This window comes from Humulus lupulus, chromosome 7, assembly GCF_963169125.1.
Source record: "Humulus lupulus chromosome 7, drHumLupu1.1, whole genome shotgun sequence".
NCBI lineage: Eukaryota > Viridiplantae > Streptophyta > Magnoliopsida > Rosales > Cannabaceae > Humulus > Humulus lupulus.
Window position 1 is genome coordinate 110,168,048 of NC_084799.1, and position 72,089 is coordinate 110,240,136.

Sequence of the window (72,089 nt, forward strand, 5' to 3'; positions counted from 1 at the left end):
CTATAGTAATTGTATCCCTATTTATGGCTGGTGTAATTAAAACTCATGTACGTAGAGAAAAACCCTAATCCAAAACCCTAGCTATAAAGACCCCTTCATTTTACAAGAGGAGGGACGAACAAATGATATAGCAAAAAACTCTACTAAAATCTCTCTAGCTTCATCTTCTTCAAGAGAACCCGAGAGAAACATTGTGAGCGTGTGAAGTTCTTATGCACCAGCCATCTTACTGTAATCTTTTCCAAGTATAATAACATCGACTCGTGGACTAGGGCTTGTTAACGCCTGAACCACGTAAAAACACTGTTTGTTTAGTTACATTTCAGTATTTCTACAGTTCTTATCTTTTTATTATTCTGTTAGTTATTCGTTTCCGAAAAACTCGGTAAACATTTTGGTGCTTTCATTGAGAGCTGTAGGAAGTTGTTAGTCAGCTCTTTTTCTGTGTACGTTTTTGTATTCACTTCGTGCTAAAGAGATGGTGACTACGAGAAAATCCGCTGTTGACAAAAATGCTACGGTCAACCCCGATACCGTGATGGAAGATGTGGTGCAAAGTGAACCCTTAGACTACCAAGGTGAAGACCCGACATCCCGCCAGGATCAGGTCAGTACCGAAGATACAACATACTTAGAAGACGAAGAAGAGTATGTCCAAGACGGTTATTACAAGGACGGCTGCTACTATGAGAAGGACCCAGAACTGGTCCAAGTAGCCGAAGAACTGGTGGCCACTAAGGCCAAGCTTGCTGAGCAGGAGCGCGTCTCCGAAAGAATGCAACGCATGATGGAACGCCTCCAAAGTAGGTTCGGAGATCTAGGCGACTCGGACGAGGATACCTCTGTTCGAGGTGGTGCTGATGCCCCCATGCCGGATCCAGCCGCTGCTGGACCATCCAAAGCCGCCCCTAACAAGGGCAAAGAAAAAGTGGGAGAGCCTGTGCGCGCTGACGCCCCTGCACCTCCTAAAGGCGTGAATCACCAGGCCGACTGCCCCCCCCGCGCGCAGAAGGTCTCTGGCGCTCCTAAGCCCAGACGCCCTTCAGCCCCAAGGGGGCACTCTGTGCCTAAAGGGCCCGGTGCTAAGGCACCCAGGCCTAGGGGAAGGAACAACCGCCCCAGTGATTCCGTCAATCAGGACGGTCGGGCTGCGAACTCGCACTCCGAAGATAGCTGGTCCACGGTGGACCTAAGAAGAAGGTTGGAGGCCAAGTATGAGAAGGCCAAAGGGGAAAAAGCCCGGCCTCGCGGAGATGACCTCCGAAATCATATTAATGACAAGCTCCGGGGACGTGACCTCCCGGAAAGTGATACGAAGAGGCTCGAGGAACAGATTGCTGCCTTGACCAAGCTGGTCCGGAAGCAAAGTGGGGCCCTGTCAGATTCTGAGGAGGAAGACCCGGAACCATGTATTAGGAGGATCGCGGAAACGTCCCTCCCGGATAACTTCAAAATGCCTCACATAGAATTATATGATGGGAGGACAGACCCGCGTACCCACCTAGCTAAATACAATAAAATGATGCAAGTGGCGCGCGTCAGTGAGGACGCCAAATGCATGTGCTTCTCACTCACCCTTACCAAGTCTGCGGAGGACTGGTGGAAAAGATTAGCTCCCGGATCAATCCACAGTTGGAAGGAGCTACAGTCCGCGTTTAGGAGGCAGTTTATTGCTGCCCGCGACCACGACATGGAGGTTGGTTCCTTAACCAACATCAAACAGCAACCCACTGAGAACCTCAAAGCTTTCATTCAGAGAATGATGGAAGCTGCTGCAAAAACCAAGGTCAGCGATGACATGAAGCTGATCGCCCTTCAATCAGGCCTTACTGTCGGCTCCCTGCTATGGGGAGAAATGCAAAGGAGACGGGCAGAAACCCTGTCCGAATTCATGTCAAAAGCTCAGGGAATCATCAACCTTGAGGATGCCTACCAGCAAGCCTTTGGAGTTCCCCCGGCTCCAACCCCTTCCGTGACTGCGCCGAGCTTTGCTTCGCAAGCTCCCGCACCAGTCCTCACGCTTCCAGGAGCCCGATTCACTCCGAGTGTGTATGGGCCTTCCGCGTCTGTTCAGACGCCGGGTCAAACACATTTCTCTGGGTATGGAGCGGTACAAACCGGATGTAGTATCGCTCCTAGCATGCCGCAGCTGCAAGCGGAAGCCCCGGAACGAAGTTTGAGCCAATCGCGGAGCAAACGAAGCGGAAAAAACTCCAACCGGGGAGACCATTCAAAGAAACCCCGAAAGGATTATGAGCCCAAGTTCACGGAATATACCAGTTTGATAGACTCGCGAGAGAATGTCTATCGGGCGACCTGTAATATGGTCAACTACAGGAAGCCCCCGAAAGTGTCTCACGGAGGAAGGCGTCCGCGAGACTCCAATAAGAGGTGTGAGTTCCACGGAGACGTGGGGCACACCACGAATGAGTGCCTTCAGCTGAAGGATGAGATCGAGTCCCTGGCAAGAGCGGGACACCTCGGTCAGTGGGTGAGAATACCCATAATCTATCCCGGACAGGGGGTGGTTCACGGAGCTGCATATTCCCCGGGACAGAGGGGGGCCGCTAGCGCACCTGGAGCCGGTCACCCCCAAGCTCCCGGGTCTCAGTTCCCAGCACTTCCTGCTCCACCCGCTCCGGCGCCCATTGCCTTGTTGGCTCCAGGACCAGGCAACCCATATCCACCCGGCCTTGCTCCGCCACCCGTTGACGGACACGTCGCCACCATTTCCGGAGGACCACACCTTGCCGGAAGTACCCGCAACTCCCAGAAGAGGTACTTGAAGGAGTTAGAGCACGCCGAGGAGATGTGCGCTTTGGTCCAATCACCTGCTCAACGTCCCCGAATGATGGATCTTCCCATCACCTTCACGGAGGACGATGCTCGACATGTGCACTTCCCCCACAACGATCCCCTCGTAGTGGAAGCCCAGATTGCCAATAAGAAGGTCTCACGGATCTTGATCGATAACGGAAGCTCCGTGAACATCCTCTTCAAAGCGGCCTTCCACGCGATCGGATTGACCGAGACGGACCTGGCCCCATGCCCCATCCAGCTTCAAGGTTTCAATGGGGACGCACTCATGCCATTAGGCAAAATTCAACTTCCGGTCACCCTCAGAGGAGAAAGCGACGCTTGTGCCTTCAAGCATAGCACATTCGTGGTGGTCGACTGCCCCACGGCGTATAATGCCATCTTAGGCCGACCGGTCCTGATCGATTGTGGGGCCATAACCTCGATACGTCACTTATGCTTGAAGTTTCCCTGCGACGATGGGCGTATTGGCACCCTCCGAGGAGACCAGAGAAGTGCACGGAGCTGTTATAACGTCTCCGTCCGAGCCGTCTACACGGTCCGAGAGACGTTTGCTGCCATTCCTTTGGCGGAAGTATTGCCAGGAACTAGGGATGCTCAGGAGGCATACTTTGACGAACTAGACCCAAGAGTGGGAATCGAGAAAGCAATAGAGCCGATGGAGGAAGTCGAAGAGGTGATCCTCAATCCGGAGGAACCCACCAAGGTCATTCAGGTGGGGAAAAACCTGCCGTCGGCCGTTCGAGATAAGATCGTGGCCACTGTGAAGGATAATCAGGATATCCTAGCATGGTGCCACGCTGATATGACAGGGATTAATCCCAATGTTGCGTGCCACGCACTCAACATAGACCCAGCTGCAACTCCAATTCGCCAAAAGAGGAGGCCGCTGGACCCAGTGAGAGCCGAAGCCGTCAAAGCTGAAGTGGACAAATTGATGTCCATAGGCTTTCTCCAGGAGTCGCACTATCCCGTGTGGTTGGCCAACCCAGTTCTGGTCCCGAAACCCGATGGGTCCTGGAGAATGTGCATTGACTTCACGGACCTAAACAGGGCCTGCCCGAAAGATTGTTTCCCTCTCCCGCGAATCGATCAGATGGTGGACGCTACTTCCGGGTACGAACTCTTATCCTTCATGGATGCGTATTCCGGATACAATCAGATCAAGATGCATGTCGCGGACCAGGAACACACCAGCTTCCTCACGGATAAGGGTGTCTACTGTTACGTGGTCATGCCTTTCGGTTTGTAGAATGCTGGGGCGACTTACCAGCGTCTGGTAAACAGAATGTTCAAGGACCAACTGGGGAGGAACATGGAGGTGTACGTGGACGACATGTTGGTAAAGTCCAAGACCTCCGGGGACCACAGTAACGACCTTGAGGAAGCTTTCGCCATGATCCGAAAGTACGGGATGAAGCTAAATCCAAAGAAATGTACTTTCGGGGTCTCGTCTGGAAAGTTCCTCGGTTTTATTGTCAGCTCCCGCGGCGTGGAAGCCAACCCTGAAAAAATAAAGGCGTTCATAGATATGCCTTCCCCCCGGAAGCATAAGGATGTCCAGAGCGTTACCGGAAGGATAGCTGCTCTCAGTCGCTTCGTATCCAAGGCCACCGACAAGTGTATCCCCTTCTTCAATGTTCTGCGAGGGAACAAGAAGTTCGAGTGGACCCCCGAATGCGAAGCGGCCTTCCAACACCTCAAAGAACATTTAACCCGAGCCCCCATTTTGTCCAAACCGGTCGAAGGAGAGGCGTTGTTCTTGTACCTAGCTGTGACTGAGCACGCAGTAAGTGCCGCTCTCGTCCGGGAAGATGGCCGTATCCAGCTCCCTGTGTATTACGTAAGCAAGAGGTTATTGGACGCTGAGTCCAGATATTCGATGATCGAGAAACTCTCCCTCTGCTTGCTGATCGCTTCACGGAAGCTGAGGCCATATTTCCAGGCGCACACCATCAAAGTACTCACCAACCACCCTCTCCGACAAGTCCTGCAGAAGCCCGAGTCTTCTGGCAGATTGCTTAAGTGGGCCATGGAACTAAGCCAGTTCGACGTCCACTACCAACCGCGTGTTTCCATAAAAGGTCAAGCTCTCGCGGACTTTATTGTGGAGTGCTCGGGAATGAATGACCTCCCAGAAGATCCTGTCCCGGAACTTCCCACCTGGAAGGTCTACGTAGACGGAGCCTCAAATGAAAAAGGAGCTGGAGCGGGGGTTATCCTAATATCTCCCCAAGGGCATCAGCTCCAGAGCGCCCTCCGTTTCGCATTCCCAGCATCCAACAACGAGGCAGAACACGAAGCCATGTTAGCTGGGTTACGACTGGCCAGAGAAGTCGGAGCCCAAAAAATCGAAGTGTACAGCGACTCCCTGCTTGTGGTAAACCAAATATCCGGGGAATACCAGACGAAAGGCGAAAGGATGGCTGCCTACGTGTCTCTCTCCCGCGGCCTACTGCAGCATTTCAAAGGCTACAAAATCCGCCAGGTCCCCCGGGACCAGAACTCACTTGCGGACACGCTGGCCAAGCTTGCAACGGACCCGGAGATTGAACAGTATGGCTTAGTCCCCATCGGGCACTTAGAAGCCCCCAGTACTGAGACGCGAAGGATAAACGCCATCATCGACCATTCCCACTCCTGGATAGGACCCATCCTCAGATTTCTCACCACCGGAGAACTCCCCACCGATAAAGCGGACGCAAGGAAGCTCCAGTATCAAGCTCCCCGATACGTGGTTATGGATGGAAAGCTTTACCGCAGGGGGTTGTCCATACCCTTCCTTAGGTGTGTTGCCGGAACCGAAGTCAGCACCATCATCCATGAGATTCACGGAGGCTTCTGTGGCGATCATACCTCCGGGCTGAGCCTCTCCAAAAAAATCCTTCGACAAGGATACTTCTGGCCCACCATGAAGAAGGATTGTGTGGATTATGTCAGGAAGTGTGAGCAGTGCCAGAGGTACGCCAAGGTTCCGCGAGCGCCGCCTACGGAAATTACCCTAATGACCAGCCCCTGGCCGTTCGCCGTTTGGGGCATTGACCTAGTAGGTTCCCTCCCCACTGGAAAGGGTGGAGTGAAGTACGCCATAGTCGCGGTAGACTACTTCACCAAATGGGCTGAAGCTGAACCTATGAACACGGTCACATCTAAAAAAGCACTGGATTTTGTCATCAGGAATATAGTGTGTCGTTTTGGGCTTCCACGGAAAATTGTGTCCGACAACGGAAAGCAGTTTGACAGTGAACACTTCACGAACTTCTGTGCTTCGCATGGAATTATCAAAAGCTTTTCCGCAGTCGCCAGACCACAGGCTAATGGACAAGTGGAAGCTGTAAACAAAATATTAAAGACCACGTTGAAGAAAAAACTCCAAGCCTGCAAGGCTCACTGGCCGGAAGAACTTCCGCGAGTACTTTGGGCTTATCGCACAACAGAGAGAACTTCGACGGGGCACACGCCTTATTCCATGACCTTCGGTTGCGAGGCCGTCATCCCAGTAGAAGCTATGATCCCCTCTCACAGGCAAGACACCTACGATCCTACCCGGAACCATGCCCTCCTCCAGGAGTCCTTGGACATGATCGAGGAGCTCCGGGAGCAGTCGCAGGTCCAACTAAAAATGTACCAAGGCAAGATAGCCCGACACTTTAACATGAGAGTCCAGAGCCGTACATTCGAAGTTGGAGATCTTGTCCTACGGAGAGTATTTCCTGCTACGCAGGACCCGGGAGTAGGAGTCCTCGGACCCAACTGGGAAGGCCCCTACGAAGTCCAACAAAAAGTGGGCCATGGGACGTATCACTTAAAGAGACTCGACGGATCTAACGTCCCGCGCGCCTGGAACGCGGAGCACCTCCGCCGTTACTACCAGTAGGCCCCGGACCATCCAGTCGGAAGTCCTTGGTGAAAATAACAAAAGCGAAAAATGTGGAAATAATCCTCCCTGTTGTAAAACTCACGCCTAGCAGGCTAATTCAATGAAACACGGAGAGATTCACTCCGCTTTTACTGCACTTTTTATCCCTGTGTTCAAAGCTGCGTTTTAACAAGTGACCACGCGGTCCGGAGACGTCCGGACCCCACGCTCACTTGGGGGGTATACATGGCTAAGGCATAACCATACGCCCCTTGAACAAAACGTACACAGAACACCACTTATGTGCTAGCATTGTGTTTGAAAATTTTAAATTGTTTGAAATGTTTAAATTGTTGAGCTTAGGTTTATTTGTTGCCATGAACATGCTTGCATTACGTGTCATATGTGCTTATGTGAAAATTGCCATGGAAATGCCTGCCATTATGTATCATAAGTATTATCTCCTGTGTAGCCCAGCGATGGACGGGACTGGGGGTCGAGGCACGTTCATAGAGCTACGCCAAAACACCCCCAACTCCCTGACAAGTCCTTTGCAGAATTCTCCGCGATCGCTGTAGAGCTTTGCTTCGCAAGCTCCAGCTCCGGGTCCCGCAAGGCGAAAGATGGCAAGATCCGCGAGCGCTGTAGAGCTTTGCTTCGCAAGCTCCAGCTCCGGATCCCGCAAGGCGAAAGATGGCAAGATCCGCGAGCGCTGTAGAGCGTTGCTTCGCAAGCTCCAGCTCCGGGTCCAGCGAGGCGAAAGATGGCAAGATCCGCGACGGTTGTAAGCCTTGCTTCGCAGGCTCCAACTCCGGATCTCACAAAATAATGCATGGCAAGCTCCATGGCCATTGCAAGTTTCAGCTCCAGAAGCAGACATACTTGATCCCCCCACTCACAGCCGGCTTTGCTTCGCAAAGCCCCTGCTCCAGGATCACACCTGGTGGGCGTGGCGATTTCCCCAACAGCAATAAGCCTTGCCTCGCAGGGCTCCATGCCAGGTCCCTGAAGTCAGCCACAATGAGGTTCGCAACAACAGTTAGTTTTGCTTCGCAAAGATCTAACCTTAAGTCTAGCGACGCTCACCAAAAGAACTCCCGTTCCAAACAATGGAACGACTCACCTTAGCAATCCCAGCGAACAGTATAACTACAAGTCCCTGGATTGACTATTTGCCTCAGGAAAGATAAAGTGCGGTGAAAGGAGCCTGGCCGTTGGAACCAGGAAACCTTCGTAACCTAGAAACTACATGGGAACAAGACATCATCCGTTAAAGCTTCAAGTGGGAGGTGCATAGGTTTTGGCCGTTGGAACCAAAACCCCATACGCCCCTACAACAGTTTCTACCGTATAAATGTCTACCCTAAGCGCAAGGATAAATAAAGAACTCGGCAGAAAAGAAAGGAGAATGCTATGATTATGGTAAAAATGTCCGCAATGAAAAACTCAAAATGAAAAATAAGTAAAGATAAAACCCCTTCAAACATTGGGGGTAACTACAGCGTCCACGACCGCAGCTTCGGGGGCATCTGTTTCAGCTGAGGCTGGCGGAGTCGGCTCATTGGAAGGAGGAATTTGGTCATGAGAAGGTTCAGAAGTCCCCGCCTCTCCGGGATATCCCGCCTCAGGAGCTTCAGCACGATCGTCAATGTTATAAGTTTGGACATACGCCTCTGGGCCCTGATCCCACACGAGTAGCTTCTCCCTCATGGCTTCGGCATCATCTCCCAGATAGCCTAACACCTCCGGGTTCACTTTCCAGAGTTGATGCATGAGGACCACATGCGATATATTAATAGTCCTGTTCAGTATCACCTTAGCATCCTCCTTCTCCTTCAACCGCTCCGCCTCGGAGGTTGCCAGCTGTGCTTCCGCGGCAGTTAGTTGGGCCCTCAATTTTTCCATTTCGGCCTTGGAGGCATCCCGCTCCCCCTTAAGAGAATCTATCGCCTTGCGCTGCTCCCTATTTTGGTTCAGCACGGATTGCTTCTCGGTCACATGCCCCCTGGCAGTGAATTGCAAAGCCCCGATCTCTTTATCCTTCTCGGCGAGCCCCAACTGAAGCATAGACACGAGATCCCTGCTCCTCTTATGGAGTTGCTCCTCGTCGTGCAGCTTACTCTGAAGAGTGGAATATTCCTCTTGCCGCTTAAGGAGGAGATCGTTCTTTGATTGCAAGCGGGCTTCCAGGGTATCTTTCTCCACCTTGGCTTGGGACAGCTCTTCCCGGAGCTTGGAGTTTTCGGTCTTAATCCCATCCGACCGCTGTCTAAACTCATTCTCTGCCTTGGCCCGGTACTCTTGATATTTGGCAAGATATTTCTTCTCCGCCTCTTCTTCAGCCGTGCGCCGGGCCTGATCAATCTTCTCCGAAGCCCCCAAGGCCTGTTGGGTCAGCTTCTGTTTCTCCGCCTCCAAGGCCTGGCGAGCCAGCTGGCTCTCCTCCAGCTGAACCAGAGCTGCACCAACCTCCCGGAACGAGCGTTCCGCGATCATAGAGGCCTGCAAGGAAAGACAACCGAATGAGCTAAAGCCGGACCAAAAGAGAGGTGATCCCAAAAAAAAAAATAACAACCGACGGCTTACCCCGGACAGTTGCTGCTTCACAGCGTGTGTCAGCAACAGCGGATCCTTGCTGCTACTGATGGCCCATTTCTCAGAATTGAGCTCGCATAAGCTCAAGGCCATGTCCTCCATCATCTCAGCTCCGAACGGCGCCAATGCACGTCCAAGCCTAGGCACCAGCCTCTTCTCCAAGGCTGGACCATCCAGAACCGCTCCGGCCGGGTGAGGAGATCTCACCCCCTCGGCCAGCTCAGCCCTCTTCACGGCAGACAAGTTATCTGCCCTTCCCTGAGTAACGGCCTTCTCCGCCTCTAGCCGCCTCTTCAAAAAACTATCGGCCCGTCTTACACCCTCCAGGAGGGCAGCGGGAAAACTGGTCGGCTTCCGCGGAAAGTGGAACTTCAGGCCAGGCAGGGGAAGATTGGTTGTCTGAGAAGACGGAGACCCCGGAAGGGTGGACCCCCTTTGGACTGGAGGAGGAGGCAGCCGGGATATTAAGGCCCCGGTCTGTTGCTTTTGCTGCTGCGGTAGCAGAAGTAATTGCCCTTGTTGCTGCTGCTGGTTTGGATGTTGCTGTTGCTGCTGCTGCGGCGTTGGTGATTGTCTCTCTTGTTCCTGTTGCTGCTGTTGTTGTAGTTGTGATTGCTGTCGTTGCTGTTGTTGTTGCCTTCGACCGGGAGAAGAGTGTCTAAGGCGTTTGTTCTTAGCACCCTCAGCATCTCCTCCGGGACGCTTGCTCACCCCAGTTGTCCTCACGGGGAACACAAGCCCTTCCCCGTCGCTACTGCTACTCGAGACCATCATAGTCTCGGAAGGCCCTTCAGCAGGGGACTTCTCTACCCTCGGGGACGCTTGCGCCTCGCCACTTGTCTTCTTGGGGGAGGCAGCCTTACCTCCCCTACCAGCCTTGGGCTTCCGTCCTTTCCCCGTGGGCGGGTCCTGGCTGGTGGCAGCCTTCTTAATAAGCAAAGTAACCCTCCCCAACATCTTGGCTTCGGGATACTCTGCAAGAAACGTACAAAGCAAGGTTAGCGAACCAACAAGAAATGAGAAAGAAGATAAGCGGAAGACAAGACAATCAGCAACACAAAAGTACAAGCAAGCCCGCCAGCAGGGAACAAGAAACAAGAAAAAGAAAAGTTTGAAAGGGACGACCATGCACGAGAAACGTGGATGGCCTTCCCCGAGCAAAACAAAACATCGCTTCCTGCTCCAGGAAGCTCCCGTACTCCTTGAAGTCCGGGAAGAACATGCTGAGAGAAGAAGGGTCAACCATGATGACACCTTCTGGCAGACTACCATCACTCAGACACCAGAGGAGCTCATCTACCCTATCACAGTACCTGTCGAAAGGTATCCTACGCGGATCTAGCCTAAGGAAACGAGGATCAAACCCCATCTGAGAGGTTTGGGAAACTTCAGACAGGCTGGGGGTGTGGATCAATCGAAAACTAGTCTTACCTCTCCCGGAGGAACTAGCCCCCGGAGCCCCTTCGTTAGGGTAAGCCGCGGCGTGGCGAGCCTCGATCTCCTCTCCCTCCGGCTGGGGGTCGGGGAACCTCTCCTCCCAACTAGGAGATAGAGTATTTTCGTCCCGAGCGGCTTGGGTGATCACCTTAGACAGCTCCAGGGCAATCTGCTCCCGGATGTCAGCCGACACCTGAGTCTGCCCCCTACCACTTACTGGCTCAATATTCTGGAAGGAGGCGAGTAACCCATACTCCCTCAACGATTCGGAGGTCACAAGTCCCTCCACTCTCAACTCTTCCTCGGAAAGCCCTTCGTAGAACTTGGACCTCCTTATCATCTCCGCGCAGCGAGGTGTCCGCGGAACGACTTCTGCAAAAATCAAATACAAGCGTTAGAGATCCTCCCAAAAGGCAAATCAAACACAAAGAAACAAAGTTGAAAAGGAAAAGAGGAAACACTTACCAGGGATTTTGAAATCCAAAGATAGAGCTGGCACCCTCTTCAGCGGGAAGCCAGTCGTCAGGAACCAGTATTCCCGGAGGTCTGGAACCCTCGCGGTATGACAAGTGGGGCACATCACATCCGGGTGCCTTTCTAGCCTATAAAACCCCACCTTGTCTGAATGACCCCTCATAGGCTGAGACTTCAACCCATAAAAGTACAGCACCTCCTCCGGGGTAGGAGCTTCCAGCCTCCGGGACTTGCAAAAGATGAACCACCCCGCTAAGAGCTTGTAACTGGGAGGAATTAACTGGAAGGGGGCAATCCCCGCCTTCACACAGAAATTGGCGAAGTAACTCCTTAGGGGCAAGTGCGCTCCGCACACTATGTGTGCCCAACTCCAGGCACCAAAGCCTTCGTGGCTCTGGCTAGCTGACTCGCCCAGCACCGACAGACGGTGCCACATCAGACCTGGGATGTTCTTCAGGCCTGCCTCAGAGGAATACAGCTCTAGCATGCCATAATTCCTGAAAAGGTTCGGTTTTTGGTCCATCTCCCAGATGGAACTATTGGAGGTTGGTGGGCTAGCCGCGACCGCTTTCGCTTTTCCTTTCCCCTTTCCACCCGCGACAGGAGAGCCTTTCTCTTGGGCAGAATCAGCCTCCCCCGCAGCAAGGAGTTGTTCCTTCGAGATGTTCGTCACTGGACAAAAGAAAAGAAAGAAGAAAACACTCTAAGCAGTCAGCACCCTTGTCATACCCTAGTGGTATCAAAGGCGTCAGGGAGACCCTCCTCGAAAACTGCTTGGAGAGGCTCCCACCGAGCTTACCGAGGGGTTGGCACCATGCCACCCGAAGGACAGCAAGGAACCAGACTCAGACCCCGAGCCTAAGCCCACCAAAAGAAGTGTTTTTCCAGAGAAAGACACCCTAAAGGCGTTCATGCTTATGCCCTAAAACAGCAAAACACGGGACGACTTTCCAAACGCAAATCGCCAAAACATGCAGAAAAGGCTACTTATCGACTCACAATCAATCACATGCCTACCAAAGCCCTATTCACAAATGCACATAAGCAATAATGGCAGAAACCTCTACTCTAACAACTACCAACAACCTAAGGTTTGGGAGGAAAGAGCAAAGTAGAAATACTTACTGATGTTCGGGTAGTTGGAGGTTGAGGGAGTAACTGGATCACTGCACAGCACGATCGCGAGAAGTAAAAGCTGCAAAGACGAACGGCGATTCAAACCAGGAACTTCGGGAGTAAACCCACTGCCAAATCAAAAAGAAAAGTTTCCAGATACTTACCAAAAGAAATGGCAAGTTCGGGGGAACGTAAGCTGGGAAGCCTGAGAGTTCGAAGGTTTGGAAATCTGAAAATCCTAAAGATGGAGAATCTAAAAGCGTAAAGAGGAAGAAAGGTCCTTTCCCTCGTTTTTATAGCAGGGAAGAGGCCGTTTCGAATTCCTCAAGTGGACGGTCCCGATCTTCCCATTCCGTGTGCATCAGATCCAACGGCTGGAGAGGAAGCGACGATCCTATTTATGACTCCTCGGATGGGAATAAAGTATTTATTTCCCATCATTACACCACCTCGGGCCCGGAGTACCATTAAAAACCGTCAAATCATTAGTTAGATGACTGACGCACGCATACTCAACCAGTCGCCTCACGCACACGTCTTGGTCGCAGAACCATTCCCAGAATGACACGTGGTCCTTGCCGCACTTGAGTACTTGATCTCAAACAGAAGAAATTCTCTTTCTTTTCCATACTAACACTCAGGCGGGAAAAAGGAACCCTTCCGGGAACACAGAAGGTGCCCCCTCGCCTAATCTAAGAAACCGATTGTACAAGCTCCCGGATCCCTCAAAGCTCCGTGACCTTGGGGGGTAAATGTTATTCAGATTTCCGGATAGCGTTTAGATTGATGGCCTCGGGGAAACAGAATTATCGATGTCCTTCACGATAGGTGACCAGAGCTCGCGGATATACAGAAAGGCTTCACCTCTCCCGCTTGGTGTCCGGATTACTCTTCCAAGCAAACACCATACGGAAACTCGTCAACTCTCCCGGAGCTCCCGAAGGAGTATCCATCGGGGAAGCTCCTTCCAGGAGAAGCTCTTCGAGTGGTCTCCGCGGAAGCAGTTCCGTGCCTCGCACGGAACAAAGCCAAACGGTCGAGTCCTGGAGGAGGCATATTTGGAATGATATCCGCCTGACACAGGATCCCGCCTGACACGCCCGTCAGGTCAAAGCCGCACACATCCCAGCACGCCTAAGGGTACCTTTTCGCCTACTGTTCCGCTGACAACTTGGAAAAGACGGCTGACTTTGTGTGTTCCCCATACTTTCACGTAAATATACCCACATAGAGTCTTGTAGCCATGCTACTATAGTAATTGTATCCCTATTTATGGCTGGTGTAATTAAAACTCATGTACGTAGAGAAAAACCCTAATCCAAAACCCTAGCTATAAAGACCCCTTCATTTTACAAGAGGAGGGACGAACAAATGATATAGCAAAAAACTCTACTAAAATCTCTCTAGCTTCATCTTCTTCAAGAGAACCCGAGAGAAACATTGTGAGCGTGTGAAGTTCTTATGCACCAGCCATCTTACTGTAATCTTTTCCAAGTATAATAACATCGACTCGTGGACTAGGGCTTGTTAACGCCTGAACCACGTAAAAACACTGTTTGTTTAGTTACATTTCAGTATTTCTACAGTTCTTATCTTTTTATTATTCTGTTAGTTATTCGTTTCCGAAAAACTCGGTAAACAGCTAGTTTAAAAACAAACAATTTGTTGCTGATTGACAGTAGATTATATTATATGTTTAATATAATATATTCTAATAAGAGAGTTTAAGTAATTAAATTTTATTTAAGTTATAAAAAGTATGATTTTATTATTTTTAAATAATTATCATTGTAAAATATCTCAAAAATATCATATTTTATTTTTTTTAATTATTTATTATTTTTAAATAATTATCATTGTAAAATATCTCAAAAATATGTTATTTTATTTATTTTATTTTATTTAAGTGTTTACAAACTACCGTTAAATATAAGAATATTCCGTTAAAGTTAACATTAAAATAATAAAAAACCGTTAAAATAAAAAATTTCTGTTATCTACACACTTATTATATAGAAGAGATAATTATGTAATTTTTGTTAAATAAATAATTAAAAGAATTTTAACTCCAAAATAAAAATCTAAAATTGGACACGTATATATTAGTAACTTGTTCAAACTTGTTTTAGCGGGACACAAAAATGTAATCACCATGGTAACATAACCATTGAAAACTAGGGGTGCACACGGGTCAGAATTTTAGGTTTTGTGTGCATCGTGTTCGGGTTTGTGGGTGTCGGGTGGAGGAAAGTGGTATCGAATTCAGTTCGAATTTTTTAGGATTTTGTTCGGTTTCGGGTTTGGGAGGGTTTGGTCGGGTCGGGTTTCGGGTTGCCTGGGCCAATTGGGCTTTGGGTCGAAAATGGGCCTTGGTACAAATTTTTCAAAAATACTATTTTTTTACACTTTTAAATTTTAAAAGTTTGTTGTTACAAATTGATTTTTAATTGAATTTTTTTTTTAAATTGGGCCTTGGTAAATTTTTTGAAAAAACTATAATCATGAAACATAAGTTTATAGAAAATTAGAAATTAGAAAAGAAAGGTGAGTTTAATGCATTTCAAGATACAAACTACAAAAGTAATATACTAAAACACTTAAACATAAAGTCTGAAGTCCAATCACTTACCTATTACCTATTATCTAATATCCAAAGTCCAAATTACAAACAAAAAAATGTCAAAAGTCCCAAAATACAACTATAAACAAGCATAAAGTCCATAAAGTACAAAACTAGTTAACTACAACCATAATAAAATCCATAACTCTACCACCATAAACATAAAGTCCGTGAAAATTCAAAATACAAAGAAAAAGATTAGTAGTATGTAAATGACCACTCATTCTTTCCTTTCCTTCTTTCCTTTCAAAATTCCAATTTTCTAATAAAAAAATATTAAAGAAAAGAAATCAAGGATGATAAATAACAACACATTACGTAAAATAAGGCACAAATAAATTCGTACAAGCAATTCTTTTAATTCATAGATTTTTGTGCAATTGATGAGGTTGAAGACTGAAAATTGACAGAGAATGAAGCTAGTCCAGTACTTGTAGGGTCAACGGTCATCTCTACATATATAATTAATACAAAAGATGAATATTAGATTATAAAACATTCACACACTTAAAATAAATATTTATAAGTTATAGGTTTCAAGTTAGACCATGAAAATCCAAATAAAATGTAATAAATTACCTGACTCAAGATACTTTGATGTTTGAAGCGCTTCTTCTTCATCCATATAGTCTCAAATAATGATGGGTTGATGTGATCTATTCAACTAGTTATTGAGACGAATTAATGCTTCGACCATCCTTGGGCTTAGTGAGCTTCTAAAATGATCTATAATTTGACCTCCTATAGAAAATGTTGCCTCAAAGGTAACCAGTATAGCTAACACAACACGAGCCATGAGTGATAAGATCTTGTACTTGCACTCACTACTAGCCCACCATCCCAAAACATTAAAATTCTCACTTGGTTGCTCAGGTTCCTCTTCCGAATATTTATTGACCTCATTTTTTGTCATTCCATCATCCTTCTCCATTTTTTGTGCCACAAACTCATCATGCAAATTATGTGACTTCTTGGCAGTAGGTCGACCACTAACATGCATGACGAACGTGGATGAAGCACTAAATTGAGACTGTAGCTGAGTCATAGATGCCGATGGATGAAAATTTGATGTTGTCTTATTATATTGATCAAACATTGCCCGTATTGTCTTCTCTACTTTTTTCACCATCTCTTTGCACGTCATCTCATCATAAGTAGCACTAAAGCAATGACTGAGACACTCAAGCTTGTGTCTTGGGCCAAGGACCAAGGCAATTAGAAGTGCCCCATTACAATTATCAAGCTTTTCCCAATACTTGTCATACTTTAGTTTCATGCTCATTTCCATTGTCCTCAATAACTCGTTCTCATCATCGTCAACTGCTAAGTCATAAAGCTTCTATTGCATATTGCAGATGTAACGACTCAAAATCGCTAATAAGGCTTAAGGGCCTTGATTAGTGTGCCAGGAGGGCATTAATGGATTAATTGTGATTTAAATGTGTAATTATATGTTTAGTAATGTTTTTATGATAATATGAAATAGACATGTGCTATATGTAAGAACCACATTATTATGTGGGCAGGTCCGCAGAGCACGACTCGAGACGATCCTAGGGTCAGATGGCGGGAAAAGTCACAAGGGGACTTAAAATATGACTTTGGACAGGTTAGGGGTATTTTAGGTACCGGGTAGCTATTTAGACTATTGGGTTATGAAAATAAATATATGGAGACATATTTGAGTTTAGGATATCTAGGCGGGAATATTGAGAGATTTTACCATTTTGCCCTCGAGGACGGTTCCGGCACCCCAAGCTTTGGGAATTAATATAGTGGGTAAGACAAACATAAGGAAACCCTTAGAAGGAAAAGATAAACCGACATAAACACTTTTCTCTCAGCTCTTTCTTCTCTCTCTCAAGGAAAACAAAGGGAAGAAGCTAAGTGGGAATCCAAAGGAAAACAGAGGGAAATTTGGGACCTTTGAGCTGGGAAATTAAGCTGAACTTTGAGGCTTAGCTCAAGAAACAATCCAGGACTAAATCAAGACTAAGGTAAGGGTTAATCCATGTTTTTTTCTTCTTCTGAAGTTTAACTCTGTGTATCAATTGGTTATTGAAGTGTTGTCCAACTATTGTTTAAGGTGGAATTGAGCTGGGAAACCATTGGGAATCAACTGAGTTTTGGTTAGAGGAAGGGTTCTATCAAGAAGGTGAGCTTTAATTCATGAATTGATGATTTGGGTTTGAGTTTTTGGCTGGTTAAATTGGGTGTTTAAGTTCTTAGAGTTTCAAGAATTGAAAGGGAAATTTCTATGGTTTCTTTAGACTGAATTTCTGTTGAAATGTGTAGCATAAGTTGTGTAATAAGTTGTGGAAATGTTGGGTGATGAAGTAGGGAGCTTAGGGGTGGCTTTGGCTGAGGCTTTGAGCTTTGAAATGGTGGGTTTTTTGGGCACGAAGGGAAGGGCCGCGGCTCTGTTCTAGAGCACTGCGACCCTAGGATGAAGAAAGGCCAAGGAGGCTCAGCCAAGGGTGGGCGCCGCGGCGCCCAAAGCAAGGGCCGCAGCACTTGTCTTTGTTCGGGTTGGCCTTGGTTCTGTTTTGAGGCTAGGGCCGCGGCTAAGCTTCAAGGGCCGCAGCCCTTGGTTGTGCACATGAACTTTTGAGGATTTTAGGCATGGGAATATGGTTTAGTTTGCTCGGGATTGGTTTCACCACCGTGCTTGGTGGAATTCGGATCCCCGGGAGTTAGTTTTGTAACCGGAAACCTATATTTGAATATTAATGGAACCCTATACTTTGGTTGTGACTAGGTGATAAAGGCATAGGCTCAGGAACGGATCGTGCTTGAGGGGCGTTGCTCATAACTAATAATCGTACAGACTAAAGGTAAGAAAACTGCACCTGGTTGAATATATGTGACGGGACTAAGGGTTCCCTATTGTAAAGGCTTGAAATGATGGTATTATGCCATGCAAGCTATTTAGTGAACCAACGGCCTAAGGGTGCCAAGGGTTTCACTAGCGCACAGGGCACGGCTCGGCCACTGGTAGCCGAGGACAACTTATTATGCACTGCGCTCGATTTAAGCAGGCCGGAGTCAGTGGGTTAAACAGAGGGTGCGGCCTAAGTCGTCGGCCCTAAATATTATGTGATATGACTGATTGATTGCATCTTGAATCTGGGTATATATGCTGAATTAATTGATGAGAAATCATGCTTGATGACTTAACTGTTTGATATCATTGATTGTGTTATATATGATGTTTTCTTACTGGGCCTTGGCTCACGGGTGCTACGTGGTGCAGGTAAAGGCAAGGGCAAGTTGAACCAGCCCTGATTGGAGAGCTCAGCGAGTGGAATGTACATAGCCAGTTGCTCAGCTGCTACGGTTGAGGTTTAGGCAGGGACGCGTGACCCAAAGACTGTCTGTTTTGCCTTAGAATGGCTAGTGATTACTCATGTATCTTTGGGAGTCTGTAAATTTGCTTTTAACACTGTTTCTTTTGGGATCCCGTGTATATAATAGTTTAATTATATAAAATGAGTCTTTTGAGACCAAAGCCTTTTTCACCCTAGCACTTACATGTCTAGTTACACATTTTTTTTTTAAATAATGACTTGATTTGCAAGTCTTGCACCTTTACAAGTACACAGTGTAGCGGTCTTGGCTATCCAGGGCGTTACAGCAGATCTCCATGAAGTACTTATTAGCAGTAATATAAGTAGACCCACTAAACTTTAATGTTATTTCGTAAAAAGTCTCAAAAAACCTCAAAAACACTAGAGAAGTATCCCAATCAACATCAGTGGAGGGCCCCTCCTTTGGTTTTCCATCTTTGTCAACCTCATCAAAATATTTCATATAATTAGCATCTGATTGTATCCTGTCAAATTCCTTCCGAAATTTCATTGCACAATTGAGCATTAGATATGTTGAGTTCCACCTTGTTGGGACATCTAAACACAGAAGCCCTTTACATTCAATCATTTTCTCCATCACACGTTCCTTAAAAAAATTTAGCCTAGAAGGAGAAGACCTAATGAACCTCGCAGCATTTCTAATTGCTGCAATTGACTCATGTTTTTCCTTCAACCCTTCAGTAACAATTAGGTTCACTATATGAGCGCAACACCTAATATGTAAAAACTTTCCATCCAAAATTAGTCTCTTCTCTTTCTCCTTGAACTTCCTTCTCAAGTATCTAATGACAACATCGTGAGAGGAAGCATTGTCTTCCGTAATGGTAAACAACTTAGAGATGTTTCATTATAACACTACAACAAATTTGACATTCAATGACTCCCTACAATGTTTTACATCAATGGTGTAAGACATTAAAAATTATGAGAGATTGTAATTGTCTTATGTTGGGAGACTTTGAAATTTTTTATTAATTACTAAAATTGTAAGACATTAAAAGTGCAGGGAGACGTTGAAAATTGGGGGTCTAAGCACGTGTCTGTGGGGACATCCAATGTCTCTCACTAGAAGACATGCCATGTGTCGCATGTATTCTAGTGGGAGACGTTGGAAGTCATTGACATCCAACGTCTCCCACTGGAAGACGTGGGATACGTGACACGTCTTCCAGTGTGAGACGTTGGAAGTCATATACATCCAACGTCTCCCACTCGAAGACGTGGGACACGTGGCATGTCTTCCAGTGGGAGACGTTGGATGTCCCCACTAGTATTAACCCCCTCTTTCCTTCCCTCTCAGACACACACGCACAAACCAAAGGCATTCAAGGCGATTTCTGCGATTTCTAGGGCACAAAAGGTAAGGTTTTCTCTCTATTTTCATGGTTTTACTTAGTTTTTTTTTTTTTTTTTTAAATATTAGGTTTTGCATAAAAATGAATAGTAAATGCAATTTTGTGTTTTTTTTTTACATTATTATGAACTTTTCCCATAGATTGTAGGATTTTCTTACATTTTCCATAGTTAGTTTCTAAGAAAATTTATAATTTGTTGACAATGTAGAAATTATTTTAAATTTACATATCACATTGTGTAGATTTCATTAAATTTATATGTTTATGTTTATGATTATTTTTAATTATTATTATTTATTTCAAAATTTAGCTATATTTGTTTATATATCTATTTTTTTTTTAAATTCTAGCTATTTTGATTATATATAGTTATGTTAAAATAAATTTATTAAATAATTTTTAAAATATAAATACATGAAAAGTTTTATTGATTTTTTGTTTAGGTTAATTAGTGGCTCATTGGAGTTTTTTTTATTTGTTTTGCAATCATTTCCTTATTAGATATTTAGTGATATTTGTTTAGTAATCTTTTACATATTAATTAATTTAATTTCGTAGATTGTGATTTTGTTGGTGAGATTTTAAAGGGTATTTTTTGCATCAAAATTTCTACATCAAGTACACATTTGAAGTAATTAAGTTTCTAAAATTACAATAATAAGTTATATATTGCTAGATATTTAGTATTTTATTTATTATTTATTAATTTTATTGTATTGGTTTGTGGATTTAATAGAAAATTTGATTACTACATGAAGTAATTTTGCTAGATTTTGGATTATTAATTGCAAGAGGTGCATATATATTCTCTTACTTCTACTTTTAATATTATTAAACAAATGTTGAAGGAGTTTAAATACCTTAAATATCCATCCATAATGAAGTAGGATCTAAGATTAAAATTGTGTGCTGCGGTGATAACGGAAGGTTGAGAACTTGTGTGTTTTAGTAAAGTAGGTTCTGAGAAATTTGGTTGTGTGTTATGGAGCTATAAGGAAGAAACTTATTGTATGTTGTTTGAATTGTTTGTTTTTCTATTCACATGCAGATGGTTAGGTCACTATTATAGGAGAAATGATGCACAATTTTATCTAAGATAATAAACAATTAGCTTTATATAGACATCCAACTTTATCACGTGCTTATTTAGTGTTGATACAGAAATTTTCTACCGCAAGTGTACGGTGTATTGCAATATAGTTTTAAATTAAAAGATGTCGAACTCACAGGGATTAAATATTAAATTCACTAATTACTATTACTGTTAAGTCTATAATTTTAATTAGAAAAGTCAATAAATAAATCAAACAATAAAATAAAGAATATGAAATAACAAGATAATCAATTCTAATGCTCTTGGAAAGTGATTAAATAAAAGATAAATGTACTAGAGTAATGATTTCACTATTCAACTATGAACATGGTTTCTTTATTATTCTAATTAGTTCTCCACATTTGTAATTCTAGAATTCTAATATAATGCATTTATCTCTCTCAAGCATATATGCAATTAATCTCAATTAATCAATATGATATCTCTATTCACTATTAATTAATCAAGACTTCATTAAGCAATAATTATTCTAAGCCAAATTCATAGAGTTCAAGGAATCTCTCAATCTCACAATCACTCTATGTCAAATCTTCTTATGTCCAATCTACGTTTATCTTTCTCAAGCATAAACCCTAGATTTCAATTCACAATAATGATGGCCAAACATTAATATGATAAAATTAAATCAAGAAGATATGAACAAACGAGAAGAATTTCATAGAAATAATAATAAAAACCAAAATTCAATAGTCAAATAGATTCATCTAATACTCTAGCACAAGAAGAGTTTAGTTCTCCATTACAAACATAAACATAATAGCAATGTATTTGTTCATAATTAAAAAACTAAAAATGAAAGGAAGAAGAAATAAACTAGATGTAATGGTGATGATCTTGATGATGTCTAGCCTCTTCTTCTCCTCCAAGCCTCTAATCTCTGATCTAATCCCTCCAAAAAACGTCCTTAGACCCTAATTAAACCTTTCCTTATATATCCCTTGCAAAAAGCCCTCTTTTGCCCTTCAAAAATCTCAATTTACGATTTTCGTACGGCTCCCGGCGCTGCAGCCCTTAAACAGGCGCTGCTGCGCTACAAATGTGCCAAAAACGAGTCTCTGTTTCAGTCAGGCGCTGCAGCCCTTAAGGATGGCGCTGCAGCCCTAATTCAACCCAGAAATAGCGATGCAGCCCCTGAATATGGGGCTGCAGCCCTATTTCACGAATTTTTCATTTTTCTTCGTTTCACTTCCATTTTGTACAATTTTCTCGCCACTTTTCCTTGGACCCTACACAAACACAACACAAGCATAAAACCAAACAAAAACACCCTAAACACCTACAAATTAGATATAAAATGACACTAATAAGTGAATCTAAAATTCACTTATCAAGTGTCGTTTCTTTTTTATAATTATTAAGTAGAATAATATGTATGCATTTTTTTAATAAGTTTCAATTTAATAATAAATTACTCATACTTTTAAATAATTAATTTCCACACCAACCGGAAAATGTGATATGTGGATACAACATAATGAGAATGTTGAAGAATTTCACTACAAGAAAAGATGTTTTTAATAACACCGAAAATGTGTTATCAAAACATACCATAACACTTTTTGATGTGTTAAGAACGACTATGTTATCGTAGGTCCGGGTACTTTACATAACACTTTATCATTGTTATACAGATGTGTTATTATACTGTCAACAATAACACAATTTCTGTGTTATTTTAATAAATAGATAAGTGTTTAATTATGTTATTTATAGTCGATTATATAACAAATTTCAATACTTATAAATCTGTGTTATACTGCACTTTAGTATAACATTTTGTTTGTGTTATACTACACTTTAGTATAACACATTTTTTGTGTTATACTAGACTTTAGTATAACACATGTGTTATATTAGCTCAGAGAAACATAATCTTTTTTTACTTACACAAAACTAGGAAAACGAATATGAAAGTTGAAGCCAAATAAGGTAACATAAATAGATTTTTATTAATTACTCAAATGTAATTACAATATTTAGTCTACTAGTCTAGGCTTAAGAAATCATATTACAACATAATTTATGCCCAATTCAGATTCCTTTATCACTAAATAAAAAACAAGAAATGTATTAAAAAATTAGTGAAATACATTCTTCCATTCTAAAGGCCGCAACTACAAATGTTGTCAATAATTGCTCCAAAGAAATCATCTCAATATACCTGCACATTGTAAAAAAAAAGTCATTTTATTATAAAGAACATAAGACTTAAGCTATTTTCCCCCTATAAGCATATAAAGTTTAAATTAAATTTGCAATAACTCCAAAACTTGACGAAACAGCAGGGTATAGCAAGATGTACTACCATGCAAAACAGCAACTGAAGCAGCAAAACATGCAACTGAAAACAAGGCTTGTGAAATGTATCAAGATAACAAATATATCATTCTCAATGATCAAAAAGTATGTGAGGAAGAATTGATTCCAGAACTCTAAATTCTGTCAATATATCCCCAAATAAGTTAAAGAATAAAAACAGAATCACACTTTGACTTCTTATACAACAAAATCATAAAGAAAAACAATAAAATAAAAATGCACCTGGAAACTTCTAGCTATGATTTATCACTAGCTAGAACTTGTTTCAGGACATACAATAAGAACTTGCACTCTTAACAGTGGACCAATTCAACATCAAATACTAACATACAGCACATAAATTAGATTACCTTATAAAAGATAAATAAAAAGGATGAAAGAAAAGTATATTATAACCCTAATGAACACCAAACACAAAAGTGAGCCTCAGTTGATTAAAAAAAACAAATCTTTTGTCTAAATCATTATCTTGATTACTCAATCAACTCATTAGTCATGGAACCCAATAGTGATCTAAGACCTCTTTCTGTTTTTAAGGCCTTTGAGTAGGGACATTGGGAAAATATATGGCCACCAGACTATGCCAACAACTAAAACCTTGTTACTAATGTACAAACACTTCTGTTACCTCCAAAACACAGGTAAAAATCGCATCTTTTTCAGGGAAAATCAAAGCAAAATGTAATAGCTTTAGCTTATAAAAAAAGCTAAAGTAACAGAGTTTTCTGGATAGTATCAATGCAAGAACAGTATCATTCTCAAATCCTGTTTCCATCAGCTACAACATTTTAAATGCAGATAATTCTCTCACCCAAAAATCTTTAAGAATGAAAGAACATTCTCTTTAAAGACAAAGGAGCCAGAAAATTTCAATAGAAGATAAAGTGCCCAGCACATGTAGTCTCGTAGCATTTTTCACAATTCAATCATGCGCCATTAAATTTAAAAGAGTCAATCCAAAAACAGAATCAGGTCTTGCTTTAAAATCTTTCCACAAGTTTTATGGAAAAGTAAAATAAAATGAAAGGCTTTCCAAAACAGAATCAGGTCTTGCATATGAATGTACCATACAACTCTACACCAAAGGCTTTTCATATTATGCATACACCAAAGGATTTTCATGTATGAAAAGTTAGAATATGATATTATACATACAACATTATTATACAAAAACCTGGCTGTTAGAAAGGAGAGGGGTCAATAAAAACCTGCCTAAGTTCATACGCTACAACAGAACCTCTTCCAGCCCTTCTTTCAAGCTTCTAGGGTTGTAATTCAACTCTACTTTGACCTTCTCACAGGAATATGCCCACTGATGCCTTCATCACTAGCCAACTAAGCTTTGACCCAAAAATTTGAGTTTGCTACATATGCACCTAGAATGTGAGAATGGTTAGAAATTAAGAAGAATTTCTATTTTCATTACCCAGTCCCATTTTCATTCAATATGTCAGACAATAGAGAAAGTAGTTTCTTGAAAGTTTTAACTATATTGGAAGATATAATATTAGGAATTAAAGGTTGAGCAAATGTATATCTTGACGTGATCACCATAATTGAAGAAGAGAATAGCATATTAAAAGGTGAGTAATCTCATTGCTTATAATGAAAGAATAATATTTCAATTTCAATGATTTCCTGCTGAGATTTGTCACCAAAGGTGAAATATCTTTTGAAGCAATTTAGAAATAGAACAAGAGTAAAGAAAATTGTCACATATAAGGATTTTTTATATAAAAAATAGCTAATATCAAGACCAGAACATACTAAGGAAAGACAATATTTGAGTGGGTCTATTGTTTAAAGGCATGCAAAGGTGGGCTCACTATGAAATCTTGGAAAACCTAGGAACAAATTGAGCACATTAGTAATGCATTTACAAATAAAACAGAGGGCACATTCATAATAAAAAAATGATCGAAACAAATTTAATAAGACAATTAAGTCACGCATATCACAAACTTGAATTGAATCAAAATAATGTCTAGTTACGCTCTTACAAGATGAGAAGCTGATGCTCACAAAGACATTGACAAATTTGAAATTGGTTTAGCATCTTATTAATCTACCAACTTATTCATCTAAAACATAAAATTTTACAGCACCAACCTCAGGTTCCAGGTCGATAACTATCCCCAACTCTTCTAATACATTGGCACTTCCATATGCTAAAGAACTTGAACGATTTCCTTGCTTAAAGGGAAAAAAAATAATCAAGTTTAGCTCTAACAATTTACAATATGGGATCACATTCATGTCAAGTAATCAATAAAATTGATGCCACCTTTGCAATTTTGGTACCACAAGCTGCTGCAAGTATTGAAGCTCCAGTCGAAATGTTAACTGTGTTTGCTCCATCACCACCTGTTCCAACAATGTCCACTGCATCAAGTAAGCCCTCCACTTCTAAACTATGCTTGATCATCGCCCTCGCAAGCCCCACAGTCTATTTAACCACTAAAATCCATAAGTCATTTCTTTACTTATTTCCTTGAAACATACCCCCAAAAATTCTTCAGTAGAGAACCTACAGCCTATCAAAATTTCTTTGAAAATAAACAATTGCATTGATAATAGTTCTTTCTATCCAAACAACATGGTAATAAGACTTTCAACAGTCTAAAATCCTGCTTGGACAAACTAAGTTATCTAGTATAAATATTCAGAGTACAACTCTCAACCAAAATGATATTTTAACAATGATGCAAGGCTAGTAAAAAGATTATACAGAAGTAGGTCCTTGTTTTATTTTACAATATATAATGCACCAAGTAAACTTTCTCCCAAAAACTTACCAAAAACCATTAAAAAATTTACACTGTGCTAATCTTCTTTGCTTATATGAACAACATCCAGAGCTTCCTGAAATGGCAACCATGCTAAGTTCAAATGCAGAAGTACATATATTTTTTCAATAACAAGAAAAGATTAAAGTTCACCAACTAAATCAATACTCCAATATTATTGAAAAAGAAAATACTAAATCAATACTCCAAAAACACAAGTAACAAATGAGTAAAGACTTACTTACAAATTTTTTATAATAATTCTAAATATTAAATTTATTTCATCTTAAATTTTAAAGTAATATATTATATATTCTTTTGTAATCATTTTTTTTAAAAAAAAGTCATATATAATAGTTTAGGTGCATTTAATCATCTTTAAACATATATGAACTTACTGCTTGCATTAAATCATAAATTTCAGATTCCTTAAGATTAACTCGAAATCTTTTCAAACCAGCCTTAAGTTCTTCAAAAGTGATTTGACCACTACTGTCAGTGTCTATCATTTTGAACATTTCTTTTAGGCCAGCAATTTCTTCTTCAGATAAGCTCTCTGCAATTACCTGCCAAAAAAAGGGGAAAGAAATGAGTTGAATAATTACAAGTTATCTATTAATTTAATTTAGGAATATGACTATCAATTATTTGGCTTCAAACCATTCACTTATTTAATACATAAAGTGACTTACTCTAATAGCCATTTTCTTGAGCTTGTTCATTGCAGAGAATTGATTCAATCGACTTAATATTGCAGAATCGAGAGGCTTGTCAGGAGCCACACCACCAACTTGAACCCAGGGATGGCCTGCGAGACATATAAACAAAAGGTCATCAGTGCAAACAGAATGTTGTGCCTAAGAACACCTTGATATAGAATTATACATAAGCAAAAAATTATGACAATTGTTGAACAAAAATGATGAGAATAATTATTTATAAAGCAACTGAAATGAATAACAGATGCTTTTCCAAAAAGCTTTTCTCAACAATAAAATAAAATAGTCAAACTTATCAAAGTGAAAAAGGGCACTGAGTTTTAAAGTGGGAAATTGATCAAATATACAATTCATAGAGGAATGCTTAAAGACCACATATGACACTAGAGGGTCAACAAAAACTCATCTAAGCACAAGCTCATGTCCAACTACTCTTCAAAATGGTGCTTGTTAAAAGACTAAAAAATCTTCTAAAGCTAGCTGGGTATTTCTATAATGAAACATTCTATAATCTCCTCCACCACTATACATAATAAAACATGACATCTCAATTCAAAGTATTACTAAATTAACTACACACAAGAAACATTTGGACAAGATATTTCAGCAATAGTAGCCTCATCAGCAGTAACACATACAGACACATACACATATTTTGAAAATCGAACTACATTTAACATTGTATAGCTCACATATATCATTATAAAAATTAAACCATATGCCAGAAATCAAAATCTACTCTCCACAGTCTACACAAGTAGAAAAATAACTGTATTCAAATGAGGGATGCTAAATTTCACTTTCCCAATTGCCCAAAACAGAAGCCACCACAACATATAAACTTCCAAAAAAAAAAAAAAAGAACCAAATGTCAAATTGATTGGTCTTTGATATAAACTTGTCTCGAGAGGAATAAGTAAAGGATAGTTACTTCTAAGAAATACCTGTGAGGCAGAAAGCTTTCTCACAAAGCCATGAAAATATTAATCAGGGTAAGGGAATTGTAAGTCAACCATTTATGATTTTTTTTTCTCATTCTTGAGTAATGAGAATATCAATAAAACTCGCATTTTTTAACTTTAAATCAAACCAGGAATGCATGTAAAACAAAGAATAAAAATTGTTATGATTTTGCTAAAATAATTGGCCATACTCTGAACCTCCTACCTGCAATGTGATATCTAAAATTTCTAACCTTATTATGATTTTGCTAAAATAATTAGCCATACATTTGCCCTGTCTATTTAAATTGCTTTATACCATGGTAGTGTGTGGAAGCTTGTAACAACCCAAATTCACTAATAAGGCTTAAGGGTCTTGATTAGTGTGCCTGGAGGGCGTAATGGAGATTATGTGTGATTGCAATGATTTAGATGCATGGTTATGATTTAAAGCATGTTATATATGGTTATGTGTATCATGTTATGTGATTTATACCGCGTGGGTGAGGTGGTATCAATGTGACGCACGTGCCGAGACGGTCCTAGGGAGCTAGATAATGGTAACTGGTGATTTGGTAACTTGTGTAACTGTTAGTAACCATAGAGAGTAACAGGTTTTGTTGAATAAGTGGTAAAACTGTAAAGTAGGTAAAAGACAAGTGTACCCTTGAGGTTTAGTTAGGAAAGGATATTTGAGGAAGGCTAAAAAGGTCTTTTGGCAGTGGTATAGATGTCTTTGGCTGAGGGAAAAGGATATGTACGATTATTTTATGCTAAGTATAACTGAAGTTAAGACTTGGAAGGCTAGAAAGATCAAGAGGGAGAGGGAGAATCAAGAACCTAGAAGGCAAAGTGGAAGAGGAGCTGAACTGAGTTCTTTGAGGCTAGTGAAGGGCTTAAGGGTGTGGAATCAAGCATATATCAAGGTTTATACTGAGGTAAGGAATTTCTCCCTGTTTTGTTAAGTTCTGAATTTGGTTTTTGAAAGAATTGAGAGATAGCCATGGTTTGTCTTGCATGGAATTCAGCTAGTTTGTTAAGGTGGAATTCAGCTCAAGCTTGGATTGGAGGAAGCTCAAGTCGAATTTCTGATTGAGGTAAGGGTATTAAGTATGTTTGCAATTTCGTAGCTGTTATGGTTTAAGGATTTAGAGGACTGGTTTGTACTTTGCTCAAGTTTTAGCTTAAGTGTTAGAGTCTGAATTTAAGTGTGAATTCTGTGGGTGATTGTGTAGTTGAGCTGGATTATAGTGTTTATAGGTTGTTGGTTGATCTATGTGGGGTTTTAAATAAGTTTTGGGGCTTGGGTATAAAGTTGGGATGATTTGGAGTGATTTGGGTTCGGGGAAAACGCAGGGGAAGAACCCAGAATTCTGGGCTCGCAAAGGAGCGCCGCGGCGCAAGGCTGTTTCTGGGCATGATGAGGTCTCTGACTCGCTGGGCGCCGCGGCTCAAACTTGTTGGGCGCCGCGGCGCTAGGCCAATTTCAGGATGTTAGAATTTGCAATTTTGAGCATTTGCTCCGGGGGTTCGGGGAATGTCTTCGGTGCATTGTTTTAGGGATTTGGGGGTTCCGAGAGTATGGGGGTTGTTCCGGGGAGGTAGCCTTGGATTGATTAATGACAAAGGATGTTTCATTTGTGTTGTGATTAGGACTTTGGAGAGGCTCGGGGTAGAGGACTGTGCTCGCGGCTTCGTGGCATCGGAAACCAGTGAATTGAAAGGTAAGAATACTGCACCCGGTTGTGAGAATGTGATGGGACTAAGTGCTCCCGAAAGTTATATCGTGTCAACGTTGGTATCATGCCATGGTACGTGTGAAAGCGGTCTAAGAGTACCGTACGTGATTTTAGCGCACAGGGCGTGAATTGGCCACTGGGAGCCAGGAACAATGGGATAACAGAGGGAGCAGCCCGAGGGCGCTAGCCCTGGTTATCATTTGTGAATTGTGAATGATATGAATTGAAATGCTTGGCATGTAGAATACTTGGTTATACTAACTGATGACATATCTGAGTTTGTGAGATGCAATATGAGTTATTGATTTGTTTGTTGATTGTTCATGCCCTGTTGTTGTTGTGTTTTCTTGCTGGGCCTCGGCTCACGGGTGCTTCGTGGTGCAGGTAAAGGCAAGGGCAAGCTGGACCAAGCCTGAGGTGGAGAGCTCCGAGGTGAAATGTACATAGCCAGCTGTTCGATCACCATGGTCGAGGAGTGAGTCAGGACAGGGATTACCTAACTGCTCGTTTTGCCCTGTGTGGCTGGTTAACGTAGTTAAACCTTGTAACTTTTGTAAATGACCTTTAAACTAATATTTTGGGATCCCGTGTAAATAAACAATGTTTCGTAATGAAAATGTAAATTTTGAGACTAAAACGCTTTAAACCCTAGTTCCTTTACAGTTTCAGTAACACGATTTTATTTAATTGGCTTGAGTTGGCAAGTCTGTCACTTAATAAACACACAGTGTAACGGTCTTGGCTATCCAGGGCGTTACAAAGCTAGTCTTGGATTAATTCACCAGCACAAAAAAATGAAACCAAAATGGCAGATACCAAGACTACACAATATCCAAAAGGAGAATTTTACAGTTATGTTCTATAATTAGCCAAACCCATGCTCATCCCACCATTCAAATCTACTCATCCATTTCATAAATCAATTGAACGGAAATTTGGGCTGTTTACAGTGGGAGCTACAGAGAACCATGTAAAACAGCAAATATGGGATAGGGAATGACAAAACCGTCACAAAAATAATACCATCTTTATAGGTATTAGCAAATTATACGTTTTTCTAGTGGTTGCATTTTTGCAGGGCTGGTTTGGAAACTATGACACTATCTCCTTAAGCAATCAAAATATGAAATTAACTCATTCAGATTCAAGGGCCACAATTTCATATCTGACCTCTTCCAAATGCTCGTTTATAGCAGTCACAGCATCCTGTACTCCTCTAATGGCCTCCTTTAGTTCTTTATTATACATAGCATCTGCTTCTGCCTCTTCAGTCCCCCAACAGCTTCTGTAATCTCATGGACATGCACACACTCATGCTCCATTGGTTTCTCAAATTTGCAATCCGCATGGCTCACCAAACGTTCTGATGGCCGACCAGCCTTCTTTAGTACCTGTAATGTGACCGTCTTTAAAAGTAAAATAATTTAATGTTAGTCGGGCAAGAGTAAATTCTGGAAAAATTGAGTTACAAGAAACAACATATGAGATTCCATTTGCATACAAGGTTACTATTCTAGAAGTCTGGTTGATGAGTGCAGAGTCATCTTAAAGAATTGAAAATGCAAAAGAAATCACTCTGCTACAGCCATAAGATCAACAATTATCCTCTGTAAACATGACATTTTTTTAAAGAGAACAATAGCTTTTATTTAAACTCGTGAAATAAAAAGAACAATCCTAGCAGAAAAGGAAAAATAATCATTGAAATACTTGTAAATTTATGTATGTCTACTGTCTAAGCAATTTAGAGATCGTTTATGGTCAGTCATCTCTATTGTTACACAATTTTTCCATGCTGCTTCCAAATCATTATCTTACATGAACTTACGGTCCCCAAGGAAACTCAGCTAAATGATTCAAACTAAGGGAAAGGACTTTTGACTATCCAATATCAACAAAAGTAAACAATCTTTTTACTGATTTGATTTACCAGATATTGGATTGAACAATACAAACCAAAGGTACCCCTCACGAGTAGAAATAAGAAGGGTTTTTACTTAAACTATTCTTTCCAATGATTATCATCTTCGATAATTATTTTCATTTAAATTAGTAAACGGAGCCTTGGTGTCATAGATACACTAGGAATAAATAATAATGAAAAGGGACCTATACAAAGGCAAAACCATAATGCAAAACGATATGGCTCTCTAAACGCTACTTCAAAACATTCAAAATGGCAGAATAAGAAAAGGGAAGGCTTGTATTAGAGTTCTAAGATATAAATCCACAAAGAAAATAGCCAAGAAATTTTTAGAGTGTATTATAATAGTGGCAAAAAAGAAAAATAAAAGAGGCATTGGTTACCAAATTCAGTTTCTGCTTTTCCTGTTCTTGAACAGATCTCAAAAGCTTAGCTAAATCAACTCGATCGTACTCAGAATTATGAAATAGGGACTCCATTTCAATGACCTGAACTTGAAAAAACACAGAAACCCACTTCAAAAACTTAAATACATAATATAAACATATATTTATATGTGAATTTCAAAATTTGGGATGTGAATATGGATACCAACTTGTTTAGAGCAGTTATTGAACTCCAGTGTAATGTCACTGCAAAGCTGTTGATAGGCCAATTCATTTCCGGAAATCATATACTCTGAAAATCCACTGTATCAAAGAAATCTCTTCTTCAAAAAAAGGAACGAAAAATGAGATGCAGAAAGAAAAAAAATGGTAAGCGCAGAAGGAAAGAGAAACCTTTTGAGGTTGGAATAGGCTTCGGCCCGACGCTGCTGAACGGCGAGAAATTTATGAAGCAAATTAACGATGGTTGTTGAGGAATCTGAGAAGCCAAAGTGCACTATTTGGTACTCGCTTAAGGATGTTGCACCTACATTTATCGACACATGAATCAATACAGTTATTGCTGTGATTCAATCAATTCAAAGTTATGCAAATATAAACACTCGACTAACCATGTATTGAAAATATCAGGATCCATCTTGTATAGCTGGTTAAAACAAGTAAATATAAATTTGTCCTCAGGTAACCCATAGCTAGATCTCTTGGGTTGGCAGTTCGGGTCTAACACATCACAATTTTTCTGTAAGAGAAGCATGAAGTAGTGTTGTCATAGGAAAAGAAAAACTACTTTGACTAGTACTAGACAACAGCAGCAATAATGTGAAACAGAATTCCAAAGCTATGAACTAAGAATGAAATTACAGTTAGGTAAAGGAAATACCTTCATATCGTCCAATGCCTTGCAATGAAACACTTTAGAACACCATATATCCCTTATAAGAGAAAATTTAAGAATCATCCTCAACGATAATAACCAGTCACTTTAAATATAGATCAAATAAATAGATGTCTATAGCTTTTTTTTTCATTCAAACATTCAATCAAACATCATAACTACATTAATTATATAGTTAAATTGTATATTTTATAAACATTTCCATTCTCACAAATGAATCACTGATAATGGAACACCACTATCAAATACACACATTTTCAACAAAATCAGTAATACTCAATCAAATTTATTGAAATATAAGTTATTTTGTAGAAAAAAAAACTCATCGTAGAAAAAAAAAAAAAGAGAAAAAAACCAAAATGCTGAAATGCTCGACTGAAATGCTCGGCTTGCATGGCTATAGGCTGGAGAAGGTGGCTGGGCGACGAAGAATGCCCGAACTGACGTCTGGATGGAGCTAGCTGGTCTCACAAAGAAGGCTTGGCCGCACATAGGGAAGAGGAGAAGAAGAGCTGGCCTCCGGTGTCGTCGTTCACCTCTGCTGTCGTGTGAGGGCTTGGGCCCGCGTGGGTCGAAGCTTCGACGCCCTCTGAAGATCCCTAGCCAGCGCGTGTAGGGGAAGGTCGGGCTCCATATACACACAGGCGAGAGAGAAAGAGTGAAGGAGAGAGGTCTGGTGGGAGAAAGAGATCCGAGAGAGAGGAGAGAGAATGATGAGGAAAAAGGAGAAGGAATTGTGTTTCACGGTCTGACAAATTTTAATGAAAAAAAGAGCTAAGTGCTGGGATGGTGAAATTATTACCGCCTTTTTTCATAAAGTGCCCCAACATAGTACTCTAGCATAATACTTTTTTATTAGTATTATATTCATGTGTTATGGAAATGAGTATTTGGTGTAGTGTTTGATTGAACATGCGAGTCCCAGACATTACTTAAGAACGGTATAAAATTTACAAATTATTTTTGAAACCATATATATAAATGTAATCAAATAATTAATTAATATATTTCACTTTATATTTTTTGCAGCTAACAAGTATGTCATATACAGAGGCACAAATTGATGAGTTGCGACAAGAATAGACGACATATATGTTACCGAGAATCCAAAGTGATTGACCTCGTTGTTAGGTTTTCTTACTTTTTACCTATTTCTTCATACACAGTGCAATATTTGTTAATTTTGTATATGTCTAACAAATATTGTATTTCTTGCATATTTTCATTTTATTAATTATGTCAATTTCAATTTAAATTAATATTAAATTGAGTTCAATTTAATTAATTATTAAATAAATTTAAATTAATATTAAAACAATTTCAATTTAATTAATTATTAAATCAATTTAAATTAAAATTAAAATAATTTCAATTTAATTAATTATTAAATCAAATTAAAATAATATTAATTATAAATTAATTTAATTTATTTTTTTGAACCTAGGAGACTTCCAATGTCTCCCACTGGGAGAGGTGAGAGACTTCCCACATTTCCTTGTGGGAGATGTTGAAAAGTCCACGTTTTTGGACACCTTTCAACCTCTCCTATTAGGAGACGTGGGATGTCTCTCATATCTCCCATTGTGAGACGTAAGATATACACTTACAATGACTCCACCTACAACGTCTCCCCCTATGAGAGACATTGTAGACTTTCAATGTCTCCCAAATAAAGTTATAAAACTCATATTTTGTTGTAGTGTAAAAGACATAACTCGATTTCATTGTCAATAGTTTTCTCTTTTTATGATCTACCACTTGGCAAAAATTGATAATTCTTTTATGATACTCCCAAGCATTATTAATCCAATGAGCAGTGATGACCATGTAATTTAAATTTTGAATGGAAGTCCAAGTATCGGTAGTAATCGATATCCTCTTAGGACTCAAAATATTTTTCAATGTCATATTCTCTTCATTATATAACTTCAATACATTCCTAGCATGAGTCATATTAGTGTCTCATAACCATAAGTTGGGTCCTCATAGCCCTGCTAAATTTCTTTGTTTTTTTTTTAAAAAAAAACATATTAATATATATATATATTTATATAATGTAAAAAAAAGTAAAGAAATCCTTCAAAAAAATTTATTCTGAATTTCGTCTCTAACTATAGTGCATATGTAGGGCCATCACATTATGGACGACGAACAAACAAAAATGTTACAATTGACAAAACTTGAGATGAGATCACAAAATCGTAATCGTATCCTTCTAAAGGCGCTTTCGCGTGACACTAAAGCAGATTTTGTAAATTCTCAAGTTGAAACTAATTATTGACTATGCGTATATTATATTAATATATATATATATATATATATATATGATGATCTTACTCGTGTATTGGCGAGCCACACAGTTGTACTTATTTTTTCATTCTTTTGGGTTTGGTAATGGACGAGTTTCAAACTTGAATATACATGTGTCAATTAAAAGGATAGTCTGGGATGAATTTTGATATACCAAAAATGTCGAAGATCATTAATTCATTATTACATGGTCAAATTTAAGGCGTCATTAAATTGGTAATCAATTTTGATTAGTCATAAAAATAGTCCAATAATGATTCTGCAAATTATATATTGAGAGGATCATCTGACCTAATATAATCATAGATTTGAATTCGTGTTCGTACGTGTCTCTATAGCTACCTGATTACATGATCTGTTTCTTTCTCATCACCGTCTTCATCTATACTCCACAATATGATTGACCCTTTTATATATGTTTATTATTATTTTTATTTTTTAAAAAAAGACCCATTTTTAAATGGCACCCAAAAACCCCCCATTGACCTGTTGGAAACTACTAGATAAACTATTTCAGATATATAGTTGCGTGAATAAATGAATATAGATTATGGAGAGAAGCATATGATCAATATATATTCTAAAGTTATATAATGATTCAATAATTTCTATATTGTATGGCTTTTAATAATATCTAAATAATCCCCAAAGTATTGACTGGCCATCAAAGGAAATTGATTAATAAGCGTCATCAGATGCAATTAATGTTTAATATAAAGAGATATTAATATATGTGGGATAAGAAGTCTGATCTTTAAAACTAAATATCTATATAAAAAGCTCACACACCTTCCTCCTCACCTTCCTTTTTCTCTTTCTTTCTTATGAGGTGCACAGTTTAGAGAAAACCCATTATCGTGATGAGAATTAGCATTGTTATTACTTTTATTTTCTCATTGCGCATGCTAGCCATGTTGCCATCCTATCAGTCAGCTGCGCACCTTTGACATTATCATCATGTTCATTTCCACTCCTTGTCATAAAACAATATATTTTTTTGACAAATACAATATTGTGCGGACAATAATAATATTTAGGTTTATGAAATAATAAATATCACAAAACTAGCCTTGTTAGTTAGTTGCTTCAGCGGGTTAGTGCTCCTAAAATTTGGTAAAAGTTATTGCATGCATGTTTATAACATTAGCATGCACTGAAAAAAAGTATTATTTACAAATTAAAAAGAAAAAACTAATTAAAAATTTAATTAATATATTGTTACAATTATGAGTTATTAACTTTTGACATAAATTCACTTATATATATATATATCTCATTTATATAAAAAGTGTGTATATAATCGAAATTCTTTGTTTTAACAAATTGTTTTGTTAAATTTAACGTAATATTCTAAATATTTAATAAAATAAACATTTAAAACTAGCTTAAAAATAGATATTTATCAATTATATTAATATAAATTCAAATATTATAAAATATCATTATTATAATAATATTTAATATAACAATACATATATAATAATTATATTAATATAAATTTTAATTCAAATGTTATAAAATATCATTATTACAATAAAATAATATATAATACAAGACTAAATATTTAATAATTATATTAATATAAATTTAAATGTTATAAAATATTATTATATTATAATATATAATCCTAATTATAAAATTTAAATGCTAAGTGCAATAAAAGTATGAACTTATGTATTTATGCTGCTAATATCCTTTATATTTATAACTTATAATTAAACAATTATCTTTATTTAATATCTAATCAAATTTGAATTCAATTTAAATATCATTTGACAAATCAAATTAGAATTCAAATTTAAATTATATATGTTGTTAATATATATATATTTTAAATAATTACTTTTTAATAAAAAGTATAAATAATTTGAATAAATGTTTATTATACTAATTATTATTATTATTATCGACCGTAAATTAAAAAATGTAGAATTAAAAAATAGAAAAATATTTTGCTCTCAATTGTTTAAGCACATAATCATGTATAACATGGCGATAATTTATTTGATTTTAATTGGTTTAAGTTTATTTATTTATTTATTTTTATTATAGATATGAAAGGTTGCTAAAAATAGAATTAAAAAATAGAAAAAAAGAAGAAAATGTTATTGTATAAATACACAAAATAATGAATCTAAATCCACATAAAGAACAATGAATAACAACCTTTTGAAATGATATATTGTTGGGTTAATATTTAATACCAAACGTAAACGACGATTCTTTGAAATTGAATTATCATACACTGAATATTTGGTGTCAAACATGAAACTCCATAAAAGATAAAAAAAAAAAAAAAGGAAAAACTAAACACAAGAGACTAAAAAAAATAAAAAGGAAGTGAAATGCCGAATTTGAAGTTTTCAACAATCAATCTTACGAATGCAATGATAAATAAGAAATGCAAAAAAAAAAAAAAATAGATGGATTGATAGATAAGTAGATAGTATCATAATTAAATAACATGAAAATAGTTTGTTACACCAAAATTTCGAGAATTAATAAGTAGCCTTGAAATGTAGGCTCGCAAAGAGTAAGCTCGGGATTACCAGGCGTTAGCATTATACTTATATGAAATGTCATGGGGTTCCAGATTTGCAATCAACATTCGAGAATGAATTGCAGGCTCGAAGGCATTAACCTTCTCTGCGGGTGAACCCGATAGAATGACCAACTGAGGAGAAGGCGACAACTGGAATGGTGAGATCGAGGCTACAAGTGATCTCGAAAGCGCGTTGAATCAATGTTCAAGCTCGATGATGCATTAAACATGCATGCAAAAGCTGTTAGGAAATTCCTATTATTTTGGGATTAGTTAAGACCATGTGTTAAATCCCTATTTTTATGGGATCTTTATTTAAATAATGCATTTAAGTTGTATTATTATTATTATTATTATTATTATTATTCAAATATTTATTTGAATTTAAATACATTATTGTAACTTCCCTATATTTGGGGGAAGATATTCTTGTAACTAAGTCTATAAATAACATGGATATAGTCACTTGTACTGGGGCACAATTTGGTATTAGAAAAGACTCTGCAAAATTGTTTTCCCTTGAAGCTTTTGCACAGAGTTCATAATAAAAGTGACTCGTGGACGTAGACAAATTTTAACTGTTGAACCACGTAAAAACCTTTTTTTTTTTCTTTTCTTCCTAATCAATTGTTTATTGATCTACATAATTAAGTTGACGAAAAGTGACATCAACAATTTGGTGCTTTCGTTGAGAGCATTAAGCAATTCTTCATACTGTTTAGTGTAAAACCTCCTACATAACGACGATGGTCGCCCTCAACATCCTTGGAACTAGCTAGTGGGCGACCTTTACCTTAGATCCCCGAGGAGCATACTCCACGAATTGAGGACCATCCTCAAAGGCCTGGTAAACAACCCATTGTGGACCAGAGCCCTGATGACGAGAGTGCCTCATCGTCTCCTAGAGGACGACTTGGTCAGAGTTCTAGACCTAGCAAAGAGTTTTACAATAATCGTGAAAGATATGCGCCAGTGGTTGAGCTTGAAAATCGAAGGTTGCGTGAATAGCTAGCCGAAGCTACATGGCTAAATGAGTAGATGGAAAGGCGAGCTGCTAAAACCCAGGCACCACCCCGAAGGAAAAAAGGGTGACCTCAGGAGAGTACGGCTGCCAGGATGGCCGAACAAAGGGCCCAGTGGGCTCAACCATTGCCTAGGGAAAATACTAGGAAAAGTCAATCTGGGGGGATTTCGCGGAACACTGCTAGGAACAATCCAATGGGGAGTGTTTCTGCAGAACCTAGGAATAACTGAGCTCCCTCGATAGCTTGAAGCAATAACCCAAAATCTTCCAGGAATACCCTAGAGCCTTCCCAAATTATCCTTGAGCCTGTTAGGCCGAATAATGCGAGGCTACCACCCTCGCCAAGTAGGCATCATCCTTCTCCGATAAGACACCCCTCTCTAGCATGGGGTGTATCTTAGCAGGGTCCTAGTGGGAACTGAGTAAGAGACAGGGCACCTCAGAGGCCTTCACGAAGTGCTCGAAGTGGAAGTCGAGGCAGGAGCCATCAAGCTCAGCCTGAGCACAGGGATGAACGCGAGGCCCCGTGGGGAGCTCATTAGGAACATAGACAACCCCAGCCATTAGAGAGTCATATGTCAAGGTCACAAACGACTGGAGTAAGGGTACATGTGGAAAACCCACCTTGTAATCGAGCCCCATAATAGCAACAGCCAGAGAGGAATGTTAGCTTCCTTGGTGGAAGTTAGGATTACAGTAGGTTGGTGAGTGTGTATAACGCCGAGCCTAGAAATTATGAGAATTATCAGAAGGAGTATCCTAATCTTTGAGATCACCTAAATCAAAACCGGGGGCAATCTAATTAGCCAAAACCAGACCTACGAACACACTTAAATACCCGAAGAGAGCCCCTACAACCAGTATATGGTAATCAGTATAACCCTATTGTAACAACCCCAAATTCGCTATTAAGGCTTAAGGGCCTGGAGTAGTGTGCCTGGAGGGCATAATGGGATTTTGTGTGTGACTTTTATGAATTTAATGCATGATTATGATTTAATGCACGTTATATGACTATTTGATTAATTATGATGCATGACTATGTGAATTAGTATGCATGTAAACCTGATTGAGCATATTTGTAATTTGGCCATGTTGGGCATGACTATGTTGATACCTGTGATCTATGACTCGAGACGATCCTAGAATGAGCGGGTTAGCGGAAAGTCAAAGCGGGAACCTGTACCCGGCTTGGGTTAAGCCTGAGGAGTTAATTGAGAATTTGGGAATATATTTGATGATTAATCAGGTTGGGTAGCGAGCGGGAATTATTAGGAACACTTGAGGAATTAGTGGGAATTTGGGTAATATGACTAAAATGCCCCTTTATGGACATAAAGGTTTAGAATTAGTAAGGGAGGGCATTTTGGTCATTAGGCTTGTAAGAGATAAATTAAAGAAGGGCTTTATACTTAGTGGATTTAGTAGAGAAAAGTAATAGGCTGAAAAGAAAGAAAGAAAGAAGAGAAAAGAAAAGAGAGGGAAAGCTGAAGGGTTTTGTCCAAGAACGGTTTGTGGCTCTCCCAACCTAATTCCTTCATTTTCTTGGAGTCAAGCTCAGTGGAGAGCTAGGTTAGGCTGAGCATCAAGGATCCTAATCTAGGCTTGAGGGTTGGCAAGGGGTTAGCAAGATCACATTTGAATTTGAGGTAAGTTCTTGGGGATTTTCTGTTTTAGGGCTTGACTGGTTTTGAGTTGTGTTTTGAGCTAAATGGATGGGGTTTTTGGGGAAATCAGGTCAAGGTTGTGAAGGTGCAAGCCAAGGAGGCTAGGGTTCGATTCAAGGTCGAAATTACACCCACGGTATGATTTCTAAGACCCTATCCTTGTTGTTTGAGTGATTTTCTGGTTTTTGGGTTCATTGAGTTAGATTTTGAGTTGTGGGTTGCTTGAGCTTGGGGTTGAGTTCATGGGGTGCTTGGGATGAGTGTGAGGTGTGGTTATGTGTGTTTTTATGTTTGGAAAAGGTTTGGGCAAGATTGGAGTTGAAATGGGAGAAGAAAATCGCAAAATGCGATTTTTGGGTTTGGTCTGGCTGCAACTAGCGCTACAGCACTAGTCAGGGGGCGCTGTAGCGCTAGCCCCTGTTCTAGTGGGGTGGTTCTGCTTGTAGCGCTACAGCGCCCTCTTTTGAGCGTTGTAGCGCTGCACTGTTCACAGAGGGGATTTTTGGGCTTTTGTGAAGGGATTTTGACCTAGGGTTCGGGGCTTGATTCCGCCACTTTGTTTTGGGGATCTAGGACTTCCCGGTGGCTCGGGATTAGTCCCGAGGCTAGGTTTTGGTCTTGGGATTTGGTGATGACTTTGACTTATGGATTTTGCTTAGGTAAGCGCTAGGGCTCGGGTAAGATCGTGCTCAAAGGAGTCAGGTTGATCAAGGCTACCGAATCTAAAGGTAAGAAAACCGTAACACCCGGGATTAGGGCATGGCCCCACTGTGTGATTGCAGGGCATGGCCCTAGATTGTATTATGTGCAAATGTTTAACCTTAAATGAATCATGATGTGTGTGAATGATTATTTTTCGAATGTACTATATGTGTGATTATAATGAAATGAACGGCAAGGGCCGAGTGCGGCGTAGGCCGGGTACGGCTGTGGGGCCGAAAGTAACACTCAGCACATGGGATGCTTATAGTCAGGGTGGGACCCAAGGGATACATGAGTTATCCTCGCGGTGAGAACCGAAACCTCAGGCTTTGGTAAGGCCTCTGGGGCGGCATGGCCGTACTTGTTTATTATGAAGGTTTTCCTATTTATCAGTGAATTATGCCAGCTATATTATTTGCATATGTTATGTTCTATTTGGGTTTTCTTGCTGGGCTCGGCTCACGGGTGCTCCGTGTGGCAGGTAAAAGCAAGGAGTCAGTCAACCGGCCATGAGTATGGAGAGTGTGGGGGCGGCGCGTACATGTTCGGCCTGCCAGACTGCTTTGGTTGGGGGCATTTTGTATATGGCTGTATTAAACCATTCTTTTGATAACTGATCAAGTGTAAATCTATTTTTTTGAGTTGTAAATATTTTGTAAACCTTATTTTGGGATCCCAAATGTTTTATACTTAACGTTTTCGATGAAGTTAAACATATTAAAAGAGTACAGCCTTAAGCTCTGATTTATCCACACTTTTGGTTTTAGAAACCACTTAGAGTAAGTCAAAAGCATGATTTCTATTTTAAACTCACTAAGTAACGGCTCTAAGGTAGTAGGGCATTACACCTATGCTGCGACAAGGAGGTGGAGTTCTTACGAACAATAACCAGCTCCCAGTACTGCAAGCTCCCCCTCCGGTGGATTCGGTCCAGGAGAGGATCAACCAGAAGAAAGGAAAAATAAAGAAAAGGCTTACAATTCCAACGAGGAGCTCGATCCTTTTGCCCCTCATATCTCAAATACATTGTTTCCTAATTGTTATCCCCAAAATTTGAAAATGATGATGTTGCAATAGAAATGACAAGTGGCAAGGAATGGTTGGATGATCTGGCTTAGAAGTAGCCTAGTACATCGATAAAGAGTTTTGACTGCTTAAGAGGTGTCATGACCGACCGGGTAAGTTGCATCCGACCAGTAGTGACTTTGCTGCCCAGGAGTGACTTTGTTGTCCAGCACTGGCATATCCGACCAGCACTAGCATGTCCGAGCCAAGTGCACCCGAGGAGCCTGATGCGTGTCTGTTCGGACACCATACGTCCGAGAAGCAATCCAAGTGTCCGGTCAGACACTCTACGCTCGAGGAGAGGTATCTGAGGAGAAAGATCTAGAGGGTGTGTGCCTTGTGTCCGCGAAGAGGCGAGGGTTGGTCCGAGCGGACCATGGTTGGCATGGTACCAGGTTGAGTGTGTCCGGTCGGACACCTTAGGCTCGAGGAGATGCATGGCCAGCCGCATGCATCCAAGTAGGCGTGTACTTGGGCTAGGGGTGTGTCCGGTCGGACACCATGCGTCCGAGGAGAGACAAAGGCCTGGTCCGTATGCATATGTCCAGCATGCATATGTCCGACCAGCACTTGCATGTCCTACCAGCAAGTGCATGACTGTCCAAGTAGAGAAATGCATGCTAGACCAGAGTGCCATGTTAGACCAGAGGAATGCATGTCCTACCAGCCGAGTGCATAACTGGTCAGTAGGGGTATGGCCGACCAGAAGATGATATTCATCAACCAAGTAGAACAGACTACGTCAAATTCCCAGAAATGGCTTCAACAAGAATTGGTCTGGGCATACGCGGGAATCTCTCATTCTTCACACAAATTGGGGGTTCTGTTGCATTTTGAATATTTTTTGTAATTTAAATATAATATGAATAATAAAATATCCCGATCCTAGGGGATATCAATGTCTAATCCTAAGCCTATAAATACATGGCTTATAGGATCAGAAAAGGACTTTTGGGGATTTTTGGAGTTTTGATCTCACTTTTCTAGAGAGAGAAAGTGCTTTTTCTTGAGAGAGAACTCTTTTGTATTATGAGAATTTACACTGAAGAAACTCAGTTGACGCAGGTTCATCTGATCTTGAGTGTAGATAAAATAATCAAATCTCTAAGTGGATTAGGCTATTACTAACATATTGGGGCTGAACCACTATAAAAATTGTGTGTGTTATTTATTTTCTTTATTAAACCGTCTGTGTCGTTTGAATTCTCTTGAAGGTTTGTCGTTTTTGACGTTCTCACGTCGTTGGCCAAAAACGCGGTCAACACTAATGGTTTCAAAATACCCCACGTGGCACCCTACGATGGGACCACTGACCCAGGCAGTCACATGAGTACCTTCAATACAGTAATGTGAGCTAGTAACGTTGGGCATGAGCTCAGGTGTATGCTTTTTCCGACCACACTCACTGGACCAAAAAAGAACTAGTTTGACAAATTTCGAAGACATTCGATCTTGTCATGGGAACAATTTTCCAGAGAATTCAAAAAATAGTTCCAAGCTGTGAAGAGCATCAAACTTGAGGAATCCACATTGACCAATGTCAGGCAGCAGCTAGGTGAGTCACTAAAAGGCTACCTGGCAAGGTTCAATATAGAAGTGGCACGAGCTCACCATGTCGATGATAGTGGTCATCTCATGGCAGTACGAGCTGGAGTATTACCAAGGAGTCCTCTTTGGGATTACATGCAGAGGAAGACTATGAGGTCAATATCTAAGTTCAATACTTGGGCTCAGAGGTTTTTCAATGTAGAAGAGGCAAGGTTGGCACTTAAACTAACTCCTCCGCCCGTAATAACTACAACAATAAATGTTAACTCAGCCACCACCTCGGCTGCACCCTCCACAACGCGACCCTCAAGAGATAACCCTTCTAAAAGAAAGAAGAATGAAGGGAGTAACTCAGAGGCTGACGGGGGTAAGAAAAAGAAAGGAGAAAAATACTTCTCAATTTATACAGTTTATACCGAGCTCACGGATACTCGGGAAAATATATTTGTCACGAATGAAAATCAGATCCCTTTCAGGTGATTTGATGCGATGTGAAACTATAAATCCAAAGGGATTCAAACAAATTCTGTAGATTTCAAAGGGACCTAGGTCATACCAGTGATGAATGCAGACAGGTAAAAGATGAGATCGAAGGATTGATCTCGAGAGGCTACCTTGGGCATTAAGTCTAAAACTAAAATCAAACTCAGAATTCGCTTGGACAAAAGGCAGCTCTGACTCAACCTGCCTAACAATCTGCGGCCCACATATGAGGGAGGATAATCGACCTCCTCCAATCGATGGAGAAGTTGTAATAAGCGTCGCCAGAGGACCGCACATTGCAAGGTCGGGCAGGAACGCCCAAAAGAGGTATGTTCGGGAGCTCAGAATAGGGGATGGATCTTCAATGAGCCTGAACCACGAGCTTCGAACAACAAAGGGTTGCGTCCCAACCCATTACCTTCACCGAAAAGGATGCATTGCACATCCAGTTTCCTCATAATGACCCTCTGGTCATAACCTTTCAACTCGCCAATAAGAGGGTGCGTCAAGTCCTGATCGATAACGGGAGCTTGGTCAACTTACTCTATAAGGCAACCTTGGAGAAATATTGATTGTCTATTCAAGACCTGAAGGCCTGTGCTACAACATTGTGCGGATTTTCAGGAGAGGGAATCACCAATACGGGGTCTATCGAGCTTCCAGTGACCTTGGGAGACTATCCGGTCAAGATAACCAAGATAATGGTGTTCATCGTGGTAGACACCCCGTCCACCTACAATGTACTGCTCGGGAGATCAGCCCTGATTGGGTTGGGGGAAGTTACATCTGTGAGGCACTTGCCCATAAAATTCCCAATGCCCAGTAGCACTGGGACACTTAAAGGAGATCAGTTAGCCGCCCGATAATTCTATAGCATCTCGATAAGGGGGAAGGGCCAAATTAGTGCACAGGCCTTGGTAATTATTGAGGAAATAAGTGAAGCGATATACGAGGTTGAAGAAAAGATCAACCCAAGGGTAGATGAAGACAAAGCCAATCTTGGGCCAATTGAAGAGCTCGAAGACATTCAGCTTGAGGAGAAGAACACCACCAAGGTGTTGAAGATTGGGAAGAACCTCCAGAAGGACACGAGATATCAATTAATTCACTTCCCGAGGGAAAATCAGGATGTATTCCATGGTCACACTAAGGTACGATTGGGATCAGTCCTAATATTATAAGCCATTCATTGAACATCAAAAAAATCTTCCCTCCAAAGTAACAGAAAATAAGTCTCCTCGACGACAAGAGGAAGAAGGCCTTGAAAGAGGAGGTCAAAAGACTAAAAGCAAATCAGTTTATCCAAGATGCCTTCTACCTAGAATGGACAGCCAACCCAATTCTGGTCCCGAAGCCCAATGGCAAGTGGAGAACATGCATTGACTATTTGGACCTCAGGAAGGCATGTCCAAAAGACTATTTTCCCCTACCTCGAATTAATATACTCGTGGATGCAACCTCGAGTCACGGCATCATGTCATTCATGGACGCATATTCTAGTATAACCAGATAGCCATGCACGCACCTGATCAGGAGCACACGAGCTTCATGACTGATAAAGAGTTGTATTGTTACAACGTGATGCCCTTCGGGCTCAAGAATGTCGGGGCTACGTATCAAAGACTGGTAAATAGAATGTTAGCCGAACAGATAGAAACAACATGGAAGTGTACGTGGAAGATTTGTTGGTCAAGTCCAAACACAATTGTAACTGTGTTGATGATCTGGTCAAATGTTTTGCTATACTTTGAAAGTATAACATGAGACTCAACCCACAAAAATGCTCATTTGGAGTATTTTCAGGAAAGTTTCTTGGATTTATGGTAAACGCTCGGGGCATAGAGGCAAACTTGAATAAGATAAAGACTTTAATTGAAATGCTTTCTGTAACGCCGTAAACTCTAGAGACTGTTACGGTGTGCATTTTAAACAATCCTAAACTCGCTAATCGAGTCATTTGGCCATAATCGTGTATCTAAGTATGATTAACGATTTAGGGTTAAAACTTTTGGTTAAGATATAACGTTTCACTAAAACGTTTACTGTATACATTGGGATCCCACAATTATAATTTAAAGGTTAATTACAACAAAATATTTACAACCAACCGACCTAAGCGGAAAAATAAGGTTTAATCCTAGTTCCTCTTTAAACCCTCGACCGTGGCGGTCGAGCAGCCGCATATGCACACATCGTCGCCTAAGCTCTCCAACTCAAGGACGGTCCATCTTTTTTTTGCCTTTACTTGCACCACATAGCACCCGTGAGCCGAAGCCCAGCAAGAAAACTCAATATGCTCATGAACAGTAATAACATGTTACAAAATCATATCAGGCATGCCTAGCAATAGTAGCCCTATTCATGCATGCAAATAAGCCCAAATAATAATGGTGGTGGGCCATGCCCTCCTGTATCGATGACTATCAAGTCAATCCTAAACAGATGAGTGATTAACACTGGAGGTTCCGATAACCATGCTGGAGCGTATAGCCCTAATCAAATGAGTGACTAAGGAGTAAGTCACTAACATGGGTTCTGCACCCTATGATGAGTGACTAAGAAGTAAGTCACTAACATGGGTTCTACACCCTCAGATGAGTGACTAAGAAGTCGCTAATGTGGGTTCTGTACCCTTAGCCATGTGACGATTCAGTCACCTGGGCCTTCTGGCTCTAGTTCTAAGTGACTAGTCATGGAACTAGACAAGCACTTTTAGTTTTCATCGAACTTGAGGTCGGTCCGACATTAATGCTCATAATGAGTCATTCAATGCTGATATCGATTAGATGTAATCTTTTCAGCTCTGCGTTCATGACGCTTATGTCGCTCTTGACTCATAGGTCAATAACATACGACCAATGCTCAGTACTATTGTTGAACTTGAGACGTAAGTCACAATTTCACAGTCAATACCGACACCATTGCCAATTTCTGACTCATGGTCAGTGCCATGCACAAGTAAGCAATGCAATCAGGCATATATCATATGTCCAATATCCAAATGTAGGGCATTTATCTTGCTTACTTAACACTTGCAAGCATAATTATGGTCATGCACAAACACAGAGACTCAAGCTTTGATCAATCTCATATTCAACATTCATGGCATGCCCTAATAACATGTTTCTTGTGCATCACATGCATCACATACTGGGTGCAGTTTTCTTACCTTTGGTCCAAGCACAGGTTACCAATAAACGAGCCACAAGCACGATCCTGATTCAAAGCCCCTAGCGATAACCTAGTCATAACCATACTATAAAACCTCATCAAAATGAGTAAATAAATACTTCCAAACCCAAACCTAGCCTCCAGGATGTCGAATCCTACTCAACTGGGTAGTAGGATCAATCCCAGCCCCTTAGAGTTAAGTTCCCAAGACTAAAAACCAAATATGGGCAAAACTGCCCTCTAGCGCCATGGCCCCACACCAGACTTGCGTCGCAGCCCCCCTCCAAACAGAGGCTGAACCCAATTCTTCCTGAGCCTAGCACCACAGTGTGCCACCTTGCGTCGCAGCCCTAACTGTCCATCAGTAACCTTGACCTTCTTCGTCAAGCCAGGGCCGCAGCGCCCAAGAACAGGGTTGCAGCCCAACCACAAACCCAACTGAAAACCTCGTTTTCTTCCACTTAAAACCTTCCAAAAACCTATCCAAACATCTCCAAATCCAAAAATCAAAGTTCCCAAACATCATAATTATCCAATACCAATAAAACCCAAGTTTCAATTCATTCAAAAACTCATCAAAACATAAAATCCCATTCAAGCTTAAAAACTTTAAAAACTTAGAAATTAAAACTTGGATTACCTCCGATTGAGTTGTTTCCCAGCTAAATCCTCCAGCTAATAAGCTTCTAATCTTCCTAGAATCGCTATGCCTTGATCCTCGCTTGAATCTGAGTCCTAAAACTCAAGTTTCCTTCGAAAATGCGATCGGGTGTCGAAAATGGAACTTTGAGGGAGAGAAAACGTTCTGAACGTTCTTTTTTATTTCTTTACAGGTTACTTCAAGATTAAGTAGCCTCAAGCAAATCCTAAAGCTCGGGGTCCTAAAAACGCCCCCTGAGGTAAAATAGTCAAAACTCTCAGAATTTCCCCCTGATCTTACTAATTCCCAATTTATCATCAAATATTTATTCCCATTACCCAATATTCCAGTAATTGTGCTAAATAACCCTTAACTCACTCCGAGTCAAGTATAAATCCCATTGTGACTTTCCCACTAGCTTACCTCCTAGGATGGTCTTGTGCTGAGTAACCCTAGCATAACCAAATAATAATGAAGTACCACACACATACCACATATATGCCAAATATGCCCGAAATGGCCAAAATATGAAAATCTCCCAATTATTCAAAAATTGCTTCACATGCATATTTAATACACCTAAACATGCATATTATCATTTAATTGCATAATAAGTCAATTTTGGCCCTCCTGACCTCCTAATCAAGGTCCTAAACCTTATTTGGACATTTTGGGTCATTACAACTATCCCCTCCTTACAGAAATTTCGTCCTCGAAATTTATCTGAACCACCCGGAATATAAATTTCGCACAACTGATTCCAGTTTCCCAGATCATTCCCTCGACCTCACTATTTCTGTATCATACCTTAACTCAAGGTGTAACTTTGTTCCTCAGAACCCTGTTCCTTCTGTCAAAATCTAAACTGCCTACTTAGCCTAAATTCCCAATGCTGACCCTTGATTTGGCCAACAACACGGAGTCAAAATAACGACAATGAAACAAACTGAAATCAAGATTGGAATCAAATGATAAAGAGGTGACACAAATGATTTATAGTGGTTCGGCCCCAACAGTGTGGTAATAACCTACGTCCACTTAGTGCTATTATTGATGTTGAATTCTAATGATGTGATCAAAGAACTAGGGTTCTTGAGTTTCACCAGCCTTAGAAGAATTACAACTTTTCGGTGGATAATCAAACTATGCTCTTTCTACGAGTATTCAGATTCAAGGTTCAAAAGTCCCTTCCTTGAGCCTTCTCATTCATATTTATAGGCTCAAGGGGGTTACATCGGCCAATGGGCCTTAATTATCCTTAATATCGGCGTATCAAGGCAATAAAGAGAAAATAATAAATGTAGTCATTACAAGATTACATATCTTTAAAGGAAATAAACTAAAGCATGCGACCAGACTGGTCGCATCTAATCACGAGATCTGAAGATGCAAGGAACACCTGGTCGATTGTCGAACATCATTCCTTCATTTTGACGCTGCCACGTGCCAACCACGTGTAATAAATTGTTGCCACGTCATCAGGAGCCATTTTTAGGTAAACATTTTCCCCCAAGTTTATTTTACTGCGACCAGCATAAAGTAAACTTAAGAGACTAACTCTTCGCATACCCCACCAAATTTGTCAGAGCCGCCCATGCCTTCTCGAAAAAGGCAACCAATCATGTCTTTTCAGTTTCCCAAAAGTTGTCTAACGCCTGTTGCGTTTTCCTATGCTTCGAAAAATTAATCCCATTATTACCTCTTTTACAGTGCCACGATCAATATAAATAATCCCCCAGGATCATTTTTCACTTCCTCAAGAACACTGAAGAACAAGGCGTAGAAAACTCAAAAACCCAGACGACCTTGACGATCCACGGAGTTTCTGCCTAGCCAACCGACTTAGTGTCTCAGAAACTTTCTTCAATCTTTACCTAAGTAAGTTTATCAACCTTTCCAGTCGTTGAAATGCCATTCAATATCTATTTTATATCTGTTTCGTATCTTGGGTCCTTGAATGTTCTTGAAAGAAACTGTTTTGGGGTAAGTGGGCATATAGATATTAGTGTTGAATTTGGAAGGAAAATAACACTTTGATGGGATGATGAACTAGTTGGGTAGTTAGGATTATAACTTTAGGGCATGAAATCGAAGTAAAAATTCAATTTATAAACTTGTAGAAAAAACTAGGTTTTTCCCGACCTTTCAGAGTCGAAAAGCTTTTTCTGAAAAACCTTTCACTTCTGTTTTTTAATCCATTTTCCAAATTGTTCGCTTGAAATGTAGTGTTTTTTGTCAGAATGTTGCTGGTCATATAAAAGCTTAACTTTTATACACGAGCAGCGTTATTCTAACTTTTAAACATCTTGATCATTTTGGCCATTAGATTCTCATCTCCCCTTTTCTGTTCGCAGACTTTCATGCAAGATCCGTGGGGAGGTGAGAGGTCAATTGACGACAATCTGCTGGCCCAACTGCACGAGAACGAAGAACAACTGTCGCTGCTAATTCTAGAGATCCCTTTTTCTCGAAATACCCCAAATAATCCTTCGACCCCATCTCAAAACATGGGTCGAGTAAAGTCTACAGCCCAGAAAAAGAAATCCCCAATCCTTCTTCAAATCAGTCTGCTCCTCGAGCTGAAATTTGTTCGACCAGTGGTCGAGAAGAAAATACCCCTAATCCAGAAATCCAAAATCAAGCCCAACTCTGAAACGTCATTCGACCAGATGTCGAATGGTACATTGCTCCTCCTAGCCAAATCTTGGTTAGGATGATAGCCAATTATATCGGGAAGTACGGACTTCCTGGGGTAACCTTAGTCCAACCCACCAGAGACCAACGGGCAAACCTGCCTGGAGGCACCTTCAGTGCCTGGTCGAGGTATCATATTGAGGCAGGAGCGATCCAGCCTCTCCATCCTTTCTTTCAAGGATTGGCCAACTATTTTGGGGTCGCTCCTTTCCAAATAACCCCAAATGGGTATAGATTGCTCTCCGCACTCTATATCCTTTACAGTCATAAGAAGTGGCATGTTCCTACGCCACATGAGGTCAACTACCTGTTCGACCTCAAATCCAACCCCAACCAAGAAAATACGGGGTTCTTTCATCTTTGCCACCAGGAAACGATCTGCACTTTCCTGAGTGATACCACCTTCAAATCCAATGTGGGAAAGTACCATCTAGAGTACTTTTTGACTACTAACATGGTCGCCAACTACCTATCCTTCACCCAAGGAGATAACTTCTTCGTTTTTCTGGTCGTTTATTTTCATTGTATTTTATTTACATTCCCCTTAGAGAATTAGCATATTTCAATTCCATGGCTACGACCGACTCCTACTCTAGAAAAGGAGGTCCGAGCAGCCCTACTGACCAGCATGATTGACGTAGAGAAGAGCGTCAAACATCTGGTCGCTGAAGCCAACCTGAGACTGGTTGGGCTTCTGGCACCTCAGTAGGACGTGATGGAGTCAACGGCGAGGAAATTCTTGAGTGGCACCCAGATGTGTCGCAACCTCAAAGGAGGAGACCAACTGGCGTGATAATCAGGGAACCCTCCAGCACCCTGCGAGCGGTCCCGCCCCCTGCCCCGAGGGAAAGGGAAAAAAGAAAGACTCTGAACCCCTTGCACTTATAACCGAGTCTTCGGATGAGAACGGTACTGATCTCTTGCTCTTAGATAGTTTGCCAATTCCCTGTCACTTAGACGGGGATGACAACTTTAAGTACACTCCCACTTTAGATTCAGACTTCTTCATGCCTGAGAGTGAGTGTAACACTAGTAGAGTATATAATTTAGTGATCAGCAACTATAACATGGGTATTTTACTTACAATTTCCTTTGTTTCCTTTTTCGACATAACACACTCGTTTGTTTATACTGTCTAAATGTTCGTGTATATGTCTTCTTGCAGTCATGCCATCCGAAGAGATGTTCAATCTTTACAGTGTGTCCGATGCTCATGCGAGCAAGAAGAAAGTGAGCAGGTGGCATCGTGGGGAATGCAGCAAAGAGCCTCCGGCCAAGAAATCCCGCACTGAGGACCCTCCAGCAGCAGGTCCTTCAAAAAATACAATACCACCTCCATCTCCCCTCGAGCAGCAAACTCCGCTTGCACCGGTCGAGTCGACCCCTTCCCCACCGACTCCTGTCGATCAGACACAGTTGGCAGCCCCTGTTCAAAAAGGGGATGACATATTGAGCCGCGCTCTAAGATCGACCAAGGACAGGATGACTAGGATCCTGAGGCACGAGCGCAGTTGAGAAGCCATGGCTGGGACAGAGTTGATGGAGGTCGACCAGATCTTGAACAGCACACTAAATTATTTTTCCAGTGTAAGTTTTCGGCTTCCTGTTGAGATTCAATCTCTTTATCTATTATAGTCATTTTGACTTTTGTTCTGATTGCAGGCCATGCTGACCATGATCGCCGGTCGGCTCCGCTCGGGGGTCATCACCAAGCAATCCAAGGCATCCGAGCAACAGCACGCTGAGGAGCTTAAGGTCGTCGAAGCGAAATATGTCGAGCAGCTTGAGGCGGCTCAGAAGGCAAATGCGGCATTGCTCGAGGAGAAAAATAAACTGGCTGAGGAGATGAAGGGAAATCAGACTGCTCTCGACAAAGCCCTCGAAGCTAAGGAGAAGTACAAAGAGTCTCACCTCATCAATTTTCGCGAAGCCAAAAAGCTCAAGGTGGACCTGATCAAGAGCGGGCAAAAGAGGCTGAAAAGTTGGAGGCTCAGATCAATGACCTTGAAAAAGCCAACACCAGCAATCTGGAGAGGTACAAGGGTGCAAGGTCCAAGTGTTTCTATGATTTCTAGAAACACAATCTAGGGGCCAATTTCAGCTATCTCCCCGAGCGCATGAGCAAACTAAAATAGCCTGGTGCGTTGCTCGCTTGGCGAAAGAAGAAAGAGCAAACATCCTAGCTTCGCCTGAAATCTCTTTGGCCATTGGCGTTGAAGGCGCGGATAATGAAGTCGATACTGTAGTCGACCAGGAAAATCCACAAGACCCTCCTGCCTCGTAATTATAATGTTTTTATATTTTTTGTTTTTTTTAAAACAATTATTTTTATGGCTGCATGGGCAGCTTTAACTTTTAATCAAACAATTACATCCGAGCAGTAACTGCCTATGGTGCAAAAGGTTTCCTTTTTGATATTATAATACTTCCATTTATATAACATTTGTTTGCATGACCGAACTTAGCATAGTACTTTGGTTTGATTTAACAAAATACAAAATTTTGAAAAATACTCTAAGTACCGTAGCATGCTTTCACTTATTTTGCTCGTGTGTTTACATACCTGTCGATATGCTTTGCTTACTTGATGCCTTATATGCCCCCCAAGTGATTGAGGAGCTTTAGGTCCTCGGTCACTTGCCTTGACCAAAACCTGTTTATACATTTATGCTCGCAGTAGAGAATTTAAAACGATAATATAGCAAAACAACACACATAATGAGCAAATACTTGTAATAAATACAATGATTGGCAAGAATGACTGGCTGCGTACAGTCCCTTTTATTTCTCATAATAAATGGACAAAACATGTTTGTATGAGTGATCAACATAATGATCTTACACTTATAAGCGATCAGTCACATAAAATGACCAACCTTTTTTCATGACTTATAAAAAGTAAAATTAATACAAGCCAATTCTTTAAGAAGAATTGTTTATTGATAGTACTTGCGCAGGTGTTCTCCATTCCAATAGAGAGGAATGAGATCTCCATTTAAGAGAGCAAGTTTGTAAGTGCCTGGATGGAGGACTCCTTCAATTTGGTACGGTCCTTCCTAATTAGGTCTGATTACTCTAGCAGCCTGGTCATGGGTCTTGAGGAAAACCCTCTGAAGTACTAGATCTCCGACGTTGAATTTGTTATCACGTACTTTAGAATTGAAATACTGGGCGACCTTTTGCTAGTAAGCTGCTACTCAGAGTTGGCTATTAGAGCCTTGATCGCACGTTATTCTTCGATACGATGGCGGATCTAACTCAACAGGCAGCATAGCCTCATATCCATAAGCTAAGGAAAATGGGGTATGGCCTGTTGTTGTGCGATGGGACGTTCTGTGCGACCAAAGGACTTCAGGCAATTCCTCTGGCCATGCCCCTTTTACTTCTTCAAGTATTTTTTTTAGAGTATCTTTTAGCATTTTATTGACTGCCTCCACTTGTCTGTTTGCTTTAGGGTGAGCAACTGAAGAAAAGCTCTTGATAATTCCATGCCACTTGCAAAAATCTGTGAACAAATCACTATCAAATTGGGTGTCGTTCTCTGAAACAATCTTTCTTGGCAATCCATAGTGACACACGATTGTCTTGACTACAAAATCCATCACTTTCTTGGTCGTTATGGTTGCAAGTGGTTTAGCTTCGGCCCATTTAGTGAAGTAATCGATGACTACTACGGCATACTTGACTCCGCCCTTCCCTGTGGACAAAGATCCGATTAGATCTATACCCCAGACTGCGAACGGCCACGGACTTTGCATCTGTTTTAGCTCATTATGGGCTGCTCGTGGAATTTTTGAGAACCTCAGGCATTTGTCACACCTCCGCACAAAATCCATCGAGTCTTCATTCATTGTTTTCCAGGAGTATCCTTGCCTTAATATCTTTTTTTATAAACTCTGTCCCCCAGCATGATCCCCACAAAATCCTCGTGGAACTTTCTCATCAATCCTTTGGCTCTCTCTTTCAAAATACACCTGAGGAGTGGCATTGAGTATCCCCTTCAATATAAAATTCCATCAACCAGGATATACCTAGCAGTCTGCCGCTGAAGGGTCCTGGCTTTGTTTCTGTCAGTTGGAAACACACCCTTCGCAAAATACTCTATGTAAGGTGCCATCCATGTATCCGCCGCCCGAATCACCAAAGAGGTCTCCTTTGCTTGGATGCTTGGTGCAGATAGTCGTTCAACTGGCACTATGTTTAGGGTGTCAGCATCCTTGGCACTTCCTAACTTGGCCAAAGCATCAGCGTTTGAATTTTGATCGCGAGGTACTTGTTGGAGGGTGTACTTATCAAAATGTGCCAATAGATCCTTTGCTTAATTTAAGTAAGCAACCATTTTTAAGCCTCAGGCTTGATATTCTCCAATGATTTGATTGACCACTAGCTGAGAGTCACTGTAGATATCAAGTGAGTTTATGCGCATGCTTCTGGCTAACTGTAATCCTGCAAGTAGTGCTTCATATTCGACTTCGTTGTTAGAGGCAGTGAAGTCAAATCTGATTGTGCAGTGAAATCAATGCCCCTCAGGCATTATCAAAATCACTCCTGCTCCTACGTGGTGCTCATTAGAAGAACTATCTGTAAACAACTTCCAAGAAGATGTTTGGCTTTCAGACTCAAGTTCTTCAGGCCCTTCTGGCTGCTCGCTTTCTGGAAGCCCATTGAGTTCTGCGACGAAATCGGCCAGAGCCTGTCCTTTTATCACTGCTCGTGGAAAGTAAGAGATATCAAACTGCCCAAGTTCAACCGCCCATTTCAATAATCGGCATGCGGCTTCTGGTTTCTGCAGAACTTGTCGTAGAGGTTGGTCGGTCAAAACTATGATTGGGTGAGCTTGGAAGTATGGCCGCAATTTTCTAGAGGCCAAGATCAGGAAATAGGCTAATTTTTCAATAGGTGGATACCGCAACTCTACCCCTATTAGCCTCTTGCTTACATAATAAACAGCCTTTTGCATGCCTTCCTCTTCTCTTACTAAGACAACACTAGCAGCGTATTTTGTGATCGCCAAGTAGATGAACAAAGTTTCTTTATTGACCGGCTTTGATAGAATTGGTGGTTGTGACATGTGAGTTTTTAAGGCTTGAAAAGCCTGTTTGCACTCCTCCGTCCATTCGAATTTCTTGTTGCCTCTGAGTAGATTAAAAAATGGGACACATTTGTTTGTTGATTTGGAAATAAATCTATTGAGAGCAGCGATTCTCTCGGTCAGGCTTTGAACATCTTTGATTTTTGTTGGCGATTTCATATCGACCAGGGCTTTGATCATCTCAGGATTGGCTTCAATTCCTCACGAGTTTACTATAAATCCCAAGAATTTCCCTGATCTAACTCCGAAGGAGCACTTGAGGGGATCCAGCTTCATTTGTTATTTGTTCAAGACGTTGAAGCACTCTTGCAAATCCCCTATGTGTCCTTCTGCCTTCTTCGACTTGACCAGCATGTCGTCGACGTAAACCTCCATGTTTGTTCCGATCAACTCTTTGAACATGTGATTGACTAATCGCTGGTAAGTCGCACCAGCGTTTTTCAAACCGAAGGGCATTACCTTGTAACAGTAAAGCCCTGTATCAGTCTGAAAGCTAGTGTGATCCTCGTCAGGGGGATGCATACTGATCTGATTGTCTCCGGAATATGCATCCATGAATGAGAGAATCTCGTGCCCTGCAGTGGCATCGACCAACTGGTCGATTCTAGGGAGTGGGAAACAATCCTTAGGGAAGGCTTTATTAAGGTCTGTGAAATCCACACACGTTCTCCATTTTCCATTCGGCTTTGGAACCAGTACGGGATTATACACCCAGGATGGATAAAACGCTACCCGGATGAATCCATTCTCCTTTAGCTTCTCGACTTCTTCCTTCAGAGCTTTTGATCTATCTTTGTCGAGCAGCCTCCTTTTCTGTTGCACTAGCGGAAAACTCTTATCTATGTTCAGGACATGGCTAATGACTGTAGGTTCTATTCCAACCATGTCTTTATGCAATCAGGCAAAGACTTCCTGGTTTTTCCTCAAAAATTCCACCAGTGCTTGCTTCGTTGTTGTCTCTAAGTTTTTATCTACTTTCACAACCCTGGTAGAATCTTCTTCATCGAGTTGGACCTCCTCAAGGTCCTCGATTGGTCCTATTTCTTCCATCAAAATCCCCAAAGTGAGGATCTAAATCTCTGTCCTCACTTTGGGCAATACCCTATTTGGTGACATCATCACCTGATTGGGCTTGTACATCAATAGTTGTTTGCAGCTCTTTTCTGGCAACTTCCCTCGATACACCTTTCTTTGCCTTAGATATCGAGGCGTTGTAGCACTCCCTCACTTCCCGCTGATTTCCCAACACGCATCCTACCCCTGCATCGGTAGGGAATTTCATGGCAAGGTGCCATATCGAGGTAACGGCTCGCAGGTCGACCAAAATTGGCCTTCCAATTACAGCATTATACGCTGAAGGGCAATCAACTACTATGAAAGTAGTGAGTAATGTCCTGTTTGCAGGTGCAGTTCCTGCTATAACTCGGAGCCTAATCAACCCAGTTGGGGCGAACCCTTCGCTAGAAAAACCATAAATGATTTGGTTGCATGGCTCTAGGTCCTTGACGGACAATTTCATTCTTTCCAGTGAAGACTTGTATAAGATGTTGACTGAGCTTCCTGTGTCAACCAACACCCTCTTCACCATCATGTTGGAGGTTTGAAAGTAAAAAACCAGCGGATCGGAGTGTGGGAATCATACGTGATGGGCATCATCTTCAGAGAAGGTTATCAATTCCTCCTCTGTTCGAGCCTACTTTGGTGCTCGATCCTCCACACTCATCATCTCGATGTCCTGGTCGTGGCGTAAGGTCTGAGCGTATCGCTCCCTTGCCTTCCCACTATCCCCTACAAGGTGTGGGCCGCTGCAGATGGTGAATAACGTACCTACCACAGGAGCTGGCTATAAGGGTGGCAAGCGTTGGCATGCAGGCACCTGCTCGTTGCCACCCTGAGCCTCTCACTGAGACCCTTCTATGGCTTGCATGTATCTCCTTAGATGTCCTTGCCTGATCAGGAACTCAATCTCGTCCTTCAACTGGTTGCACTCATTAGTGTCATGTCCGTAGTCGTTATGGAAACGACAGAATTTTGTGGTATCCCTCTTAGAGATATCCTTCCTTATAGGTGACGGTCTCTTATAAGGGGTATTGGCATTAGTCGCCTGGTAGACCTTTGCCCTACTTTCGACAAGGGTCGTATAGTTGGTGAATCTCGGCTCATATCTATTGCCTTTGGGGTGTTTATTCTCAGACGTTGACGGCTCATTGCCTGCCCTGTTTCCACCATTTCTGTTCCCGTTGCCTTTACCGTTGCCATTGGGTTTGTCCGACCCGTTGCGGCCTTGGAAGGTTCTTCCTTCGGTCCCTTATCTTTTGTAGGCGATTTCCCCTCGTTTGCAATCACGTCCTCGAGGTTAATGTATCGATCAGATCGATCCAAAAACTCCTGGGTACTCTTTACCCTGTTCTTCCTTAGGCTGTTCCAGAGGGGAGAATGGCGCCTGACCCCGGCAGTTAAGGCCATCATCTTTCCCTCGTCGCCTACTATTTTGGCTCCAGCTATCGCTCGCATAAAGCACTGGACATACTCCTTTAAGGGCTCTCCCTCCTTTTGGCGTATCTCGACCAGCTGGTTGGCCTCAGTGGGGTGTACGCGACCTGCATAGAATTGTCCGTAAAATTCCTTCATGAACATTTTCTAGGAAACTATACTAGCAGGAGGGAATTTAAAGAACTACTCCTGGGCGGTGTCAGATAGTGTGGCGGGGAAGATCCTGTAGCGGGCATCGTCCGACACCTTCTGAATATCCATTTGTATCTCAAATTTTTTGACATCTTCGTACCCATCAAAGTTTGGCAGTACTGGCATTTTGAATTTGCTGGGGGTTTCTGCCACATCAATCCTCTGCACAAACGGAGTGCCTCTCCTCCAGTCGTACTCTATGTGGGATGTTCGACTCCCGACCAGCTGCTGTACTGCCTGGTTCAGAGCGTCAATTTGAGCCTGAACCGCATCTGGGATCATTGGGGAGGCTAGTGTCGGAGGAGCGTACTCATCGTGCCTTTCACGCCGGTCATTGAGTATGTCTCTTAAGTCATCATTCCTGCGCCTTTGCTCCCTGGTGCCCAGCCGCTCAAAGACGTTGTGTAGTCGAGATTTCCCCCCAATGTTATGGCTCGCAGGCCTATTATCTCTTGATGGGGGGTTTCTGTCTCCACCTCTTTCTTCATTCCCTCGACCAGCATTCCTCCTGCCAGAATCGGCATCATTATAGTCATAGCCGTCTCTAAATTGTGGCCGACTATGGCGTGACCGGCTGTATACGTTGTTTCCTCCTTGGACTGGCATCTCCCAAGGGTCAGGGGGAGGTCTGCGCTGGTCGTTGGGTCCCTGTGCATTATTATGTCGTGGGGAGCCTCTGACCGCAGAGCCTAACTCATTATGCCTTCTATTGGCAAAAGGACGCTGCCCCCTGCTTGGTGGATTTGGTTCATCTTCCCCTTGGCGTCTAGAGCTGCGGGGAGGATGTCCGGCCCTATTCTGCCTATGACACTGGGGATTGCCGCGACCAGCTTGAGAATGCGGGTGCTGCTCAGGATCCCGTATGGGGACATCATCCTGAGCGACAGGTGGCTGCTCCGCCTTTTGAGGGCTCGCTAGCTGAATTGGAGGACTCAGATTTTGGGCCCATTGTGGTAGTGCATTCGATTGTTGATCCAATTGTGAGGCCAGTGCAGCTTGTGCTTGGGCCAATTGAATGGCTGCCTCAAGAGCGGTCATGGCCTCTCTCTGCCGACGATCCATGTCCGCATGCCGCTCATTCAGCTCCTAGCGCTGACGCTTAATCTCCCTTTGCTGTAGTGCCAAGGTCTCTGCTGCATTCTCTTGATTGGCCCACAAATTGGCCAACTCATCCTGCAACACCCCCAGTGTTGCCCTCAGCGTTTCCGAATCCAATTCCTCCTCTTCAAAATCTAAATGTGGTTCATTCTTAGCCACATTTGGAGGAGGAGGTTGAGATGATGCAGTTCCAGCAGCCTGTCCGGCTCTCTTGGATGTATTTTCCATTTGATTTTCTTAAAGCTTCTTGATCAATCTCTCAATGAAAGCACCAGAATGTTGACACTTGATTTGGCCAACGACAAGGAGTCAAAATAATGACAATGAAACAAACAGAAATCAAGATTGGAATCAAATGGTAAAGAGATGAAACAAATGATTTATAGTGGTTCGGCCCCAAAAGTGTGGTAATAACCTACGTCCACTTAGTGTTATTATTGATGTTGAATCCTAATGTCGTGATCAAAGAACTAGGGTTCTTGAGCTTCACCAGCCTTAGAAGAATTATAACTTTTCGGTGGATAATCACACTATGCTCTTTCTATGAGTATTCAGATTCAAGGTTCAAAAGTCCCTTCCTTGAGCCTTCTCATTCATATTTATAGGCTCAAGGGGGTTACATGGGCCAATGGGCCTTAATTATCCTTAATATCAGCGTATCAAGGCAATAAAGAGAAAATAATAAATGTAGTCATTACAAGATTACATATCTTTAAAGGAAATAAACCGAAGCATGCGACCAGACTGGTCGCATCTAATCACGAGATCTGATGATGCAAGGAACACCTGGTCGATTGTCAAACGACATTCCTTCATTTTGACGCTGCCACGTGCCAACCACGTGTAATAAATTCTTGTCATGTCATCAAAAGCCATTTTTAGGTAAACACCCAGATTCTCATAACTCAACTCATGATTTTCTTTTAACCCGTGTCCTCAACATGGAAATATAAAATAGCCTGTATAAAGCTGACAGTGCCAATGATAAGGCCAATCCAAAGTCAACCTGACCAGTCCTATCCAAGACTCAAACGGTCATATCAATCTAGGGCTCAACTTGCAATTACCTCATCAACCCTTTCCATGGTGATACTTTATGGGAGATACAATCTTCTACTTGGAACTTCATGTTCCTACATCTCAAGTCAACATAACTTTTCCATTTACTCCGAGAAGCGAGCTTCCAAGCTCCAACCTTTTCGAAAACCTCAATGATCCCCTGAACTACCTCATAATCCATATATAATATCTCATTAATCTTATAAGATGTTCTTCCAATAATAATTGGATAACTCTCTCTCTGTCTCTCTCGCTCTCTCTGATTTACCATCAGTCTGAGAGTAATAAAATGTGTATTCATCACCTTCTGCAACCCTTCCAAAACATGGAAGTAATAATAAAGTCTTCATCTGATAAGATGGACCTTGAATTCCCATGAAGGTATACCACCTCTCTCACACAAAGATGTGAATACTGATCAGCGGTATTACTCATCCTTACTAATAGAAGTGGCTCACTTTAAATACTGGTCCATAATGGCCCAATCCAAATTACGCTGACCCACTATCCTGGGCAACCCCACCACGAAACCCATCGCGATGTTTTCTTATTTCCAATATGGAATACTCAAAGGCTACCATAGCCTTACTGGTTTTTGATACCCTATCTTGACCTGCTTATCAGGTTAGGAACTTTGTCACGTATTCCATTATGTCCCTCTCCATCCCAGGCCATCAATATAAAGCTCTTAAGCTCTGGTACCTTTTCCCTGACGTCTGGATTAAGAGAAAAAGACAGTAATACTAAATTCATCCAGAATCTCCCATTTAATCCCAGTGTCCATCAGATTCCAAACCCTATCTCTATATCTCAATAATCTCACACCTGACACTATATAATCCTTAGCTAATCCAGCTAAGACGTTCCTTTCAATTCTTCCCATCTGTGGTTCACTTAATTGTTTTCCTTCTGATCCTTTCTGAAATAACAATCTCAAGTATAAAGTTGGCCACCTGGCCCACCAGAAACTCTACTCTAGTCCTGGTCAGATCCTTTAACCAACATGATACATAGGCAAACACTTTTCCCTATCACTGAGGTGTCATAACAACCTTCAAATTGATTCTGATCTGTAAGAAGACTCAGAACTCTTCCACAAAACACATATAATATCCTGCCCGTCCAAGGAAACTTCTGCCCTCTAAGGCGTTCCTTGACCTTGGGAAACCTCCGCAGAGAACATACCACAATATCATCGATCAAAACGATCACAAATCTAATTCAGATAATTCTTGAATATTATGTTCATCTAATTCATAAAAACAACTTGGCATTAACAAAATTCTCACAATATCACCCAGCACTCCCAATGCTCTTATCTGATATAAAAACAGTCTTCTGCATATCCTTCTCCTTGATCTCTAGTGTAACGCCCTGGTTACCCCAGAACAGTTACGGTGAACGGTGGACCGGAAATTTGACTCGCTACCCGAGTCCTTTGGTCAAAAACGTGCTCTACGTGTAATTAACAGGTTAAGGTATAAAACCAGTAAAAAGGAAGTGGAGATTTTCATTACAAACTGCTCTGCAGAGCTAAATAAAACATTTACAAGTTGTTCTCAGTACAAAATGGTCACTACTGTTTAAAATTTACAATCCCGCCGACCTAAGCGGCAAAAATAGGGTAAACTCCCTAGTTCCTCTGAGAACTCCTTGGCTGTGGTGGTCAAGCGGCCGCATATGTACACATCACCACATCAGCTCTCCACTCAAGGCTAGGTGAGCTTCTCTTTCCCTTTACCTGCACCACATAGCACCCATGAGCCATAGCCCAGCAAGAAAACATAACACTTTGCATAAACATTATCAAATGATTATCATTATAATCACACTGAGCATAAAGCTTTCAAACAAATGAGTGAACATCACATGAGGTTCCGATAAACCATACTGAGTGATTGTCTAGCATCTCACTAATTCAAGTGGAAGAGTGGCTGTTGGGTAAGCCTCTAGCCTTCAACAGGTTCTGGTAAACCATACTGAGTGATTGTCAAGCATGTCACTATTTCAAGTGGGAGAGTGGATGCTAGGTAAGCCACTAGCCTCCAAGCGCTTATTTCATTCATCGACCCTCGGGGTCGGTCTGGCATTAATGCTCTTTGAGCCATTCAATGCTAATAGTTGATTAGATCCAATCTTTGTTGGCTTGCGTTACACGCTAAGGCCGTCCTGACTAATGAGTCAGCGCAGTGTGACCAGTGCCCAATACCACTGCTGAACCTGACTAATAAGTCACAGCTTCATAGTTGATACTAGCACCTTTGCCAAATCTGACTAATGAGTCAGTACCATGCGTAAGTGAGCAACATATGCTAAACATTCTTTATTCAATCCAAGTCCATATTAACACAACCAACATGCCTCATGAATCTCCATGCATGTCACACTTGGGGTGCATTTTTCTTACCTCTGGTTCAAGCTAGAATGAGTAAAAGAACGACCCTTGAGAACGATCAACCTTTAGATTCCTTAGCGGTTACCTCAAATGGAATTAAAGTCCTTTTCAATGGGTGAACCGAGTCTACAACTCCCAAGCTTTGATTTCCTAGCTTGTATCTTCAAATTGAGACCAAAAACTTCAAAGGAAGAAAGAGAGAAATGGATGTACGGGAAGGGTAATGAAGTTGCTCTGTTTTTCCTCTGTTTCTACAGCCATCCAAAGCCATATAAATCCAAATCCAAACCCAAATGACTAAAATACCCCTAGGTCTTTAAAAGTTTCTAAAGCCTTCCCAAGGGCAAAGTTGGTACTTTCGAACCTATACCGTTAATCATAATTAACGCTTCCCGATTCCCGCTACTCTCAAAATTCCCAAACACCAATAATTCATGTCCCGTTACCCTTTTTACTCCCGGAAACGTTCTAATCATTAAAACATCCCGAGACTCACCCCGAGCCTCGAACTTATTCCCGCTATGACTAAACCGCTATTTAAACATTTAAAGATCGTCTCATGCCGAATAGCTCGAACAAATCCACATTATAATGTGGCCTTAAAACATATCACCAACATGCGAACAAATAATCAATTTACCCTCAACGGGCCAAATTACCATCACACCCCTGTAATTAAAAACATGGACTCTCATGCATGCATTTCACATCATATCATAATATAATCAACATATACATGCATTTTATCAATTAATAACATAATTAAGCAAGTACGGCCCTCCCGGCCTACTGTTCACGCCGTTAAACACATCGGAGAATTTGGGACATTACATCTAGCTGGTAATAACCAGATCAAAGATCCACCTTGGAGAATACCATCTTACTCAATAATTGAGCCCTTTAGGTCTTACAACTTTGCTGAAGTCATTCAATACAGTGCCCTAGACCTAGTTCCATTTTTTACACCAATCCAATCACCATTTATCTTTTTATATGAAAGGTAACCCTGGAAATACATCTAGAACTCACAGACGAATCCAGTCTGTCCTGATCCCACCAGCACAATCTAATTGGTATCCACCACACTAGCTAAGAGTTTTATGCATCCTCCTGCAATAGATCTCTAGCTCTCAATACATATGTCATCAGCATACCAAATTCATGCATAGTGCCAACTATCACAAGGGCTTCCCACTCTCAAACCCTAGAGTTACTATCCTTTCCTTGCAATCTAGCATTGCCTCACACTTGGTTAACCAATCAAAATCCAGGATCATATTGAAGTCATTCATAACCAACTTTATTATGCAACTGATGAGTCATTTCCACCATAATCAAACTCATCTCCTAAAATCACTAATAAAGTATCACATTCCCATCACAACATAACCATGCAATCGGCATAACAAGTCTATGCCTCTCTAGATGCAACAAACAAAGAACAACATGGCACCAAAATCAGTCAGCACAATACAAGAATCAGAACTAGAAAGCTGACCTACCATCCCTGAGGAACCAACCTCAATCTCAGTCTCAGTCCCCGACTCTAATTGCATTGGGATGAACACTCGAGCTGGAGTCGAGCTGTCCATCCCCTTTTGCTTATCCTTCCTTAGCCTTGGGCAATTCTTCTTACAATGCCTCACCATTCCATAAAAGAAACATACCCTTGCTCAGCATTCTCCCAGAAGACGCCTCTTACACCAAGTGCATTCTAGGTAAGTCCTCCACTCCTTCTTCTTGCTTGATCCAATAAATGGAGGTGTTACTGCTTGAGCTCCATGCTCTCTAGCACTCTCCTTCCCAACCTGATTTCCTGTGCTCTCAACAACAAGAGCCTTCCCTACCACCTGAGCATAGGTAGAGATTTCATGCACTAGGGAAACTCTAATGCCCTGAGCTACTCTGGGATTCAATCCTTGAATAAACCTTTCCTTCTGAGCTACATCTGTGGGTTCCATGTCAAAAGCAAACTTGGACAACCCATCAAATCTGTTAACATACTCGATTACTGTTGCATTTCCCTGGACCAGGTTCAGAAATTCATTCATCTTAGCAGTCTTGGCTGCATCACAATAATACCTTTCATTAAACTGCTGCCTAGATTCTTTCCAGTCCATCACAGTTGTGTCTCACGTCTAGGATACTACTTCCCACCACGTCCAGGCATCATCCTGCAATACATATGTAGCACAGATCACCCTATCATGACCTACCTGCCCCATACTGTCAGGAATGGAACTGATCATGCCCATCCATTGCTCAGCTCTGAATGGATCCAAGCCTCCCTCAAAATCTGGGGGGTAATACTCCTGGAATCTTCCACAAAGAAATTCCCATCTGTTCTCAACCCTAAGCTGAGCCACAACTAGTGCCACTCCTGGCATAACAATGGAAGAGGTGTTCCTTGACAGATTCTGTTGTTGCTTCAAACACCTAATCTCTTCCTCTTGCCTCTGAAATCTTAATTACACATCTGTAAACATTTGCTGGAAATTCTGAGTGGCAGATGAAGAACTCAAACCCTGGCTGTAACTTCCAGCCTTAGTATAACCACCACTAGGCCTCATTATATGCCTTGGATACATACTTGCTGATTGAATCTGCAGTCCATAACTTGACCCATTAAACATGATGAGCATATCAAGAGCTTTCCCCACGGGAACAATCGTACCACACTACATTCACAAACCAATGCAGTGCTAAACACATGCCCATACCATTCATACATCAATCATAATCCTTGCTCTTCCAACACACACTCCATGTTTCCAACTCCAGAATGTAATTATCACATTCATATATATATTCACGGAGCAGGTAATCATATAGTCAAGAGCCAGGCTCGATAAGAATCTCATGCTCCCTAATACAATGTGCAAGTAAAGCATTTACATCTTATTTAAGCAATTAAGCACATAACTACATAAATAGTTACCATACCCTGAGTGAAGCTATCTTTAGTGACGAGTGTACAAGCCCAGTTTGTCTTCAGGAACCCTTAACCATGGCTCGCTCTGATATAAGTTGTAACACCCTAAACTCCAAGGACCGTTACAATGTGCATTTTAAACATTGCTAAACTAGCTAATCGTGTTATTTGGCCATAATCGTGTATCTAAGTATGATTACTGATTAAGGGTTAAAATTTTTGGTTAAGATAAAACGTTTACTGTATACATTGGAATCCCAAAAATATAATTTAAAGGTTAATTACAACAAAATATTTACAACCAGCTGACCCTCGGCCATGGCGGTCGAGCAGCCGCATATGTACACATCGTTACCTAAGCTCTCCAACTCACGGATGGTCCAGGTTTCTTTTGCCTTTACCTGCACCACATAGCACCCGTGAGCCGAAGCCCAGTAAGAAAACTCAATATGCTCATGAACAGTAATAACATGTTACAAAATCATATCAGGCATGCCTAGCAATAGTAGCCATATTCATGCATGCAAATAAGTCCAAATAATAATGGTGGAGGGCCATGCCCTCCTGTATGGATGACTATTAAGTCAATCCTAAACAGATGAGTGATTAACACTGGAAGTTCCGATAGGCCTGTAGCCCTAATCAAATGAGTGACTGAGGAGTAAGTCACTAACATGGGTTATGCACCCTCAGATGAGTGACTGAGAAGTAAGTCACTAACATGGGTTCTACACCCTCAGATGAGTGACTGAGAAGTCACTAATGTACCCTTAGCCATGTGACGATGCAGTCACCTCAATGCTCATAATGAGTCATTCAATGCTGATATCGATTAGATCTAATCTTTTTGGCTCTGCGTTCATAACGCTTATGCCGCTCTTAACTCATAGGTCAATAACATACAACCAGTGCTTAGTACTGATGTCGAACATGACAAGTAAGTCATAATTTCACAGTCAATACCGACACCATTGTCGATTTCTGACTCATGGTCAGTGCCATCCACAAGTAAGCAATGCAATCAGGCATATATCATATGTCTAATATCCAAATGTAAGGCATTCAGCATGCTTACTTAACAATTGTTAGCATAATTATGGTCATGCACAAACACAAAGACTCAAGCTTTGATCAATCTCATATTCAACATTCATGGCATGCCCTAATCACATGTTTCTCGTGCATCAAATGCATCACATACTGGGTGCAGTTTTCTTACCTTTTGTCCAAGCATAGGTTACCAATAAAAGAGCCACAAGCACGATCCTGATTCAAAGCCCATAGCGATAACCTAGTCACAACCATAATATAAAACCTCATAAAAATGAGTAAATAAATACTTCCAGACCAAAACCTAGCCTCCGAGACGTCGAATCCTACTCAACTGGGTAGTAGGATCGATCCCAGGCCCTTACAGTTAAGTTCCCATGACTAAAAACCAAATATGGGCAAAACTGCCCTTTAGCGCCGTGACCCACCTCCAAAAAGAGGCCGAACCCAATTCTTCTTGAGCCTAGCACCGCGACGCACCACCTTGCGTCGCGGCTCTAACTGCCCATCTGCAACCTTCACCTTATTCGTTAAGCCTGGGCCGTGGCGCCCAAGAACAGGGCCATGGCCCAACCACGAACCCAACTGAAAACCTCGTTTTCTTCCACTTAAAACCTATCCAAACATCTCCAAATCCAAAAATCAAAGTTCCCAAACATCATAATTATCCAATACCATTAAAACCCAAGCTTCAATTCATTCAAAAACTCATCAAATCACAAAATCCAATTCAAGCTTAAATACCTTAAAAACTTAGAACTTACAACTTGGATTACCTCCGATTGAGTTTTTTCCCAGCTAATAAGCTTCTAATCTTCCCTAGAATCGCTAGCTTACCTCCTAGGAGGGTCACTCTGAGTCAAGTATAAATCCCGTTGTGACTTTCCCACTAGCTTACCTCCTAGGATGGTCTCGTGTTGAGTAACCCTAGCATAACCAAATAATAATGAAGCGCCACACACATACCATATATATGCCAAATATGCCTGAAATGGCCAAAATATGAAAATCACTCAATTATTCAAAAATGGGTTCACATGCATATTTAATACACCTAAACATGCATATTATCATTTAATTGCATAATAAATCAATTATGGCCCTCCCGGCCTCCTAATCAAGGTCCTAAACCTTATTAGGAAATTTTGGGTTATTACACTTTCACATTGAAATCAAAAAGATGTCAAGAGTTTAACTGGACGAAAGATGGATTTAAGTAGATTCATCTCGAAATCTACAGACATATACATGTCATTCTTTAATCTTGTGAGAGCAAGCAAAAATTTTGAATGGTCAGACGAGTGCGAGCTCGCTTTTCAAACTCTTAAAAAGCATCTCACTGAGGCACCTGTATTATCCAAACCAGTCACATTAAAAATATTGTACTGGTATCCCGCTACGACCGAGCAAGCAATTAGTGTAGTACTTTTTCGGGAGGATAAGAAAGTACAAAAACTTGTCTATAATGTCAGCAAAAGGTCACTAGGAGCAGAATCGAGGTATCCGTTGATGGAAAAAATTGCATTGTGTTTAATACACACATCTTAAAAATTCCAACCTTACTTCCAAGAACACCTCGTACACGTGCTGGCTCATCAATCGCTAAGGCAAGTATTGTTGAAACTTGAAGCATCTGGAACACTATTGAAATGAACGGTCAAACTTGGGTAGTTCAAAATAACGTATCACCCAAGAACAATGATAAAGGGACAAGCCTTAGTAGATTTCATAGTCAAGTAAACTGGAATCATCTACGAAGAAGTCGTAACCACAACCCGCGAGCTGTGGAGACTTTATGTTGATAGTTCCTCTAAGAGAATGGTTTAGGTGCAGGTGTTATCCTGATAATCCCATCAGGAAACAGGTTTCACTCAGCCTTGTAGTTTGGTTTCGAGGCATCAAATAACGAGGCTGAATACGAGGCATTATTAGCAGGGCTTCGAATAGCTTCCGAGTTACTTCTATAGTGATTGTCAATTATTTGTCAACTAGGCCCTAGGAGAATACCAGGCTCGAGGAAATAAAATGACAATGTACTGGGAAAAAATCAAAGCAGCCATCAAAAAATTTGAGTTCTACACAATTGAGCAAGTTCCATGATAACAGAATTCGAATGTGGATGCTCTAGCTCGTCTCGCAACAACCAAGGAAGATGATACACTTAATGTGGTACCAGTACCGAGCATAAATAAGCACAAAGTTGAAGTCGATACGTTAGACTCACAGCCTACCTGGATGACGCCCATAATTAACTACTTCAAAATCGAGAGCCTTCTAACAGACTAGAACGAGGCTAGAAAAATGATGTACAAGATACCAAGATACACTATCTTGGAGGGGAGATTGTACAGGAGAGGATATTCCATGCCATTATTAAGATGCGTAACTCCACCTGAGGCTAGAAAGAGCCTAGAAGAAATTCATGAAGAATTTTGCGAAGATCACATCGGGGGGCATAGTCTCTCAAAGAAGGTAATTATGCAAGGATACTTCTGACCTACAGTAAAAATAGAATGGCTCGAGTATGTTAAACGTTGTGATAAATGTCAACGATTCGCTTCAATCCCACAAGCTACACCAATCGAGCTCACAATGATGAGCTCCATGTGGCCATTCGCGGTATGGGGGATCAACCTCATAGGTTCCTTACCAATGGGAAAAGGGGGAGTCAAATATGTTGTAGTTGTTGTTGATTACTTCACCAAATGGATCGAGGTCGAACCTCTAGCCACAATCACTTCGAAGAAAGTCTTGGACTTTGTGGTAAAAAAAAATATAATTTGCAGATATGGGATACCAAGGAAGATTTTCTTAGACAATGGAACCCAAGTCGATAGCGAGTTATTTACGCGCGAGAAAAAATTGGATAATTAAGCGTTTCTCCTCAGTAGCTCATCCATAAGAAAATGTCCAGGTCGAAGTCGTGAACAAGACTCCATGGTAAGATAGGAGTTCCAAAATATGTTTGGTGGATGTGATGGAATTTTGGTAATGTTCAGCCGTGAAGAAAGATTTCTCCGAGGCTGGGGAAGAAGGGACATTGAAGGTGGTGTATGTGGCTAATTGGTTTGATTTACTCTCCATGAAGTCGAAGGAGAGTTCGCCTGGGGAAAAGGCTATTGTAACCCTACACTTGGGATCTAGAAAAACTGGTCAGACCTCGGGGTCTGGGTCAAGATGAACAACAAATTGTAATCTCCTTCTTTTTCAATCTTCGACCTCGTCAATCTGACGTCAGAAACATGCACGACTATCTTCCTGTTTGAGGTGCTCTTTGTGCTCTCAGATCAGCCACTGGTTTCGGGAAAATGGAGACTCAACTCAAGGAGATAGTGGGTGGTAAGGAATCGCAAGCTTGTCCCCCCACCGATTCTCTGAAGACTGTGACATCTAACAATAAAGAAAAAGGTGATGGCCCATTATTTAGAAAAATAGGAAGATAAAATCTTGATAACTCGAGTTTGCAAGCTTGAGATAACAAGATTAGATTAATTGAGCCCGAGAGTGGATCCACCCGAAATTGGCAGTTACTCAAAAACGAGATATCATTGGGTTACGTCCGTTAAAACCCTAATTCAAAACCCCACTTCTTACACTACACGAAACATATACCTATTACCCTATGATTTAAAATAAGCCATTTTTACCCATTTTTTTACCAATATTTTGCCTAAACAGATCTCTACCCATCAAGATTATGCACCCTATGACTCAAAAAAAATCTTATACACAATAAATATTGCAAGAACATAGCAAGAACCAGGAACATTTGTTTTCTTTCATGCATAAAAATGGAAAGAGTCGTATAAAAAAGAAACAAGGTTCAACGAACTTACACAGAGTTGATATTGGAAATGAAGAGATGTCAGATTAAAAGATCGAAAGTAGGAATGAAGCGACGAAACCAAACAAACCAAGGTTGCTTTGCTTCTTAGGCTTGGAGAACATGCAAAAATTATACGATTCTAGTTCAAGTTTTCCTTCTGAAAGTAGAGGTTGTAAAATTGGGGTTGGAGATGACGAATGGGAGTTTAAATAGGTGGAAAGGTGGTTCCGGGGAATTAATCTAAGCCCTTGAAGTGGATCGAATCATGATCCAATGGATTGTGTTTAATTTCAAAAGATGGCTGCAAGAAGAGGAAATAAAATAAATCACTAATTATTTTATCATAAGAGAAGTCAACCTTGAGATAAAATAAACATATTTGGAAGTCTTTTCTTAGGGAGGCAGCAAACGAAGGCGACACGAGACCTTTCCTATGCCTCTTGGTGTTCAACCAATAATGGAGACCATGAGACTTATTGTCACAACTCCCTCTCCCACTCACTATTTTGGAAAAGTGTGCTTTTCACAAAATCAATATATTTTAATTTGGTTGTAAAAATAAATTTAATTATTTTTACCATATGATATTCTATTAATTACTAATCTAATTAAGCAAAACCAAAAATAAAATTGTGCCCTTAATTCTAATTCTAATTTTGCTTTAACTAAGAGAATATCATTTTTATTTTAATAAAATATTTTTTATTAAAACAACAAATTAAACAACTTTAATTTTGATTTACCATCTTAACTAATTAAGACTAAATTTATCATTATATGAATTATCACATATAAACATATAACAAAAATATAGGACGTTCCTAATAGCATGTTTCTACACGAATGTCATGCATGCTAGTTGCATACAGTGTGGATATATGAATAGCATGTTATAATACATGACAAAATATTAAATATTTTAATCATATTCAAACACTTATAATAAATAAAATAAAAGTGGGTATGATAACTTTTGGGTATTTCTCGAAAAAATTACAACACTTGCAAAAATATACATGAAAAATGTAACCTAGACTAATTAAGGCTTGATAAAAAATACTTTGATCTTGAACCTTGAGATGTAGTCTTGTTGAGCCAATGCCAACCTTTAATATATCCATTTTGAATTGTACAACTTTTTAATTATTTTAAACAATTGGCCAAAATAATTCAACTTTGGGTTTTAACACCCAAAAGTTTCTAAGGCCCAATTTGAATTTGGGTAATTTTAATTCAAAAATAAAATTAAACAATTTAATCTTAATAAATTAAAATTCAATTTAATTTTAATTTTAGATATTTTAATTAAAAAAAAATTAAATATGGAAGATACCAATTAAAATATTTTTAATTAAGGTAAATAATCACCATTATCTCAATTAAAGAAATTTCCAAATTAAAACAATTTAAATTCAATTTCTGATTTTTAAATAAATGAATAATAAAAAAATTAATTATGATAACAACACACTAGAGTTTGTTTGAAACAAACCACAAACAAACCCTAGGTTGTACCAAGGGGCCGTGACAGCAGGTGGTTTGACTGGGAGTGGGGCAGCCTATGGCTGAGGTGCGCAGGAGGAGCGGCTGGGCAGCAAGGAGGTATGCGCAGGGGCGCGTCTGGCTAGGCACGCGCGGCTGG

The 72,089-nt window shown here is 41.0% G+C and overlaps 1 pseudogene; it reads right to left on the reverse strand.

The window, feature by feature from the left end:
• Positions 1 to 30,330: 30,330 nt before the first annotated feature.
• Positions 30,331 to 32,294, reverse strand: LOC133789829 (uncharacterized; annotated as a pseudogene).
• Positions 32,295 to 72,089: the final 39,795 nt, after the last annotated feature.